The sequence below is a fragment of the Vitis vinifera genome, chromosome 8 (genome assembly GCF_030704535.1).
Source record: "Vitis vinifera cultivar Pinot Noir 40024 chromosome 8, ASM3070453v1".
Classification (NCBI taxonomy): domain Eukaryota; kingdom Viridiplantae; phylum Streptophyta; class Magnoliopsida; order Vitales; family Vitaceae; genus Vitis; species Vitis vinifera.
The window spans coordinates 1,881,015-1,953,103 of NC_081812.1; the positions used below are offsets into that span (position 1 = coordinate 1,881,015).

The 72,089-nt window shown below is 29.8% G+C and overlaps 3 protein-coding genes and 1 long non-coding RNA gene across 4 annotated transcripts; 3 read left to right on the top strand and 1 right to left on the bottom strand.

The window, feature by feature from the left end:
- Positions 1-24,461: 24,461 nt before the first annotated feature.
- On the top strand, positions 24,462-26,777 carry LOC100245102 (transcription factor CSA). Its single transcript, XM_010654871.3, has 3 exons — positions 24,462-25,327; positions 25,430-26,044; positions 26,162-26,777. The coding sequence occupies exons 1-3, from the start codon at positions 24,925-24,927 to the stop codon at positions 26,353-26,355; spliced, it is 1,212 nt and encodes a 403-aa protein (XP_010653173.1). The 5' UTR covers positions 24,462-24,924; the 3' UTR covers positions 26,356-26,777.
- Positions 26,778-28,476: 1,699 nt separating this feature from the next.
- LOC132254216 (uncharacterized) lies at positions 28,477-30,322 on the top strand. The gene is made up of 2 exons (XR_009466488.1): positions 28,477-28,612; positions 30,104-30,322. It is a non-coding gene; the product is annotated as an uncharacterized LOC132254216 (long non-coding RNA).
- Positions 30,323-30,604: 282 nt separating this feature from the next.
- Positions 30,605-37,116, top strand: LOC132254155 (uncharacterized). Its single transcript, XM_059738831.1, has 3 exons — positions 30,605-30,705; positions 30,757-31,676; positions 36,898-37,116. The coding sequence occupies exons 1-3, from the start codon at positions 30,605-30,607 to the stop codon at positions 36,921-36,923; spliced, it is 1,047 nt and encodes a 348-aa protein (XP_059594814.1). The 3' UTR covers positions 36,924-37,116.
- A 24,580-nt stretch (positions 37,117-61,696) lies between these two features.
- Positions 61,697-62,874, bottom strand: LOC100246660 (WUSCHEL-related homeobox 11). The gene is made up of 2 exons (XM_019221581.2): positions 62,358-62,874; positions 61,697-61,892 (listed from the first exon to the last, which is right to left on the bottom strand). Exons 1-2 carry the CDS (start codon positions 62,872-62,874, stop codon positions 61,699-61,701), a joined length of 711 nt encoding a protein of 236 aa, XP_019077126.2. The 3' UTR covers positions 61,697-61,698.
- Between the last annotated feature and the right edge of the window lie 9,215 nt (positions 62,875-72,089).

Genomic DNA, 72,089 nt, shown 5'->3' on the forward strand with positions numbered 1-72,089 from the left:
ATCATAGTATCAAAAATTGTTCCTTTAATTAATTAATTTTATGAAATGAATGCAAAATACAATGTAGACTTCAAATTTTAAATAAAATAATTTTTTTTCTAATATTTACTTTTCCCTTCAAAAACAAAATTTTTGTGCATTAAGAGAGAGAGAGAGAGAGAGAGAGAGAGAGAGAGAGAGAGAGAGAGAGAGAGAGAGAGAGAGAAGGCGGAGGTGTTGGTGTGTCTCGTCAAAAAAGAGAAGTGGGTCAGATGGCCGTACTGGCATACCACCACCACCACCACCACAACAACCAACATAAATAAATAAAAATAAAAATAAAAATAGAAAGATGCAGAACCTTGTGGCCACTGGTCTTGAAAAAGTGAAAGGATGCATGCAGCAACAAAATAGGAGTCAGCAATCAGCCGGACGCCTGGGAAAAAAGTTTGCTTTCAACGCCAAAAGAATATTGTGTGGGACCTCCCCCCCCCCCCCTTCACAATTATACCCTTTTTTTATATTATATTATATAGGTTTATAAAATTGGGTTTGACTGGGAAAAGCAAGGGAAATTTTAATCCCATAATTTAAACAATAATTGTAAATACGAAGAACATTTTATATGATGTATAAGTGCATATCATCACACCTTCACTAAAGATTTCTTTTTCAAGTTATCAGATAGAATTTTATTTTTAAATATAAGTGACAACTATTTTAAGATTATTTTTTTAAAACTATTTTTAAAAATTATTTTACAAAAATTTTCCAAACTAGTCCTTATCTTTGTATTATACAAACAACTATTTTTGTCTAGTTTTTATTATAATAAATTTGATTATTATTTTATTTTATTTTATTTAATCATTTATTGATGTAATAAATATGGATGACAATGGTATGGGTTTGAGATGGGTAGTCCCATTCTTATTCTACCTCGTTTATTTAAAATAATTCATATTTCCATTCTGGTAAAAAAAAAATTAAATAGGAGGCTCATCCATTTAGTTTAACTTTTCTTTTTCTTTTTTTTTTTTTTAAATTATTTAATTTTTTTAAATACATTAAAATAAATACATGTTATAAAAACTTATAATATTATAATTATTTATAACTTATTTGATTGAAAAATATATTATTATTATATATATTAAAATAGAAAAATAAATGTTAAATAAAATTAATTTTATATATAATCCAAACGAGGTGAGGTAAGACAATATCCAAATCTGTCCTGAACCCGGGTTTAAAAAATTCCTAAATTCTCTCCAAATCCGTTTATTTAAATTCCAAATCCATCCTATTAAGGATGAGATGAGTACAATTAAAAAACCACCTCATTTTCATCCCTATAATTTCTTTCACATAAAATTTTATTTCATTTAATTTTTTCTTTTATTTTCTTCACTTTTTCATCATATTATTGATGTGTCACATTTGACTGAAGAAAAATGTTTATATTTACTTTTTTATAAATATATCTTATTTGATTGAATTATTGTTATCATATATATAAATAAAATAATCCTTGGATACTTCGGCAGTGATGTAAAGGGCTCACGTGGGATAGTTTTTTAACTTTTACTTTTACCAGGAGAAGTGATTGATTTTATATTTAAAAAATATATTTTAAAATTGCTTTTACAGTTTATAAATTTTCAAAATTTTATTTAAATAAAAATCTACTTTTGACATTGGATTTGAGGAAAATAAGGATCTCTTTATTTTAAATGTTAAAAAGCCAACAAACATCCTCAAAATGTGGGTTTGAAAATGCATTTAACATTTCAAAAGTGCTTCCAAACAAAGTTAGAAAAGCTTTTTGAATAATTTGGTGGGGAGTTGGAAAAATGTTTTGGAAAATATTGAATTACTATATTTTTTTTTTATAAAAAAAAACTTTGTGTCTATTGAAAAACTCTTCTATAAAAGAAACTACCTTTAAAGGGGATTTTTTGTACAATAATTTTTTAAAAATAAAATAAAAAAGTCATTCTATAAACAAATATAATTCTAAAATTATCATAATTTGTGTGAAATTAGATTCATTAAATAAAAAAGGTATAAAAAGTAAATTTATCTCTCAATTAATTGATTAAATGGGATAAAAAAATCCCATATTTATAAATCTAACTCACTTTTTTTTTTCTTCTTGAAAAGTAACCTATTTTAACATAAATACCCTTTAACATATTAATTATTTACATGTGCATTTTAAAAGAAAAAAGTTATTTTTGAAAAAAAAAGTGACGGTATTTTTATCTAAAATAAATATTTTTATGAGTCGAACAAAGTTGAGAGTTAGATTTACAAAATATGAATGATTTTATCATTTTTAATCAAATGACTTTTTATTTTTTGAATTGAATTGAATCAAACCACACCCAAAAACGGTTTTTTTCCCCTATAGTTATAATAATTTTAAAAATTATTGTATAAAAAATAATTCTAAAACCATTTTAATTTGTATTAAATTGGATTTCATTACTTATATTTTGAAAAAAATGAGTTGAGTATAAAAAATGAATTCAGATTTTAAAAACACAAATTTAATGTAAAAGGTTAATTCAATTTTTTTTAAAAATAAATTTATTTTTTCAAAAATGAGTTTAGTGTAAAAACAAAACTAGTGGGAGAGAGTAATATCTAACATGAACAAAAGCACCATATTTTTCCATTGTTTTCAAAACAACTCTTTTTTAATAATATTTTTAAAAATAATGTATATATATATATATATTTTTTTTTAAAAAAACCCCACATGCAAAAAGTTAGAAACCCTAGGATGCATGTAACCAAGAATATATATAAACACATGTTGTATAGACTATAGCAACATATATAGTAGTAGACTAGTAGACTAGTAGTAGTACGTAGCCCTTGATGTTTGTAGAAAATTGAGGGAAAATTTTCTAATATTTAAGAAGACCATGTGATGTGAGTAGTTGATTGGGGAGTTGTTGGTAAAAAAAGATGGTGGGCATTCATGGAACATTCACTTTGTGGGAGGACTGAGGAGGCAGGCAGAGGCCTACTTGATGCTTATGATAGTGATGTTAGTGTGTGTTGTTTTTAGGGAAATATTCCTCTTAGAAAAGAGTGGTATGAGTCAAATAAAGTTATGTTTGGTGACACCCTAATTGCCTCTCTTTTTCAACAAAGGCTGCCTTTTGTGTCTTTTTGCTTCCAAAAAAGATATAGGCCTAACTAATCCTCACCATCTCATCTCATCCTTGCCCAATTTTGTTTTCATCTCCCCCTACTTAGGTTTTCTTATCACTTATCATTCATTGGAAAATGATGTTTCTTTCTTTGTTCGCAATACAAAAATAGGAATGAGAACAAAAAAATTATTAATAAAACGGTTTTTTTTTTTTAAATTAAAAATATTTATGTATTAATATATTCATATGAAATAATTTGTGGAAGTTTTTTGAAAATTTAGAGCATATTTGGATTGACTTTTGGAGGACAAGGAGAATGATTGATGGCTTTGTTTATTTTATAATCAAATCAAGACTATTTATATGTTACTAAATTTTATTTAGTTCTTTGATAATTTGGAGTCTATTTGATTTAACTTTTTAAAATAAAAAATGTGAGAAATTATTTTATGTTCAATGTAGTTTTTAAAATATTCTTTTACGATAATATTATTATATAATATTTAATTATTACACAAAATATTAAATACTTATTTTGTTAGGATGATTAATAATAATAAAAAAATTAATTAGATGCAAATATGTACTACCCAATATTTGTTTTGAGGGTAGGTTTGGAATTCTACAAATTGTTCAAGGGCATCTTGGGTAATTAATATTACTAAAGAAAAAATATTCAAAAAATTATTTTACAAGTTATTGTGATGATTAAATTGAGTGGCTACCAAATGATTGGTCATAAAAAGAATTATTGAAAAAAAATTAGTTTTGAAGGGTCTAAAAATCAACTTCGGTCATTAGACTAATAAATATTTCTTAAAGACAATGACATTATTTATTTATTTTCATTCTTAGACTAATAAATATTTTTTAAAGGTAGTGCCATTTTTATTTACTTATTTATTAATATTATAATATTTCTAAATTTCTTTTTGGAGATTTTATTTGAATTACCTTTCCTATTTATTAGCCAATTAGAGTTATTTCCTTTACACTACTATAAGTTGTCATCCTTTCAAGTTACTTAGGTCTTATTTGGTAATTATTTTCGAAAACGGTTTTGTAAAACAGTTATTGAGAATAGTTTTTGAAAATTGTTTTATGATATTTTGTAAAACAAAAGTCTATTTGGGAACTTGAAATATTTTTAACTATTCCGTAACTTTTAACTTTTTAAATAACAATTTTATTTTAAATATAATTAGTTATGCTATTTAAAAGTTATTATCACATACAACGTTAGATCTAATTTTAATTAAAAAATTTATTATACCACCAAATTGAGGAAGAAATAACAAAGGAAAAAAAAAATAGTTAACAAATACATATAGGATCAATTGAGCTTAGAAATTTTGAAATAATTTCATTTAAACTATTAAAGGCTTATTTATTCAATTGATAGCTTCATAAATCTTGTTGACCACAATGCAAACATTTCTTTCTTTCTTTTGTCTTATTAACACTAGGAAGTTCAAATACAAGCTTTATGCCATTGAAACCTAGTTGTCCATTGATTCACTTATCCCTCTCCAATGTGTTATTTTTTGTGCTTGTTTAGTTATTTTGTTTACCATGTCAAATGCCCTGAAAGAGAAAGTTAATTTTGTAATTTTATTTGACATCCATCAGTCAATTAATTGTTCAAGCATGAAGGTTATTCCTACTTAGTAGAGATCCATGTATTGTGGGTTTAGTTTGATTGCTCATACCTTTCCAATCAGTAAACTAATTATGAGTTTGTCCTTGATTCGTAGTATATTGATCTTTATTTAGGAGTCCTGGAGATCCTAGTAGGGTCTTAACCAAGGAGGAAAATGTCGGGATATATTGGCGATATATCGTGTATCGGGAGACGTTGATACGATATTTTGTGGAGAAAAATCGCTGAAAATCGTTGATATATTGGCATCAGGCGATAAATCGCCGATTTAATGGAGAAAAATAGCCTAAAAAGAAGAAAATCGCTAATATTTTGGCGATTTTTCGGCTGGTCAACGCACTACAGTGCTCCCGCTACAGTAAGCTACAGTGCACTCTCAAAAATGCCTTTTTTTTGTGCCGCTGAGGGGATTCGATTATTTATTCAATTGATAGCTTCATAAATCTTGTTGACCACAATGCAAACATTTTTTTTTTCTTTCTTTTGTCTTCTTAACATTAGGAAACTCAAATACAAGCTTTATGATATTGAAACCTAGTTGTCCATTGATTCACTTATCCCCCTCCAATGTGTTATTTTTTGTGCTTGTTTGGTTATTTTGTTCACTATGTCAAATGCCCTGAAAGAGAAAGTTAATTTTGTAATTTTATTTGACATCCATCAGTCAATTAATTGTTCAAGCATGAAGTTTATTCCCACTTAGTAGAGATCCATGTATTACGGGTTCAGTTTGATTGCTCATACCTTTCCAGTGAGTAACCTAATTATGAGTTTATCCTTGATTCGTAGTATATTGATCTTTATTTAGGAGTCTTGGAGATCCTAGTAGGGTCTTAACCAAGGAGGAAAATGTTGGGATATATTGTGTATCGGGAGACTTCGACACTTATAAAATTCATAATTTTATCGATGCATATGATATTATTATCAAATATGATAAATCATATTATACATATATCAAATTCTTTAGTAAAACAACTTTAAAATATCTATTATACTTCTAATTACATTTTTATAAAGATTTTCTTGTATTTTTATAAATTTTGATCAATTTGAGGCTTATCGATATTTTTTCCCAAAATATCCGCCGATATATCCAATATATTTCCGATATATCCGATATATTTGATATATCCGATATATCTGATATATCCGATATATCTGTAAAATCGAAGTACTGATATATCAATGATTACTGATATTTTCATCCTTGGTCTTAACTACCAAGGGTTTTATTTATTATTTTATTTTTTCTTAAAAAAATAAAATAAATAAAAACTAGTACCATTGTGTGGCAGGGTCACTCTTAAAAAATAAATCAAATTTCTCAATAAATGAATAAATATTTCAAACATGTTCAAGCTATATGAGATAGCTACCAATAAATTCCATAGATGATACTACCATCCATACCTATTTCATTAAGAAATGTGTCAGTTCTTCTTAGTAGGTTATGGGGAGTTTCTTATATTCATTATATTTGTCTTTCTTATTCAAATATTTACTTTCATAGGGTGCAAATTATTTTTTGTTAATTTTATTCTTATATATTTATTGAAGTTATCAATGATTTCATTTTTAAAATTCGATGTCTTTCTTGTTATAATGTTCTCACCATGCTTTCTATTATTTAATTTTTTTCCTTATTTATTTGAATTTTATCCATAACATTTGTGGCCATAAAAGTTTTATATGACATAAAATCCATAATTGTAAGTAAAAGCTCTTTAGCGGTGACATTTATTTTTAGTTAACACACTTTAAATAATACTATATTATTGTGGCTAAATATTTTTTAGTGACAAGTATTTATCACCTGCATACTATTTCAATGGCTACAAATTATTTCCACTACATACTCACTTTTATTATCCATCATTAGCAAATATGATATTTTAAATTTTCAATAATAAATATTGTGGCTAAATTTTTATATAATAACAATTATAGTATATCGATTAAAAGTTTAGCTACTGAAAGTCGTGACTAAAATTGCAACATCATTATCAACAATGTTGTAGAAACCAAATTTTACAATTAAAACTTTTAATGACAATCTTAGATATTTTAAAATTCAAATGTTTATATTGTTGGCATATTCTTATTGTAAACAATTTTGTGATGAAATTAAGGACTTGCATATAATGTGATCTATTAATATTTTTATGATTAATAAAAGAGTTTTGTAGTATTTCCTAGCATATTCTTGTTATTAACAATATTGTCAAGGTTGTTTGTGGAATCAAGATCTTGCATATGATGTGATCTATTAACATTTCTATGATTAAAAAGAAAATAGTTTAGACACATAACAATAAGAGTTCACATATGTAAGATATGTTTGATTCTTAGAAAATGTTAGAAAAAGGAAAAAACTTGTTAAGAAAAATGATTTTCCTTAGTTTGGATGACATGGAAAAAAGGAGGGTGAAAAATGGAAAGGAAAATGTTAAATAAAATATTAAAACATTTTTCATAGGCTTTTCCCTAAAAAATAGTGAGGAAAATAAGAAATAAAAGCAAAGGAAAAAGGTGAGGGAAATTTTGTTAGGTTCCACACCTCACACATTTTCTTCACTAAGATACTCCTCCATAGAAACTCATTTTCATTGATCTCTTCTTTCAACTATGGCTTCTCATCGTTGGCAACCCTTCAAATAACCACCATCATCATTTTGACCATCTTCTAGTGCCTAGAAAATCTATCATCTTTGGGTACACAAGTTCCCATAGATGAAATGCTTTCTTCAAATATTTTGAATGTGCTCAAATCCGTGTCTTCATATCAGGTATGTGTTTATTGTCATTGTGATGTACATCCCAACCCCTTTATCATTTCTTCATTATTTTGCATTTTTTTTTCTAACTTATTGTTTTGCCCCTTGAAATATGGTTTGACTTTTTAGTTTAACATAATTTTTTTAATGATTAATTATTGTGAGATAAACTTAACATATGGTTTGATTTGGTTGTTAAGCATCAATATTATTTCTATTCTCTTGAGATAGGGTTTTCTTGTTGGACATGATTTTTGTTTTTAAATCATCTTTTACAAGGACTTGTTTCTTAAATCAAGATGGATTGTTCAAATACAAATTGAATGTGCTAGGTATTTCTTCTTCTGCCTACTTGATATTAAATTGTATTTTATGATTGTACATAAATGCATGACAATTAAGATAATTTCAATCATTACTTTGCTATGATATAAACTTATAATGAAGAGTGGAGAAGATTTAGAAGATGAGATACAACTTGTGTAGCTATGTATGCTACAAATGTGATAATTCTTGTTTTAGTATATCATTGTTTAAACTATTTGGAGAGGTCAATTTCTAATGAAGGAGATTATGAACGACATGCTTTATTGGAAAAACTTACAGTAATGGACAAAGAGGATAGCTATAACCTACTACACATGGGAAATGACACATTTACAAGATTAATAACTATACTTCAAGGAATGAGCCATCTTAGAAATAGTGAACATAATAATGTAAAAAAATAAGTTGTTGAATTTCTTTACGTTATTAGTCATAGTTTAAAAAATATAACTATGAAATTTTATTTTAGGTGTTCTACTGAAACTATTAATCGCCATTTTCATCAAGTTCTTAAAACTATAATATTTTTAGATAATGTCTTCTTAAAGTAACTTGATGGATTAGAGTGCCCTCAAGAAATCAATAATAACACCAAAATTTGGTTTTATTTTAAGTTAAACTTGCTTTATCGAAAACGTCATTAAAACTATACAATGTATATAGATATATACAAATAAACTAATGATTTTGTTTCTTTATAGGATTATATAAGTATGGTTGATGGGTCATGTTTTCGTGTAAAAGCATTAAATAATTTTGTTCAGAAGTATTGAGGGCAAAAGTACTATCCAACACAAAATGTTTTAGTAGTATATTCCTTTGACTTGAAGTTCACATATGTTTTGCCAAGTTGGAAAGAATCTATACCAAAATCAAGAATCTTAGATAAGGTATTAACAAGAGAATTAAACATATTGATTGTTCTACAAGGTGATTATTAGTGATTAGATAAGAACATAACTTTTTATTTTTGGTGACTATTATTAATAACAATGATCTTTTATCTATTGTTTTAATGTAAATATTATTTAACTGATGCAAGTTTTCAATTAAAGGTTGGATTTCTTACACCATTTAGAAGCGCTCGTTATCATTTAAAAGAATATAGTATTCATCAACAAAAAAATACTTTAGAGGTTTTTAGCCTTTGACACTCATTCTTGAAAAATGCAATTGAAAGAACATTTGGTATTTTGAAGAAATGATTTTCAATAATAGGTAGTGAGATGGAGCCACATTACCTTGTTGACTTATAAGCTGATATTATAATAGCATGTTGTATCCTCCACAATTATCTCATGGGTGTTGATTTAGAGAAAAGACTTATGGTGGAGGTTAATAGAAAGCTTCTAAGTAAAGAAATGGACTTTGATTCAATGATTTTAAGTTAGCTGAAAAATGCAAGGAAGAAGAAATCTTAAGGGAGAAAATAGCTATGGATATATGGAAAGATTATAATAAAAACCATTGATGGGTTCTTTTAGTATATGGTTTTTTTTTTCTTATATAGCTTTCTATAGTTATCATTAAATGCGATGATTGTACTTAAAATTATGATACCTATGGTTAAAAGTATTGAAGAATAGGATAATTGGATTATTTTGCATTCACAAAATGATGAAGTTGCAGTTTAACTGAGTTACAATTAAGTTATTATTATTTCTCTTCTTGACATTGCACTTTAAACATATTTTGCTTTTTGTTTATTATTTCAGATGAAACACAATAAAAGTTTTTAATTACACAAAAGTGTAAATGAAAAAAAAAAACTTGACTTAGATTAATGAAATGAACAACCTTTTGGTTGATCATTTATTGAAGCTAATGCATGAAGGGCAAAAGAAAAGAGAAGTTTTAATTAAGATAGATTATGCAATAGTAGCTCAAAAGATTGGGAAAAAATTTGACTTGAATTGTAACTTTAAGCACATAAAAATAGAATACAAACTTTTTAAAAATACTTTTATGTTGCTCAAGAAGTTTTATAGAGTGGTAGTGAATTTGGTTTCAATGAATCAACTTAAATAATTGAAGCTATTATGAAGTATAGACTATGTACACTAACATGAGCAAATGCATTAAAGGTAAAAGACAGGAGGAGTTTTCACCAAAACAACTTATGCAATAGTGGCTCGGGAAATTGGAGAAAATTTTGACTTGAGTTGTAACTTTAAGCACATAAAAAATAGAATAAAAACTTTTAAAAAACCTTTATATTGCTAAAAAAGCTTTACTAAGTGGTAATGGATTTAGTTTAACTCAAATTATTGAAGCTATCATAGAAATATTGAGTACTTAGGTGAGTTAATAATTATTTATTTTTATTTTTATTTTTATTTTTGGTTATTAAAGATAAAAAAAATTTGTATATAATGTAGAGCTATAAATTTGCACTATATTCAATTAGTTTGAATATGGCCTAAGTAAACAACTATAATAAACTTTTTAATAGATTTCAATCTCATGCAAATAGATTGGTCAATGACTCCAACTTCCTTAGGAAACAAATCTTGAATCCTAGTAAAGGTAAGTCCTACACTAATTTTAAGAATAGGAAAGATGATGTAGTTATGCTTTAGAGTAAAGGTTTGGTCAATTTAAATGTCATTCCTTTAGATTTCCTAGGATTTTATATTTGGGAAAATCTTTAGGAGCTTTCATTTCTCAATAACACATTTTGTTATCTAGCATAGAGTTTTGTCTTAATGTCTTATTATCTTTAGTATTATGTTGATGATAGTCCTTAGGGTTTTTCTATTTATATATGTTTCTTTTTAGGACTACATTGGGTATGGGTCATGGATTGGAGAGTGATTTGATCTCTAGGGTATTTTGATCCTTTAAGGTATTTTGATCCTTTAGATTCCCTTAGGTTTGATTCCTTAAAATATCTTTAACTATTTATTTGATTGATTAATGTCTTTTCATTGAACCTAGGGTCATTGATTTAGGAGGATTTATATAATTTAGTTTTCTAGGGCCATCTTTCCATGTTTATCGCTTTATTTATGCTTGTTGAAAGCTTATTTTATTATTATCATCCATTTAAATGATTTCAATGATATTAAGACTTTCTTATTCATTGAAATATTTCTCCTATCATCCATCATCCTAAGTATTTTGGTTTTATTTTATAAGTTGATTATTAAGTAAATAGGGAATTTGATATGATTGGATGCATAAAATTAATTGTCAATAGTAATTCATAAGAAATCTTCTTAAATTTGATTTGTTTATGTGAAGTTTCAAGTTTAGGGATTTAGTGAACATCATGTTTGTTCTAACTTAATTGGTATTCTCATATCTAATATAGTTCATAAGTTATGACTCCCAAAGTAAAGAAGGCTACATTGATCAAATTTGCATTCCATATCTTTAAACTAAAGGTAGAAGTCATTTGCGAAATTGGGAAAACCCTATGTGAAAAAGACTATTTAGTGCATGAAAGGTAATATTTTGTTTTTAAGGATATTGCCTCCATGTTTAAAGTTGATTCTTGTTGAGATGATGACTAATAGGTTGACCATGTTTAAAATAGCTCAGGTTTGTGACCTTCTATCTACTATATGTAAACTAAAGTGAATTTGTTGTCAATAGGTTTAGTTTAGTACTGTTTATTAATATCAATATGTTACTTTTAGCTAGATAAAAAAACCCAAATATTTTGGCTTTTTCTATTTTGCCAAAAAACAAACACCAACATTGTCTTAGCCTAAAATTTGAGTTTTATGTTATAAATATAAATTTGGAAATTATGCTTTCTATACTAATTTTCCTTCATTAAAGACAAATAATTTTCCATAAAAATTAATGTATGTATTAGCCAAAATTCCTTTCAATTTTTTTTTTCAAACACTAATAGTATATTTTTATTTGTAAATGTTCCTTGAGTGATTCTTATTTATTTTGGGTTGCTCTTTAATCTACTATAAGTAGATGAGATATTTATTCATGTCATAATGTGTAATTTGTATGCATAAGAGAGAAAAATTTGTGAACTTCAAAGAAATATAAACTTAGATTGTATGTGGAGTCAATAGGCTATATTTGTGCAACATGGTTATAGTGAATTTGCTAGAGAATTAGTTATTGGATAATATTCTTGATTATGTCGTTTAACATATTTAATCATATTCTATATCTAGAGAATTTCTAGAGTCCATTAGTTAGTTAATTAATTGATTTAGAGTCCCTTAATTTGATTTTACTTAATTAGTTAGTGAATTATAAAAAGTACATAGCTTTTCACCGAGAATTCATATTTGGAGTTTCCACATAAAAACATTATGTTATCTCATGATTTCATTTTCCTTTGTACTAGTTTTATTGAATTATGCTAGAAATTTTTTACATGATTGTGGATTAATGTGTAAAAATAATTAATTAAAAATAAAAACTTTAATTTTAATAAAAACCTATTCAATTTAAGTCTATAAGTAATATAAATATTGTCGTTCCTACCATATTATGTTTATAAATAACTTTTTTAAATAAGTGTCCTTGGGTCATTACATTAGAGAAACATGTCAATTCAATCGTGTCATTATGTAAAAAAAAATATAAAAAATTAAAAAGTTGAAATTCTTGAAAAAGAGTTTTAAGATTCTTCTTATCCTTTTTTTTTTTTTGTTATTATGAGTCAATATTGAATAAATTTTAAAAGAAGATCTAGTAAAATGTGCACATGTTTTCTTATTATTAAGCGTCTCTTTAAACTTAATATATTTATTTCACTTAAAAGATCTAGCTAGTTTGAATTTATTGAGAAAAAAAATGTACCAACACCCTTTTTGAAGTTTGACAAAATAATCCATAATAATTGTTATAACTAAAGATAATTGTTTTAATTTTTCTTATTCATTAATAAGAATTTTATATTCTTAACAATTGTTGTGATAATAATAAGTCACTTTAACACTTTAATTTTATTGTACCCAACATAAACATAAGAATAGTACAATCCATTCCTATGCTAGGATATGCAATAATGACACTAAGATACACATTATCATTCTCTTGTTCCTACATTCCAAACATCTCCAAATATTTATAAAACAAGAAATTCAAAAGTTAGAAGTACAAAATAGAGTGGGATTTATTCAAATTCTTACAAATTCTATTATGGTTCCTTTTCACTTAGTATAATTATTAACATGGTTTCCTCTAAAGCAAGTCTTATGACTCATACATGTGGTTGGAGAGGATTGACTTGCAAGTCTAACAGAATTATCTTTATGTGAAAAAGTGAAATGAAACGGTCTCTTTGAAAAAAGAAAACAAACAAAGAAACCATGCAAATACAGCACAATTAGAAAAACGAAAATAAAAATAAAAAATTACAAAAAAAAAAGGTGAGAAAGTAACAACGAGATTAAGTAATGGTAGGTTTGGGGTCAGCTTTTGAAAAAGCTGAAAAGTAATACGTTACTGAACAAAAACAGAAACCGTTCTTTGCATAACCATAAAAAAGGTATCATTTCACGTGTGTATGTGTGTTATAATGTGTAACGTTCTATGACGATTTTTTTTGTTTTTTCTTTTATTTCTCTCTCTTTAATTAATTGGATCCTTCTTGCAGCTATTCTTTTGGCATGATGTTTGATATCTTTCTATCTCTATGATTAAAATGAATTTATTTTTACCATCCCTTGGTAAGATTTGTTCTATCTTAATAAATATTTTTAACTTCTTTAAGAGGGAATTTTTAATTATGACCTTTTTGGAGTAATAAAAATAATTTAGATGAGTCTATCAAAACATGCATTTATTTTCTAGCCATGATGCTTTTCATTTATTTATTATTATTGTACCTTGATTGTTCTTGCATATTTTTGTCATTAACAATCATTCTTTGTCAAATTTGTAAAATTTGAGTAGTTTTCATGACATCCTTTGCAATAAAATGTAATAATGGATATAATTTTTAAAATAAACTTGAGAGAATGGTTAAAAAAGAAAACCTTGGTAGTTTTTTTCTTATAATTATGAATTTTAAATATTTTAAATGAATTTTTACTAAAGAATAAAAAAATCTAATTTTACAGAAGTTAAAATGTATAGTTATAGAAGACAATTTCAAATTTTTATAGGTACTTTTCTAAATGTATATTTGATAATTTATCTTTTAATTTTAAAATAATAAAATAATATTTTGAAAGTAAAAAAAAAAACAAACAAACAAAAATCTTAAAAATGAAACATTCCAACATATTCTTAAAAAAAATAAAAAAGACATTTAAAGATAAGATGAAAGAATTTTACCAAATTATATCTTATAAATTGATTCATTCAAAATTAAGTTTGAATAGTCAAATAAATTAATTTTGTAATTTAGATTTGGGGTTTAAAATACTTTGGATTTTTAGCTAAATTTAGTTGAGGATATTGGGGCTAAGTATTTTTGGTTATACAATTTATCATTTATTTCTTATATACTATGAAAATTAAGTTTATAAATCTAGGTTAATTAGTTTCAATTATAAATAGATCTCCATGTCATTCAAGGTTTTTATATATGGAAGTTAAATATTACTTTCCTTTTAAGGTTTAATGAAACTATTGTATTTTTTTAAATATTAAATAAATTCTAAATTATTGGTAAAAATTCTTTGTACATAAATATAAATAATTATTAGACTTAATTTTTTAAATGATTATTCCCATGTCACGTCATTTCCCTGTCACAAAAATAACTTAGAGTTGAAAACTAGTAAAAAATTAAATATTTCTAAAAAACCATTATTAATAATGATGCTGATGATGATAATGGTAACAACAACAACAACAATAATAATGTATGATTTTAAAAAGATAAATTTACATGCTTATAACTCTTTTGATTTTTAACATTAATTAAAACTTTAATAAGTAAAGATATTATAAAGAAAGTCATCCTTATCCTCATCTTATTCACTTTGATAATTTATATACATCTTTTGCCTTCCCCAAACTTGAAACAAATGAAGTCGATACCCATACCCACTTCAATTCCCTAAAAATACATGCCTTATTGTCAGCCCTAATTAAGTATGAATTATGGTGTAATGTTATTCATTACAAAATTCATTATGAATACATTTCATAAATTGATTTTCAATAAATAAATAAATGACATAAAACCATTTAATTTTATGAAGATTTATTGTTCACGTGATCAAATTGTTTTAAGAATATGAGAATTACACTATAAAAAATTCATTATAAATATATTTCATCAATTACTTTTTTAAATAGATATGCAAGATAAAACTTTTAACTTTTGTGAATATTTGTCATCTATATCATTAAATTGTTTAAGAATATGAGTAGTAATGATATCCTATTTATTAGATGAAATTTATAAAGAATAGATTGCTATTTTTTATTTATTTATAATAAACACAATGTATAAGAGGAATAAAAAAATGGAATCTATTATGAGTTGTTTCTTTGAACAAACATAACCTTTGATTAATTTTATGAATATTTATAATTTATATTGCTAAATTTGTCAAACAATATAAATAATAGAGTAATACTATTAATTAAGAAATTTATCATATAAATTTCAAGAATTATTTATCTTAATAATGCTAAGACATTGAGCATAACAGTGACAAAAAAAAAAATATTATAAGGGCCTTGAAGGATGAGTGTTGTGTTAAGAAAAAGGGAAACAAATAATTTTGGTATTTCCCCCAACATATGCAACAAACTATGCGAATGCTTAAAACAAATAACGAACATTTTGTACCGTTACACATTATATAGTGTCACACTTCATGTGTGTTCCTTGTGAAAGGGCCCACAATATTGGTTCAATACCCATGCTTTAAGAAGTATTTCATCATTACCTCAAATATAACTTTTAGTTGTTTACTTCCTTTATAAACAACTTTTTTTTTTTAAATAAATATTTTGATAAGATATGATTGTATATTTACTAAATAAACACACTTACTCCAAAATATCTCAAAAGCTAATTATTATAGACCTTTTATTCAAATAAGTTATCTCGAAATATGTGCATTAGATCTTCACATATCCTTTTTGTTTGAGCTTGTCTATTTATATTTTTTTTTTAAATTCTATTTTTTGATTTTTGATTTTTCAAATTTAGTAAAATGACATAATATATTAGATGAATTTGCTCTCTATAGCCATGCACCTTTGATCATCTATGATCATAACAAGATTAAAAGTTAAATAATTATGTTAAGACAAAACTACATCTCACTAATAGATTTGATTAGAGATGCTACATTAAGTTATAAATAATTTTTGGAATATATAAAAGAACTAATATTACTAAGATATAATACTTTAAGACCAAAACTTTATTTGAAGGAAAAAAGAAAGATTTCTTTGAATTGAGTAATTAGTTAACCATTTGTGTGCAACAGACTAATGTTTTCCCTTCTCTTAGTATTTATGTTTTGAACCGTGAACCACACTCTTTCTTGAGTCATGCTCTATTAAATGTCTTACTCTTCATCACATCTCTTACTTGTATTGTATAGTTTTTACAAGTCTATCTTAATCTCATAACTTTTTTCTCCATGTAACCTATCAAAATCTTCTATACCAACAAAAACATATGCTAAATAGGAATTTGGAACACTTTTCAACACTCCCTTAGTTCTTCGAGAGGATAAAGTCATCTTCTTGCTCAATTGGGGTTTCACCTAATTGCAATTCCATTACATAAGGGTATTTTTATACAATTTTCATTAGGTTACTTAGTAGTTCACTTAATTCTTCACGACTTAAAAAATATGTTCTTGAAACACAATACAAGGTTAATACAAATTATTAGTAGACATAATTCATCTTGTAATTGAATTCATGGACTTGTTTAAGGTTCTTAATTTTGTAAGTAAAATTGGAGGACTACTAAGATATGAATAACATAAACACCATCAAAACAATTTGGTTCATTACAATTGTTGAATATGCTATTGTTATTACAATTTGTATAGATATTTTAACAAGTTAAACATACAATACCATCTCATTGGTTCATTATTTTTTTCTTGATTGTTTTTATTCATAAATTTGACAAATAAACATAAAGGTTATGAAGAAGGTCAAATTGATTTTTCTCAAGGTTTTTTAGATGTTTTCTTTTTTAAAAATTCTCTATCTAATAGAGTAGGGAGGGAAAATGTATTTTCTCTAAGAATTTTCCATCTAATGAATTCTCGAAGGTCTACTATCATTTACACTAACCCCTACTCACTTTTTACTTTGCTTGGCTCTTTCATCAAACTTTGAAACTTCATCATCTACTTGGATAATTACACTAATATAAAAATTTACTTAAATATTTTAGAAACTCTATTAAGGAAGTAGTAACTTTAGATTATGATGACATAACACAACCCAAAAACTACTAAGTAGGAATTGAAATAAGTTATATAAGTTAACTCCAATGATATACTCTAAATTATATTAATTTTATCATCTTGTTATCACTTAATGTTAAATCTTGACACATTTTTTTTTAAATGTACCAAACATGATACATCGTATCACCCATAGACTGTTATGAGTTTTTTTTCCTGTGATGAATGTATTAAGACCATTTTCTTCTTACATCATCATAGAGGATCCTCTTTTTGTTTCCAATACAGTCCTTTAAGGGTATTTTATATATCAGAAGGAAAAGAATTTAAAAAACCTAATGAAAACTTTCACCTTATTGGATAGTTGTTGATGTGAAAGTAGATATGCACTTTAGGTGGATGCCTACCTTAGTGTAATAGCCTACTCTAAATAGATCTTTGCCCTCAAGTGGATGCTTGCCTTGGGATAACTATTTATCGTCAAACAAATATCAATTTAGTTTGATATTTACATTTGAGCATTTCATTACCTTAGAGTGACTATCTAGGGTTGCTGAAATGAGTATCTTCAAGTAGATATTTATCTCAAAGTAGCTACCATCCTAAAGTAAATGTTTATTTTTAGTATGTACATGCTACCAATGGATGGATTTCTTATCTTAGGACAAATGCCTACCTCATGGTAATTGCCTGTTTTAAAAGGATATTCATCGATGAATGAATGTTTCCATGAGCTCATGATCAAGCATAAGTTTCCTCCTTATGCAAATATAGTGTAAAAACATTTAATCTTTGAATTGACTGAAAAACCATGCATTATTTCACATAAGCCAACTTTCCTAATGTTAGATCATTGATTATTTCTAAAAAGGCTGGCTTAACATCTTCAACAACTTGTATTTCTCAATTTTCTTTTAATTGGCATTTTTTTTCTTAGTGCTTTTATCATTATTATTATTTTTAAATTATATTTTATTTAGTTAGTTCTTATAACAAAATAAACTTAATCACTCTAATCGAAGTTCAAAATTTAGTCTCCAATAGTTTTCATTTTATTAAAAGTAATTTTTATTAATATAATAAAAATGTTATTTTGAAAATGAATTTCTCTAAAGATTCTTTATAATAATTAAATTATTGAAATAAGAACTCAAGGAACATAAATATAATTGGAGAGAAGGCTTATAATAATTTTTTTTGTCCACATAAGCCTAAAGGTAATGACTTTATCCTTTCTTTCATTTTACATTTTTTAATTAAAGAGAGAAAAAATTGGTTTCAAATTGTTGGAAAGTGTCTTGAATTCCCATTTGTAATATTTCACAATATTATAAAGAATGTTTTATCTGTTAATATTTTCTTGTAAAAATAGACATTCTTATTGAATGAGAATGTTAGGACTATTTCTATAAATAATCATTGATGTGAGGATGAACAAGTGAACCTAGTGGAGAGAGAGCTAATGGTTTAGGGTCACCAAGTGTAGAGACGAAGAGCGAGGAAACATAAGATATTTTAGGGATTAACAATTACAACTACTTTTTTTTTTACCTAATGTAATATTATTTGACATAGTAAAATAATTCTCTTATTCATGAATATATGTACGTAGGATTACTTGAATTATGTTAAAACCTCATGTACTTTTAGATATAGATTTATTTTTGTTTTTATGTTCTTGCATCAATATGTGATATGAGATGGAGTATTCGTCAACATAACAAGTGATGTCAAAGTCATGATAGAGAATTTTGGTGAAACAAAGGTGAACATTTTTGGTAAAGATATGAAGAATATTCGAAGGTGACCATAAAGATGATATAAAAGATTTCAAAAGGAATTTTGTTCAAATGTAAGATCAATTGTTCTCTCGTTAGTATATGATACATGGAATATGTAATTTGTCATTCAATATATAGTCTCTTCACACTTAATAAATATTGAAAATTGGAAATGGTAAAGTGGTTGAATAGTTTGTATATGTGGAAATGGTAAAGTATTATTTGTATATCTACTTTTATATATATAAGTAGATATTCTTATTGAATAAAAAATTAAAAATATCTCTATAAATATTCTGGATGAGTTTATAAAGACTATCCATGATGAGTAAAAATATAAGAAAAACTAAGGAACAATGCTGGAGTGAGGGCATGTGGGATAAAGTTTAGATACATTGAACAAAGAAACATAGAATGTTTTATGATTCAATAGTTGTATTTTTTATTTTTGTTTTTTGTAATATCCTTTATGACATAGAAAAATGATTCTTTCTTATTCATAAATGGAGATATAGTTGGTTGAACCATGTTAAAACATTGTGTATGTGGATTTACTTTTATGTTTATGCTCTTACACCAATATGTGCAATCAACAACTAGAGCTTTCACTAGCACAACATAAAAGATTTCGTTGTTATTGAAAGCCAACATATACTTTTTATGTTATGCCCTAAATTGTTTAGCATTGTCACTTCTAATATTTTCTTTTTAAAGTTTTAGTAAAAAGAAAAAAAGAAAAAAATGATTATTGATAATGAATTTTACTAATTAATTTGTATTTTCTCCAATTGACCTTATAATGATGGATACAAGCCTCTAGAGGGATTAAAATATTAGAAGTTATGAAAATATCAGTTGGATTTTATAGAAATGTCATAAATATCAAATAAAAAATTAAATAGAGAATCTTGGTGAGATAGAAATTGATCAAAATTCATAGAAATATTGGAAAAAAAACTTTAAGAAATAATAAAACAGTAATACTCTAATGAAGTTTTTTTTTTTAAAAAACAATGTTGTGCAATACTTTAATATATATAATTGTAACATTAAACAATAATATTTACTACTTCAAGATACATTCAATACTAAAATGATGATAACCTTAGAGTCTATTTGACAACATTTCTATTTGAAGCACTCTTACTTGGAAGTGTTTTCTCTAGAAGTAGTTTTAAGATAACCACTTATTAAATGCTTCTATAAAAAGTATTATAAGTGATTTTTCAATTTTTTAAAAGTATTTTCTAAATTTTTTTAAACACCTAATTTTTCTTTTAAAGTGACTTTTATACTAAAAGTGCTTTCTAAAAACACTGTCAAACAAACTCTTAGTTTGGATATTTTTGAGTATGTAAAAAAAATAAAAATTCTACATCATTATTTCTTTTTAAAAAATGTTTACAATTTTAGTTACAAGTTTATATTTCTTTTGTATTTAATTATTATAAAATGATATATATAGGTTCATCCATGTTTCATCCATTCTCAACCCTCTTTTAATTGGTTTTAAAAGTTTTAAGATATGTGATTTTGTATTTGACATGTGCATGTGAAAACAAGAGAAAACGACAAAAATAGTATAAAATCCTAAAATATAAGAAATATTGTATTTTCTAAATTTTATCAAACACCTAATTTTTTTTTTCTAAAGTGACTTTTATACTAAAAGTGCTTTATAAAAATATTGATATGCGAACTCTTAGTTTAAATGTATTTGAGTATGTAAAAGAAATAATGAAATATAATTATTTTTTTAAAAAAGTTTACAATTTTATTTACAAATTTATATTTCTCTTGTATTTAATTATTATAAAAATAATATAGAAAATTTATTAAGAAGATTATCACATAGTTTATATATATATATATTGTAACTTCATACTTAATTCATAAAAGTCAAACTGTTTAGTATTATTTTAAGTTAAGTTTTGAATTTAATTTTTTTGTTTGAAAAATAAACTAAAAACTAAAATCAAGAAATAGTAATTTACAAATTCCCCATTCTACTCATTATATATTCTTATGCATAAAATAATTTGGTGAGTTTATAATTTATGATTTTATAAAATATATTACTTGTTTTCTTTTCTTTCCTTCTATCAAACTTTGTAAAATTTCCAATTTCATTATTTTTGTTATTTTAAATGTTCATGCACATACTTGAATAAGAATAATCTATAAGAACAAAATGGGTTTTTTTTTTTCAATTTTTCTTAAAGCTATTTTTTTTAATCTATAAGATTAAGAAGATTGTCCTCGTAAATTATAACAAATAAAAAAAAAATAGCCTATGAAAAAAAATCATAGTAACAATTTTTTTAATTTATAAATTATTTAAGCATAACTTAAATTCTTAAACTTTCTTTTAAATTATTTATAAAAAATAGGTCATAGAATATTTAATTTATTTCACAATAAATATTTTTTTTATTTTGTAAAAAATGAATATATTTTTAACAAAAAATTCATTGAAAATAAAATTCTAAGAAAGAGAAATGGAAAATAAATAAAATAAAATAAACTAACTAAAATAAAATAAAATAAAAGAATCTTATTTGATTTTTTCGTAAACTTCATAACATGCAATGACATTAATATATATATATATATGTATAAAAGAAAGTTACAAAACAAATGTTATTTAATTTTGTTAAAATAATACTTAGTATTTTTATTATCTCCAGTAAAATGTTTTTTTTTTTTTGGAATTCTCTTTAATGAAAAATTAATTATGATAAATTATAAAGTAAAGGAACAAATTTCATTGTAGAAAGGATTTAATATTTTAAAATCAATTAAATTTTATTATAAAATGTATTCTCACCTAAAATACTGTCTTAAAATGAGCTCTAAAATTAGAACAAAAAAGTTGAAAATGGAAAAACTACTTACCATCTTATGCTCAATTTCAATTAAAAATAACCCCTTTCAATTAAAAAAATATGCATTTGGATACTTTCTTGAAACCTTACTTTACTTTCTTGAAACCTTACTTTAAAATGTTGTCTTTGTCTCTTATACTTTATCTCTTATTTTTTTTTTTAAAAAGAAATTATTTAAATTATATTTTGAAAATGTGGTTTTACTACAAATTTAGATACTACATTACGGTTTTTAAAATGTGATTTTATTTTTCACTTGTTTAAGAGAGAGAGAGAAGGGAAAGAAAAATGTCATTTTAAAAGGGTAAATATGAAATTAAATGGTTACGAACGTAACCAATTTTTAAGCAGTTTTTAGTTTCAAATAGTTCATGACTTTTTTTTATCAAACCAGCTTAATTAGTGGGGTCTAATAATTTTACAAATTTTAGGGCTTGCTTTGGTTATCAAACATTAATTAATTATAAAAATATTCTGAACCTAACAATTGTTGTTTCAAAACAAAAGATAAAAAGAACAAAAAAGTGATACAATCAAAGTCTTTGTCACCTTTAACGTATTAAGGGTCTTATCTTGTTTTAAGTTTTAAACTATTTTTGACTTTTGTTGTCACCAAACTAATTACATTTTATTAAAATTTTTAACCGTTATAATTTTTTTTTAAAAAATATAAAAATTGGCTTATTTTAATCATAATTAAATTTCACTTTTATACGTATTAAGGGTTCTGAAAAAAATGATAAAATTTGCAATATTATTTTGGTTATAAAAAATATATTTTATTATCATTGATTTGATAATCTAATTATGATTTATTGATTAAGCCAATATATCATTTTTCTCAACAATTTTTTTTTTATTTTTATATTTTAAATTAATTTTAAAAGAATATGAAAAGAAAATAAATCTTACAATGAATTCTACAATGAACTTTTTCTTATAGTTATCAAACTAAATGTCCAACTCTAATATTCTCAAAGATTGTCCAACTCTAATGTACATTTTTTTTTTCTTATTTTGTCAAATTGGTTTATAAAAAAAAAAGGGAAGAAAGAAAGAAGGAAAGAAATAAAAGCTACAAATTTTGAATTTTACAATCTTTACTACATAACATATGTCCTAATATTAAAAAGTAAATAAATAAAATACATGATAAATGTAACCTAATCAAACATAAAGTGAATTTTAGTACCTTATTCTCATAAATTACCTTTTTTTTTTTGAAAAAAAAAAATATACTTCTTTTCACATTTACCTTTTTTCTCAATTTGTAAAAATCAAATTGATCAATTAAAAAAATTAAATAAAATGAAACAATAAAATTTTTTCTTGTTGTCATGCATATATATATATATATATATATATATATATGTGTGTAATATTAGATATGTCATAAAATCACTACAAAACACATTCTTAATTCATTATTTCATTATTAGATTTATCAAATTACATGTTCAAATCTCTCAAAATCTAAAAAATTGTGTAATAATGTCAATGAGATAGACTAAAAATAACCCATTTTCTACCTCATTTTTGTCTATAATTAATATTTTTGTCTACTTGTGAAATTACCCTTTTGCATCATATTTCTATAAATGTTATTAAGCTAATAAATTAAAAGTAAAATATTAAAATCCATGCTATAAATAAGTAAGCTAATTAATTAAAATATAAAATATTTTAAACTCAATGTTATAAAGTAAAGGAATAACTCATTTTCCCTCTGCTTGCACATGCATCATATTTCCATAAAGGTAATTAAGCTAATTAATTAAAATTAAAAACATTAAAATCCATGCTATTTTCCTTCTCCATTTATTCCATATTTGCAACATTATTTCCCAATATATTCAAGCTAAAAATAATATATTTAAATTAATTATTAGTTAATTTTATTTCTTATTTTTCTTTCTCGTTTATGTTCATGCTAAAAACAAATCTATCAGCTCTCCCATGCTGTTAAAAGGATGACTTAGGGTTTCTATTTACTTCTATCCTTAAATCACAAAAAAAAAAAAAAAAAAAAAATTACTCTCTAGATGTGGAAAACCACTCAAGCACTTGGTTTTATCGATGGAGATTTCCTTTATTAGATCTAAATTAATATTAATTATAACTCAAATTTTGAAAAATCATTATAAAAGTCCATAATGGGAATTCATTTCCTGGGAACCAAACAGGAAAATAATAAACAGTAAAACAAAGGAGGGAAGAGAATAACAGAAGAAATAGTTAAATATTGGAAACAACTGAATAAAGAATGGTATTTGGGACTGAGGACAGGTGGTGGAAGTGGTGGTTTTTGGGACAGCAGTCCTTTAAAAAATTTCTTTTATTTGCTTTCTTACTTGCTCTCGGAAAAAAAAGTGGGATTTAGAAACAGACAAATGGATTCTGGTTTTCCCAAAGAGAACAGTAAACAGAGAAAGCTGATGTTTTGGTAGAGAGTAGTGTGGTTTTGTGGGGACTCACATCACCCACACGAGTGGGTCTCGAGTTGCATGCACAGAGCTATAAAAAGAGAGAGAGAGAGAGTCAGTCTCAAAATAAGGACCCTGACCTCAGAGAGAGAGAGAGAGAGAGAGAGAGAGAGAGAGAGGTAGATAGTTAGATAGAGAGAGATGAGGGAGTGAGAGAATCGTGCGGGTTCTTCTCTTCTTTTTGTTTTGCTTTCTCTTTCTACAGCAGAACCCAACCCTCTCCCATTCTCTTTTCTCTTCCCTTGTTTCATTTGAGGAGTTGTTTTTTTTTTCCTCTCCATTTCTTGTCTGCCAAACAGGCAGTGTGAAGTTGGGGGAAAATGGGGTTTGATCATCTTCTTTTGTTGCCGGGTTGTTTTCTGGTAATTTGAGAGAAAATCCAGTTGAGTTTTGGTTGTTTGTTGTAAGTGGTGGTGGTGGTGCCAATTCAAGGTCTCTAATTTTCAGTCCTTGTGGCATTGTGGTACAAGTGGTTTCCGTTGATTTTCCTTCATTTTCTCTCCTCTTCTTCTTTTTTGGGTTCTTCTGAGTTTGTAGTCACAATGAGTCTTGTGGAAAACCCAAGTGGTGGTGGTGGGAATTCAGATGTGATGCTTTCCCTCTCTTCTGGCTATTCAGAAGAGAATGAGTTCATGGGCTCTGACAAGGGAGGTGAGATTCTGACCCCTCACCCACTAGAAGGAGAGGAAAATGATAGATCAGTTGAGGGTAGTGATGGGTGTTTTGGGGATGAGAAAATGGAGGAGGTTAATGGTTTCGGTCCAGGTGAGGAAGAGGAAGGAGAAGATAGTGAGCAGAACTCTGGTGAAGTGAAAAGTGGGCAAAACAAGGTCTGTGTCAGAGGCCATTGGAGGCCACATGAGGATGCCAAGCTGAGAGAGGCTGTTGCCCAACATGGTCCCCAGAACTGGAACTTGATTGCCGAGAAGCTTGTTGGAAGATCAGGTAAAATCCTTCGGATTTTCCACATGGTTACATGGTTTTTGAGAAAAAAAAAAAAAAATCATAAAAAATTCTCATCATGATTTTCAACTATTGATTTTCCAGGAAAGAGCTGTAGATTGAGGTGGTTTAACCAGCTAGATCCAAGGATCAACAGGAGGGCTTTCAGTGGAGAAGAAGAAGATAGACTCTTGGCTGCACATAGACTTTATGGCAACAAATGGGCTATGATTGCCAGGGCCTTTCCTGGGAGGACTGATAATGCTGTGAAGAACCATTGGCATGTGATCATGGCCAGAAGGCACAGAGCTCAGTCTAGTATCTACAGAAGGAGAAAGCCCTCTTTTTCTTCTTCTGCTTCTTCTCCTTTTTCTCAGACTCTCCTCCCTAGAGGTTTGGATATGATTATGACTCACCCCAATTCCTCTCAGACCATCCCTATGGGCTTAAGTATAATCAATCACCCATCTTATTCTCCCTCTTATTCTTCTCATTTGATCACTCATCAACCCATTCCAAGGGGTTTGGATGTGGTTACTCACCAAAACAATGCAGGAAGTGAATCAACCATCACCAGCACCATCGATGAATCTGCTTCATCTGGCACTGATCTCTCCCTCAAAGCCTACTCCAACAGGGCTGATCTTCCAGGGATTTTCACTAATTATACTCCTGCTATGCAGCAGCAGCTTCATCTCATTGGGTTGGACTTGCAGATGGGTATTGATCATTGTCCTTGAACCTCCTTTTGTCTTCAAATTCATGGTTTGTTTAATTATTATTTTTTATGGGTATTTGCTTATTTGTTTATTTGTATGTTGTTCTCTTTGTTTGCAGGCCTGCCTGGGGTGTATGAGAAGCCCAATGGCTTATACCGAGCTGGTAATTCAGATTCAAACTCAGAAGCCTCTGCAACCTCAGCTGCCAACACCCGGAACAATCACTATCTGCATGGAGAAAATGAAAATGGGAATGGGAATAAGGACTACAACACACCCTTCATTGATTTCCTTGGAGTGGGAGCCACTTGAGAGATGGTGGATTTTGGGGTTTGGTTTGGAGCCTAGGAAGACATCATATGAACAAAAAACAAAGTAGAAGAGAAGTGGTCTTGGAAAATGGTTTGGAGACTAAGGCAGCAGATAATGAGGGTTTTGAGATGGTTCATGAGCATCAGTCTACAGTCTTTCCTGTACAGCTAGTTCCATAAAAGGACAAGAAAATAACAGTAGAAAGAATAGGAAGATGAGAGGGAGATGGAGAGGGGAATGGAGAGGGGGGGAGAGAGGAAGAGAGAGAGAAAGGGAGGTGGGCTTTTATGAGTAGTTATGAGTCTTCACAATAAATTATCAGGGAGTCAGTTCAGTAGTTTTGCAGTTATCCAGAGAGTTTCATGTATCAAGCAAAGCACAGACAAAACTTTCTTCTAATGAATAAATCTGTTATCTGCCCATCTTTCATGACTTTTCAATTGGAGTTTGGTATTGTTTGTTGACCATATTTTACATGGAGATGCATCCATTATAGTATTTAATGTGTCTCATCTCCTCATTATTTTTTCCTCCTTTTTGGAATATGAACCCCACCACAATGTTCAATTTCTTCAACCTCAGACCTCCCATAGTGACAAGGGTCCATATATCTTAAAAGATATGATATGGTGCCCCCACATAGGCAATGATCCAGGGTTGCCTATTCTTGGGCTTATGTTTCATGGTGAGGACCCATGAAATCATGAAAATGGCTGAAGACTTTGACACTGAGTTGGGCTTCATATGTCTTGGGTCCATCAATACAAAAAAAGATAATACTTTTGAGATGATATCAAGTCATGTCTGGCTGGCCCTTTTTGTAACCATTTGGTTTCCTTTTATGATTTTGCATTCTGTCTAGGACTACCTCAATCCAATTCCAACGTGCTAGATGTAACTTTGAATCTAGGCCCACCCAATCCACTTGAAGATTTTTGGGTTGGGTTTGGTTCCAACCCATTTCAAACTTGGGACAAACTTGAATGTGATGGGAAATCACAGTTGAGCACTCCTAGAGATTAGTTTGAGGAGTTCTTTGCCAACAAAAAAAAAAACAAAAGTTGCCCTTTTGTCCATTTTAACCTACTCGCCCTAATCCTTGTAGCTTCATTAACACACTTTTACAAAATTAGACGATTCATAACCCGGACTCAAAGCAGACAATATTTATTCTATGATCTAACACACTATTTAAAAGGAAAATAATTTTTCATAAATATTGCATAAAAGACTTGTATAAGTCTGGAATTCTTCAAGCTTACTGAAGCTCTTATAGTCACACCAATGCTGGGGATTAAGATGGCAATCATATATATATAACGAATTCTTTGAACTTAAGGAAAATTTATGGTTACAGTGTCTCAATAAATGACTAATGTAGGTAGGTGGTTGTTTTGAAGCAATTAATGATATAGACAATGTTTTCTAGTCCTAATATTTTTAATTTTTCTTAAAACCTAGATTTAAATATGGGTCATTGAGGTTACATTCAGTTCGGAAAAAATATTTTCTATTTTCGTATTTTCAAAACCGTTTTTACTCCATATATTTTGCTGAGGAAGATCAAATTAGTTTTAGTTATTGGTCCTACAAGGTGTTTTAATTGAATCAATTTTTAGCTTCCATTCTACTGGTAAAATATTTTTTAGTTTTAAAATTTTATTTATATATATATTTTTAAATTTTTTTATTTTGTTATATTTTTTAAAATATTACTGTTTTTTATTTTTGAGAAATTTGGGATAAGCTGTACCTTGAAAATATTGGACAAAATATGACCAAATTTTCACTTTCAAACCAAAAAGATCAAAATGAATTTTATTTCATATAAATAGATTAACTAATATTTTTTATGAGTTATCTATTAGTGGATTGTTTTCCTCAATTTTAAAGAATTTTTTTTCCCTTTTTTGTTTTAAATTTCTCTTTCTTTAATCTAAAGCAACCCACGCCTGTTCATTTATGCCTGTTCATTGTATATCCTGTTTTATAACTTACATTTAGGTTGGTTATGTAACACCCAAGCATTTTCTCTTAAGGGTAATTTAGGAAATTGTTATTAATAATTAAATTAATTGATTAATTAATTTAATAAAGTGGAAGAGGGGTAAAAGTGTAATTTTACGAATAAATACCCTAGGTATAAATTAGAAATTTTATTCTTTCCCTTCTTTTCAGAATAGAGTTCATGTTCGCAGAATTCCAGAGAACGTAAGGTTGGAGTCAGATTTCAGGGTTGAAGAACAAATCTCTATAGGTAAGATTCTAACCCCTAGTTTAATATTTTAGATTCATTAGTTAATTTCAAACACAGTAGATATATTTTTTTTGGAAAACCCCAAATCTAGATTAGGGTTAGATTATTTTTTTTTAATTCGTTTTAATATCAAATAGTGAAAATTTAATATTTTGATTTTAGTATTGGAATTTGGGAGATCTTAAGTTTTATTAGAAAAAAAAAATTGCTTGGAATATTTTGATTTTAGGTTAGGGTTAATTAAAATAATAATAATAATAAAATAAAAAGGAGGAAGAACGCGTGTGCACTGAAAGGAAGGAAGGAAGGAAAAAAAAAAAAAAAAAAATGGGGGCATGCGTACTGTGCTACTGGAAGCATTAAAAAAAAAAAAAAAAGTGTGTGCGTGTGCCAACCTGCATGTATATATATATATATATATACATATATATAATGAATCATCATTAGACAAAAAAAAAAAAAAAAAAAAAAAAAAAACTTTGCTTTTTGGTGTGTACCCGAGATGAGGAACTTTTTGGTGTGTAGAGGAATGGTATTTTTTTTTAAATAGTAATAATAGATTTAGCAAAATATATATATATATATATATATATAGAGTTTTATAATGAAATAAAATTGTAATTTAATTAAATTAGTAGTGTGTTATTAGAAATAAATTGGGAATTTATTAGTTTTATTTAAATAAGGAATAAATTAGTTAAATTATAGATAAATAGTAATAATTGTTTCTCTTATGTTATATTAGGTGAAGAGTAGATTATATTTTTTTCAGAATTATTCTTCCCCCAAGCTTTCAAGGACTTCTTTTGAGGTAAGGGAAGTTAATGTAATATTTATAAAATTAAATTATTTTGTACGTTATTTTGAATTGTGGAAAAGAAAATGATATTTTGTTACCATGCATGGATCAAATTGTTTTGCACTAAATGTTATGTTGGAATATTTTGTTTTGTTTATGACACAAAAATATGGAGATATTATGTTGTGTAAATTTGAATACTTGAACAAAAACATCACTCTGGTTTATTTGGCCCTTGTCAACGGGATATAATAGTTGACTATTCGGCCCTGTCAACGGGATATAATAGTTGACCTTTACATTTCATGGTGGGAATGTAATTGATTTGGACCCCAGCCTCTAGGGGTTTCGGTTAGAGGTTACTAGTACTAGTAGTGTTTGGTTCCGTCCACCAGGAACAATTTGAGGCTAGCCACCCATTTGAAAAGTCCCACCTAACTGGGCATTTGATATTTGATAACCAGAGTAATGAAACTTGAATGAATTTGATTGAATCTTATGTGAAAGTGTTTGAATTTGATATGAAATTGGTTGGTTGAATTTTGAATATATTGGTATTTTTGGAACTCTGATATTTGATGAGAAAAAAAAAATTGATATCTCCTATTTGAAATGAAAATATTTGATCCATGAATTGCATTAATATTCCTTATTGGGCTGTGAGCTCATTCCCAATTGTTGAAAAATTTCAGGTACTCTTAGTTCGGGTGAGGAGTGATGGCTAGGCTGAAGAATGGTCATCATTAGGATTTGACTTAGGATTTTATGTTGGATTTTGTTTAACTGTTAGTTATGTTCATTTGGATCATTTGATATTTGGAAGTTATTTGGAAATTGAATTTTGAGGAATTTAGATTTTGTTCCGCTACTCTGAACAGGTATTTGGTAATTGGTAACATCTAGTTACAATATGATTGTTCGGGTCAGATTATACTTTAAGCCTTCGGGTTTGAGGTGTGAAATGACCGTCACGCCCTTGGAGTGGGTCTTGGGGCGTGACAGAGTGGTATCAGAGCACTAGGTTGTGATCTTGATGGGAACTTGTTTAGTGTACCTTTGGGAATAGATGAGTGACGTATTAGTTTAAGTTTCAACTTCATCTAGTCTGATTCCTTTTATTCCTTACAATTCTGATTTGTTTATTTGACTTCTTAGTGACTAATTTAGTTACACCTATTGCTTTATAGGACACCATGCCACCAAGGAGACCTACATCTTCCCAAAACAGTCAGGCTAATGATGATGTACCTCCAGTTGAGGGTTTGCCTCCCGTGAGTGCAGAAGGGATCTATAGGTATCTTGGGACACTAGCTGGTTTAGTTGAAGGCCAAGCTTGAGCTGTTAGGACTAATGTTCAAGGACAGTCTTCATCTTCTAGGGGTAGCTCTTTTGATGACTTCAAGAAATTGGGTCCTCCTTACTTTTCTGGTGCTACAGATCCCATAGAGGCAGAGGCTTGGATCCTTAAGATGGAGAAATTCTTTGGTGTCATAGATTGCTCTGAGGAGCAAAAAGCCTCTTATGCAGCTTTTATGTTAGATAAAGAGGCAGATCATTGGTGGCGTATGACTAGGAGACTTTTGGAGGATCAGGGACCCATAACATGGAGACAATTTAGGGAGGCTTTCTATAAGAAGTATTTCCCTGACAGTGTTAGGCGGCAGAAGGTGGGAGAGTTTATTCGTTTGGAACAGGGGGATATGACTATGGCTCAGTATGAGGCCAAATTTACAGAGTTATCACGTTTTTCCCCACAGTTGATTGCTACAGAGGAGGAAAAGGCATTAAAGTTTCAGGATGGATTGAAGCCTTATTTGAAGAACAAGATATCTATTTTGAAGCTTGGTGTCTATTCAGAGGTTGTTGACAGAGCCCTTATAGCAGAGAAAGATAATGAGGAGCTTCATCAGTATAGGGAACAACAAAGGAAGCGAAATAGGAGTGATGGTGCTCATGGTAATCAAGCACAGCGAATGTCTACATCAGGAAGAAATCAGAATAAAGGGAAGGCAGCGCAGAATTTAGATGGGGCTTGTCCTACTTGTGGTAAGAAGCATGGGGGTAAGCCATGCTATAGAGAGACTGGAGCTTGCTTTGGTTGTGGGAAGCAAGGACATTTGATCAGAGATTGTCCAGAGAATAGGAAGTTCATCACTGGGAAGCCTAAAGAGGAAAATAAGGAGGATAAACAGAAACCCAAAGCCCAAGGACGGGTGTTTGCTATGACTCATCGAGATGCTCAGGCCACTTCTGATGTGGTGACAGGTACTCTCCGAATCCACACCTTATTTGCTAGAGTCTTGATTGATCCTGGATCAACACACTCTTTTGTTTTAGTATCTTTTGCTGGTTTGTTGGGTTTGCCTGTTGCTAGCATGGACTTTGATTTGATTGTTGCTACTCCTATGGGAGATTCTGTTGTGGCTAGTAGAATGCTTAGAAATTGTATTGTGATGATTGGTTATAGGGAAATGCTAGTTGATTTAGTACTCCTTGACCTTCAGGATTTTGATGTGATTTTGGGGATGGATTGGTTAGCTTCCTACCATGCCTCTGTTGACTGTTTTGAGAAAAGGGTGACGTTTAGTATTCCTGGTCAGCCTAAGTTTAGCTTTGAAGGGAAGCATGTGGACAGACCACTGCGTATGATCTCAGCCTTGCGAGCTAGTAGCTTGCTCAAGAAGGGTTGCCAAGGATTTTTGGCGAGTGTGATGAGTAATGAAAGTGATTTGAAGTTGGAAAACATACCCATAGTAAGGGAGTATCCTGATGTCTTTCCAGAGGATTTGCCTGGCTTGCCACCAGAGAGAGAGGTGGAGTTCACTATTGATCTGGTACCAGGAACAGGTCCTATGTCTAAGGCCCTATACAGGATGGCACCTGTGGAGCTTAAGGAGTTGAAAATTCAGCTTCAAGAGTTATTAGATAAGGGTTTTATCAGGCCTAGTGTTTCACCTTGGGGAGCTCCTGTTCTATTTGTAAAAAAGAAGGATGGCTCAATGAGACTTTGCATTGACTATAGGGAGTTGAATAAGGTGACAGTGAGGAACAAGTATCCCCTTCCTCGAATTGATGATTTGTTTGATCAGCTACAAGGTGCTTGTGTGTTCTCTAAGATAGATCTTCGATCGGGTTATCACCAGTTGAGGGTTAGAGGGGAAGATGTACCCAAGACTGCTTTTCGAACTAGGTATGGGCACTATGAGTTTCTTGTTATGCCTTTTAGTTTGACTAATGCACCTGCTGCTTTTATGGACTTGATGAATAGGGTATTCAAACCCTATTTAGATCAGTTTGTGGTGGTTTTTATAGATGACATCTTGGTATACTCAAGAAGTAGAGAGGAGCATGAGAGCCATTTGAGTATTGTATTACAGACCCTTAGAGATAAGCGGTTGTATGCTAAATTGAAGAAGTGTGAGTTTTGGTTAGACCGAATTTCTTTCCTTGGGCATGTGGTAAGCAATGATGGCATCTCAGTTGACCCTGGCAAGGTAGATGCTGTAGCTAATTGGAGAAGACCTAGTACTGTGACTGAGATTCGAAGTTTCTTGGGACTTGCTGGTTACTATAGGCGGTTTATAGAAGGGTTCTCTAAGATTGCCTTACCTTTAACTAAGTTGACACAGAAGGGAGTTAAGTTTGAGTGGTCTGATGATTGTGAATGTAGCTTCCAAGATTTGAAGAATAGATTAGTGTCAGCTCCTATTTTGACTATCCCTTCAGGTTTAGGAGGATTTGTGGTGTATAGTGATGCCTCTCATCAGGGTTTGGGTTGTGTTCTTATGCAGCATGGGAGAGTTGTAGCTTATGCTTCTAGACAGTTGAAGCCTTATGAAAGGAACTACCCTACTCATGATTTGGAATTAGCTGCTGTGGTTTTTGCACTTAAGATCTGGAGACATTTTCTGTTTGGTGAAACTTGTGAGATATTCACAGATCATAAGAGTTTGAAGTATTTATTTTCCCAAAAGGAATTGAACATGAGACAGAGGAGGTGGATTGAACTACTTAAGGACTATGATTGTATTATTCAGTATCATCCTGGGAAAGCGAATGTTGTAGCTGATGCCTTGAGTAGGAAGTCAGTTGGTTCTCTAGCAGCTATTAGAGGCTGTCAAAGGCAGTTACTTGAAGAGTTGAGGAGTTTACAAGTCCACTTTCGAGTTATGGGCTTAGGAGCACTTGTAGCAAATTTCAGAGTACAACCAGACTTAGTTGGGAGAATTAAGACCCTACAAAAGAATGATTCCCGATTAGTGCAAGTTATGGAGGAAGTTAAGAGGGGCAGTAAGCCTGATTTTGTTTTGTCAGATGATGAGATCTTGAGATTTGGGACTAGACTTTGTGTCCCAAATGATGAAGACTTAAGGAGGGAGCTTTTAGAGGAAGCTCATTGTTCCAAGTTTACAATCCACCCAGGAGGGACAAAAGATGTACAAGGATTTGAGGCAAAACTATTGGTGGTCAGGTATGAAGCATGATATTGCACAATTTGTGGCTTAGTGTTTAGTGTGTCAACAGGTGAAGACTGAACATCAGCGACCAGTAGGGTCTTTGCAACCACTTGCTATTCCTGAGTGGAAGTGGGAGCATATTACCATGGATTTTGTGATAGGATTGCCAAGAACCTTAGGGGGTAATAATGCTATTTGGGTGATTGTTGATCGGTTGACAAAGTCTGCTCACTTTTTGCCTATGAAAGTCAACTTTTCTTTAGATCGTTTAGCTTCTCTTTATGTGAAGGAGATTGTGAGAATGCATGGAGTACCAGTTTCTATAGTGTCTGACAGAGATCCTCGTTTCACTTCTAGATTCTGGCATAGTCTACAAAAAGCTTTGGGCACTAAGTTGAGTTTTAGTACTGCTTTCCATCCTCAAAACTGATGGCCAATCAGAAAGGGTAATTCAGGTTTTGGAAGACTTGTTGAGAGCTTGCATTTTGGACCTGCAAGGTAATTGGGATGATCATTTACCTTTAGTAGAGTTTGCCTATAACAATAGTTTTCAAGCTAGCATTGGGATGACACCTTTTGAGGCATTGTATGGTAGGAAATGTCGATCTCCTATTTGTTGGAATGATGTTGGAGAAAGGAAACTTTTGGGCCCTGAACTTGTGCAGTTGACTGTTGAAAAAGTTGCTTTGATTAAAGAAAGATTAAAAGCAGCTCAAAGTAGACATAAGAGTTATGCTGATCGTCGTAGACGAGATTTGGAGTTTGAGGTGGGTGATCATGTGTTCTTGAAAGTTTCACCTATGAAGTCTGTGATGAGATTTGGGAGAAAAGGAAAACTTAGTCCTCGTTTTGTGGGTCCGTTTGAAATATTAGAAAGAGTAGGCACTTTGGCATATAAAGTAGCCTTACCCCCAAGCCTGTCTAAGGTTCATAATGTGTTTCATGTTTCGACTCTAAGGAAGTATATTTATGATCCTTCTCATGTTGTGGAGTTGGAGCCTATTCAAATTTTTGAGGACTTGACCTATGAAGAGGTACCCGTTCAAATTGTGGATGAGATGGATAAGATACTACGACATGCTGTTGTCAAGTTGGTAAAGGTCCAGTGGAGCAATCATAGTATCCGAGAGGCCACTTGGGAGTTAGAAGAAGAGATGAGAGAAAAACATCCTCAATTATTTCAAGACTCAGGTATGTCAAGTTTAGAGGACTAAACTTTTGTTAAGGAGGGGAGGATGTAACACCCAAGCATTTTCTCTTAAGGGTAATTTAGGAAATTGTTATTAATAATTAAATTAATTGATTAATTAATTTAATAAAGTGGAAGAGGGGTAAAAGTGTAATTTTACGAATAAATACCCTAGGTATAAATTAGAAATTTTATTCTTTCTCTTCTTTTCAGAATAGAGTTCATGTTCGCAGAATTCCAGAGAACGTAAGGTTGGAGTCAGATTTCAGGGTTGAAGAACAAATCTCTATAGGTAAGATTCTAACCCCTAGTTTAATATTTTAGATTCATTAGTTAATTTCAAACACAGTAGATATATTTTTTTTGGAAAACCCCAAATCTAGATTAGGGTTAGATTATTTTTTTTAATTCGTTTTAATATCAAATAGTGAAAATTTAATATTTTGATTTTAGTATTGGAATTTGGGAGATCTTAAGTTTTATTAGAAAAAAAAAATTGCTTGGAATATTTTGATTTTAGGTTAGGGTTAATTAAAATAATAATAATAATAAAATAAAAAGGAGGAAGAACGCGTGTGCACTGAAAGGAAGGAAGGAAGGAAAAAAAAAAAAAATAAAAATGGGGGCATGCGTACTGTGCTACTGGAAGCATTAAAAAAAAAAAAAAAAAGTGTGTGCGTGTGCCAACCTGCATGTATATATATATATATACATATATATAATGAATCATCATTAGACAAAAAAAAAAAAAAAAAAAAAAAAACTTTGCTTTTTGGTGTGTACCCGAGATGAGGAACTTTTTGGTGTGTAGAGGAATGGTATTTTTTTTTAAATAGTAATAATAGATTTAGCAAAATATATATATATATATATATATATATATATATATATATATATATATATATATATATATATATATATATATATATATATATATATATAGAGTTTTATAATGAAATAAAATTGTAATTTAATTAAATTAGTAGTGTGTTATTAGAAATAAATTGGGAATTTATTAGTTTTATTTAAATAAGGAATAAATTAGTTAAATTATAGATAAATAGTAATAATTGTTTCTCTTATGTTATATTAGGTGAAGAGTAGATTATATTTTTTTCAGAATTATTCTTCCCCCAAGCTTTCAAGGACTTCTTTTGAGGTAAGGGAAGTTAATGTAATATTTATAAAATTAAATTATTTTGTACGTTATTTTGAATTGTGGAAAAGAAAATGATATTTTGTTACCATGCATGGATCAAATTGTTTTGCACTAAATGTTATGTTGGAATATTTTGTTTTGTTTATGACACAAAAATATGGAGATATTATGTTGTGTAAATTTGAATACTTGAACAAAAACATCACTCTGGTTTATTTGGCCATTGTCAACGGGATATAATAGTTGACTATTCGGCCCTGTCAACGGGATATAATAGTTGACCTTTACATTTCATGGTGGGAATGTAATTGATTTGGACCCCAGCCTCTAGGGGTTTCGGTTAGAGGTTACTAGTACTAGTAGTGTTTGGTTCCGTCCACCAGGAACAATTTGAGGCTAGCCACCCATTTGAAAAGTCCCACCTAACTGGGCATTTGATATTTGATAACCAGAGTAATGAAACTTGAATGAATTTGATTGAATCTTATGTGAAAGTGTTTGAATTTGATATGAAATTGGTTGGTTGAATTTTGAATATATTGGTATTTTTGGAACTCTGATATTTGATGAGAAAAAAAAAAATTGATATCTCCTATTTGAAATGAAAATATTTGATCCATGAATTGCATTAATATTCCTTATTGGGCTGTGAGCTCATTCCCAATTGTTGAAAAATTTCAGGTACTCTTAGTTCGGGTGAGGAGTGATGGCTAGGCTGAAGAATGGTCATCATTAGGATTTGACTTAGGATTTTATGTTGGATTTTGTTTAACTGTTAGTTATGTTCATTTGGATCATTTGATATTTGGAAGTTATTTGGAAATTGAATTTTGAGGAATTTAGATTTTGTTCCGCTACTCTGAACAGGTATTTGGTAATTGGTAACATCTAGTTACAATATGATTGTTCGGGTCAGATTATACTTTAATCCTTCGGGTTTGAGGTGTGAAATGACCGTCACGCCCTTGGAGTGGGTCTTGGGGCGTGACAGGTTATATTTAAGGAAACTTGTAAAAGTTGTTAACTTGTTAATGCAATCACTCTTTCACAAAAACATTGTCCTTCTCTATTGTTTTCTAGGATGGTATTAGAGTAGCTATCAACAATTATGAAAGATTCTTTAACCTCTATCCTAGATGCTTCTTCATCTTCTTCAAAGTTTACTTCAAACACCTCTAATCCTTCCATCTCAATCAGGCTTGATAACAATAACTCTCTTTTCTAGAGACAATAGGTTTTTGTTGTGATCCTATGTTGAGGACTTAGTTCTAACAAGTTTGAGTTTAGTTTATGAGTTCTAGAGTTGTAGGGAATATAAACTTAGATTTCCTTGATTAGGGATAGCAAAATTGGTTATTAGTTGATTGCTCCCAAATATGTATGTCAGAGTATTGTTTCCTAAGTATAATGTTTGTAGTTTTAAAATCCTGGTGAGCTGGGTGTTGAACAATAATGAGGTGTTCTTAAGGTGCAAGGGAAATGGAAAGGTTTGGAAAATAGTTGAAATTTTTGAGGCAAATTCTTTCTTTCAATTGCTTGAAAAAACAGGTTCATGAATTTTGTGCAAAATCAAAGGAAAATCTAAGTGAACTTAAGATAAAATTTAACTTAACAAAATTTGAGAAAGTGCTGAGGATAGGGGGATCCTTTGGACTCCATTCTTTTCATGAAAAGACCCATAATTAAGCTAACTCAACTAAGACTACCTATAAGTGCTCTCAATTGGAGAATTTTCAATGTAAACACAATTTAATTAAACCAATGTCACATACTTTTTAATTAGACCTTTTTGGGAAATCCTTAAAGCTCTCACAACCTATTTTCTTGTCAAATTGTAGCATTAAAGGCTCAATAATAGTCGCCTCAAGTTAAAATTACTTTCCCCATTCATTGCTTGAGATATCCTCAAAGTGGCCCTTAAAACTCCAATTTTTAAGCATGAAGCCATGATTTTTTTTTAATTTAAAATAAATGACGTCCTATGATATCCTTGAAGCCTCCACTATCTATCTACTTACCAAATCATAACATTAAGAGTTCAATAATGGTCGTTTCAAGTCAAAATGACTCACACAACTAAGTGCTTGAGAAACCCTCAAAGGGGTCTTTAAACTTTAATTTCCAAGCAATAAGGTATAGTCTTCTAATTAAAAATGGAGAGGTCCAACTTATAAGCTGATTATATCATTAAATACCTAAGATTTTGGGGTCATTCCATGGGCACAAGGGAGATCCTAAAAACCCCTTTCTCCTTAACCTAAATCACTATTTAAAAGATATGAAAATGGAGTGAAAATGAAGAATAAAAATAGAGCATTAAGAAATCATTATTAAAACCCAAGATTCAACTTCAATATTGTATTGAACCAAAGCTTAAAAGTAAGTGCATCTAAGTATAATAAAACAAAATAAGTTTGAGAGATTATAAAACAACAAAAAGGAGCAAAACATTACAAAGATTGAAGTTGTAATATCAAGTTCCAAGGTTAGAGGTTGAAGAAGAGCTCCCTACTAAGGGGCATTGCTCCTACCCCTCCCCTAAATCCCCCTTCTCCAATTTCAAAATCCCTTTAAATAGGTTATGTTATGTTGCGCTAACCGGCATATGACGTGGAGACATCAAAATCAAGGTGGAAGATACAATGGTGGTAAAATAAAAGTCTAAAAATATGGGTCCCACATGTTATAAGAGGTCTAGAGAAAAATAATGACAAACCTGGATAAAATGGAGCCAGGTTACAGGGTGGTGCCATCTTGATGCCATTTTTTTTTTCTAGTAGGAGAGTCTTCTAAAACCCAAAATGGTTGCACCATTGTGAAAAATGGTGCCAGGCAATAGGGTGGCGTCATCCTATCATTATTTTCTCCATAATGCTTCTTAAGTACTTTTCAACACTTTTCCTATTTTTCACCAATTCTTCCCGATTTTTACACATAGGAAAATGTGTTGGGAACCTTGTATTACTTTGTTCCCAAGCCCTAGATCATATAGGTACATGTAATCTACCCTAAGCCTCTAGATCCTATGCATTAAAATAGAAAATAACATTTTTAACAATAAAGGATCTAGACTAAATGCTTTAGAAAACTTTACATTTGATTTGGATGTTCCCAAATTGATTCCTTTCAATATAGAATAGATTTGTTGCCACATCCTAAGGTCTTCTACCCAATGGCTCTGACTTGATCTTAACACTTCAAATGTTAGTCTATTGGAGGAAGGAGGCTATGACTCTCTTTTCTGGATGGTAGAAGATGACTCTCTTGAAAATCCTAACCCCTAATGGGGTATTTATAGGGTTCCCTAACAAGGCTTGAGTGACTTAAGCCCACCAAGGGCTTGAGTTAATTAATAGCCCAAAATGGGTCATAATTGATTAATTAACTTCATAGAGTCATCTAATTAATCAATTAACCCAATCTAGAGATCTTATTCACTAATCCTTATGCAACTTCATGTAATTAACAAAATGCTATTATACACAAAAGTGAATCTAGAACCAATCTAACCTTCATAAATCGTGTCATCAAAGTATATGAGTTTGAGCAAGGACCAATGAGACCCATAAGAGTACTAGCTTCCTTAGAATCCAATTCTGAAGTTGATTTAATATCCCACTATAGAGAATCAACTATACTCCAATATCTTATGTAAATAACAACTAGACAAGGCTTGGGTTTGTGACCTATTATCCACTATATGCAGACTTCTCATGAATTAGTACTCGTAATTTAATAAGATAGTGCTATTACCTATCAAAATTACATTCCCCTCCTTAAATTATAAATCCCATTGTGATCAATTGACATACTTTAGCTCCACAGAGCATATGTTAAATTTCCACTAAAAGAAATGTTGTAACCATAATTTTCTAGATCACATGTCCTTTGGATCACCTAATGGGACACATTACCTCAAACTTATAAGATATTATGGTGTCTTTATTGAGAATATCTGTTGCTACCAACCTTTATCAATAGTGACCCAATCCATAGGGATATGTGACCATTTTAAGGTCTCACCTATAGGTCAAAGCCTCCTGTTAATTTTGACACAAACTCAATATCCTCTCAAGGTTGAGAGTTCATATAGTGTAGTAGCTTGATGAATCATGACAATTGATAACTTCACATCATGATTCACCATAGGTCTTGTTTAATGTGTATTGACCATACACATTAGTGCACTCACCATGGGAAACTTATCTCGACTGCCAAAACAAGTCATCTTTCCAATTAGAAGGTAGTGCACTATAGTCTCTACTGGATTGCCTAATATATGAACTAATCGTGGATAAGTTATTCAGCTACTTACAAGGAACTCATGACTTGTATCATTTGTATAATTCTTAATATACCTAATTCATGTACAATGTAAGAGATATAGACATGTATGCTCAGATAACCAATTAATGCATATGAGATAATAAATGAGAAACCAAGAAATATAGATAAATAAAATTATAAATGAATCTCAATCTGTTACATTATGTCATGATTTCTAGGGTTCAATCCTAACAAAATGATGTTCAAATATTCTAAAAATTAGTAACATTGATCTTCAAAGAGTCTAGAATTTAAAATTTTTTATTTGAACTCATTTGAAAATCTTTAACCCCCTTAACTATCCTTAAATTTTTGATTGGTCGAAATAAGATAATGTCATTAATCTTCATACAAATTTGAGTTTTTAGCTCTACTCATACTATGCTCTCACCTTCGAGATGTCTTAAAAGGATCCCAAGATTATCATTATTCATAAAAGTAGTTTTAAATATAAAAGAATAATGAAAAATATGAGAAAGCCAAACATATGAATGGTAGCATACAATTAAATAGTTTGAGAGTGCGGTTTTAATGCTAAAATCAAACTTAAGATATAATTTTTGCCTACATTACCATGCAATTTATGACATCAATTACAATCCCAACCAATCCATTGCTAGGTTATAGCATTGCAAGTAGATATAAAAATTAAATCAAGTTGAGAATACATTATATATATATATATATATATATATATATATATATATATATATATATTTATGCAATCACCACTAAAAACATCTTACTTTTAAGAATCATTAAATAGTCTTTTGTGCACCTTAACTTATTTGGATAAGATTGTGCAAACCAAATCACATTATTAATCTTAAATTCAATCACTTGTTAAGATTGAAAACCTATTGTCCTAGGTTTTTCCTAAAACCACCATTGTTAGCCTTCAAGTTAAACTTTTTAGATTTTCTTTCGTGTTAATTTGCATAGACAAGAGAGGCAAATATCTATGCCTTTTTATCTAAAAAATTTCCTCATTCATGGATCCCACTTTATTCATAACAGTGGTTGGTGCTCTTCATTACATAACACTCATAGGCTTAAAAATCTCATATGTTGTTAATAAGGTTTGTCAAATCATGCATGTCTAAAAAACAATTGATATTAGCAAGTAGGGAAACACATTATTCACTACTTGATATGTAGAATACATCATGGTTTAGTTATTTAGCCTTCACTCCTGCATGGAATTAGTTTAATCACTTTCTTGAATGTAGATTAGGCAAGTTGCCGGGAATCTATAAATATTGTTGTTATTTTAGGAAAAATGATAAAATCTGATATTTATTTTTAAATTTAGATTTAGTTAATTAACTTCCTTATATAGGGAAGTTTCTATTTTCAAGCTAGAGAAGGCTCTATATAAACTTATATTATATCTCTTTGTGTTTTGATTTAGAAAAATGGATGAATAAAAACTTATTTTCCTCAAAGCCTAAGTGGTATCAGAGCATAGTGTCACAGACTTAGTCATTTCCTAAGCTCGTGCGGTACTTAGACAAGTCAAGACACTTGATCTTGCTAAGTCAACCTTACTCCTAACGCTTAGCTTGCTAGGCTAAGATGCTCACGACTCGAAAGCTTAAGAAGGCGTAGTAGGCAACTCTTAAGGAATAGAAGCTTTTATTACTCAAGGAAGCCTTTACAAGTGCTTTAGGAACTCCTTTGCTTGGTTAGGAAGTGATTTGGGTGGTGCCTTGGCCAAATGAGGCATTCACCTATTTATAGGCACCAATGGAACTCTCTGGAACCTTGGAGGGTTCCTTACATATCAAGAAGATTCTAGAATGCCCTACACAATTCTATGTACAACCCTATGTAAAAGAGATCTTTAGAATTCTCTAGAAAGCCTTGGACTCCTCTTATGTCTTCCACCATAGTGTAGAGATGTGTAGACATCTCTAGGCATCTCTAGAACCTTCCTCACTCATCCCTCCAATGGCTTAGTGTAGATGGCTCCAGGAGTCTCCAGAAGCTTCCTAGGCTCTATATAAACCCATGAGGAGACTCATTTGAAGCATTCTGTGACAATAGGCTCTTTTTCATAAAATTCCCATTGTAAAGATGACTATGATTGGGGTTAACGAAATCCATCCTCCTCAGTTACAATAGAATATGGCCAGGAAAATCTCGTTGCTTTCTTGAATGGACTTGATATTTCATCATTTAGTTTTACCCTTTAATTAATAGTTCATAAATTGAATGGTAAGAATTATTTAGAATAGGCCTTGACTATGAACTAGCAATCGATAGAAAAGGAAAACTTAGACATTTAACTGGTCAAGTGAAGAAACCAACCATAAATGATCCAAAGTTGGTAGTATGGAGGTCAGAAGATTCCATGATAACAACTTGATTTATCAACTGGATGGAGCCAAAAATAGGGAAGCCCTATCTCTTCATAAAAATCGCTAAGAAAGTGTGGGAGACAATTTGAGAAACATACTCAGATATGGATAATTTTGCTTTGATATTTGATTTAAAATAAAAGTTATGATGATCTAAACAAAGAGATTATGGTGTGACTAAGTATTATAACGAGATGTTGATTTTATGGCATGAGCTAGATTTGTGTTATGAAGAGGAATGGAAAAATCCTAGGGATAATGCGAGGTACATGAAACGAGTAGAGAATGACAGAGTCTTTGTTTTCTTGATGGGACTCAACAAAGACCTTGATGAAGTGAGAGGTCGAATCTTAGGGAGAAAACCATTGCCATTTCTCTAAGAAGTTTTTTTGAAGTTAAAAAAGAAGAGGTTAGAAGATCCTTTATAGTGAACCTTGAGTCACTAAGGGATAGTTATGCCCTTGTTACTAAAGGGTTTGATCAAGAAAAAGAAAAAAGGAATTTTAAAAAGGGTGATAAACCATGGTGTGTCCATTAAAAGAAACTTGAGTATACTCGTGATGCTTGCTAGAAGATTCATGGGAAGCCATCAAATTAGAAGAGGAAACTTGGTGGGGAGAGTCATCCTAACCAAGTAGGAAGTGATGAATAGGGACAACAACCTTTCTTAAAAACATCTCCATTTACTAAGGATCAAATAGAGCATTTGTACAATTTTTTCAATCTTAGGTCTTTTTAAATTAATCCCCTTCTTGTTCCTTAGCCTAGAAAGGTAATCATTTTCCCACAACCTTTGTTAGCCTTAATTCAAATTGCCCATGGATCATAGATTTCGGTGCAATCAATCATATGACTGGTTCTTCAATGTGAAAATTTTGAACTTACAAAGTATCAACGTGCATTTTTTCCTTCACAACCTTATAAAGCCTCCAAAGCCTTTTTTGTAGTATATATTTGATCAATAGGATGCCTACTAGGGTTTTAAAATATCAAACTCTTGATTTTTTCAATGTGTTTTCCTACTTCACATATTTCAATGAATTTACCTTTGAATTTTTTTTGTTACATTCCATTCATTCATGTCTATAGTCATAACTATGGAAAATTTGATCATAGAGCATCCAAATGCATCTGTTTTGGATATTCTTCAACATAAAAAGGGTATAAATATTTTAATCCCTATACCAAAAGAATGTTTGTCATAATGAATGTTACCTTTTTGAAACCAAACCCTATTTTAGTCATGATCATCCTTAGGGGGAGAATAAAAGTGAAGATTTCATTCCTAGTGAGGTGTTTGAGTTAGACTAGCCACTATTAGTTCAATAGTGATCTAAAACTCTAGGAAAATTCCTAGAAAAATTTCTAGAAAAAACAGAAAAATAGCCACCCATATTTGGTGAGTCTTTTGGTTGTAGACAAACTTTGGGAACAAATGATTTAGCTATTTAAAATTTTTGGACAACTTGCCTTAATGCCAACACATGATCAAGATCATGACACTACTAAATTCAGTAAAAATACAAGTAACAACAATCAAGATTTTCGTGTCTACTCAAGGAGAAAGCATATTCAAATGATAAAGAAACCTACTTTACAACAAGGCCATGAATTTATCCCCAAAACAAATCTAATCTCACCACTTGAGAAAGGTAAGTCTCCATCTAAACCATGTTCTTCTTCCAATATTAAATTTTGATGTCCCTATTATAGTTTGAAAAGGTGTTCAGTCTTGTACTCAACATTCCATTTCTAGTTTCATATCTTATAAGAAGTTGTCATCTTCCATGGTTGCATTTGCCTCTCAACTTTCCAGTGTAGAAATTTCGAAGAATGTACAAGATGCTCTAAAAATTCTAGAGTGGAAGGAGGTTGTTCTTGAGGAAATAAAGGTCCAATCCTTGAGAAGAATAAGAATTGAGAAGTGGTAACTCTACCTAAAAGGAAGACTACTGTTGGCTACAAGTGGTTGTTTACTATCAAATATAATTCTGATGACTTTTTATAAAGGTGTAGCTGGGCCTTGTTGCTAAGGGATTTACACAAACATATGAGACGATTGATACTTAGAAACCTTTTCTCCTATTGCAAAATTAAATTCAGTCAAAGTTCTTTTATCAATTGATTCAAATTTGGATTGACCACTATTACAATTAGGTCTTAGAAATATCTTCCTTAATGGAGGCCTAAAAGAGGAGGTGTACATGGATCTACCTCTCAACTTTGATAAAAAGGTTGGCTCAAAGGTTTATAAACTACAAAAATCATTATCTGGTTTTAAGCAATCTCTTCGGGCCTAGTTGGAGAGGTTCACCTGCTTTGTGAAGAAAATAAGCTTTTGTTAAGGATAAACACATCACAACCTATTTTTGAAATACTTTTCAAGAAGTAAAGTTACAATTTTAATAGTTATATGGATGACATTATTCTAATAAGAGATAATATGGTTGAGATGAATCATTTGAAGAAGTGTCTAGCTATTGAATTTGAAATTATAGATCTTTGAGCCTTAAGATATTTTCTTGGAATGGAGATAACACGATCAAATAAGGGAATTGTTAATGTTTTATAATGAAAATATATTTTTGATCTCCTAAAGGAAACAAAATGAATGTTTGTAGACCTTCAAATACCTTTATAGATCCCAATGTAAAGCTCAAAAAAGTAGAAATTGGGGTTTTGGTAGATACCATAAGGTAGAGCTTTGACCCAAAAGACTACATTTAAAAAAAAAAAAATCCATAAAGTACCCTCATTTCTAAAATAATGCCCAATCTAATGTGTTGCGCCACGTAGATTGCCACGTCATAAAACCGTAGTTGGCAACTACGGTTTTATTTTTAAAAAACAGTCAAAATCGTAGTCACCAACCACGGTTTTAACTTTAAGTTTAAAACCGTAGTTGGTGACTACGACTTTGATTATTTTTAAAAACAGTCAAAGTCGTAGTCACCAACTACGACTTTAACTTTCCTTTACCTTTTCCCCCTTTCTCGATTAGGTTTATTCATTTTCCCAATTACCTTTCTTCCTTCCCAGTTACCTTTCTTCCTTTTAGGGTTTTGTCTCTTTAGGGTTGCATCATTCCTTTGCATCCTTGGCTCAAGTTTAAAGTTTGGAAGTCATTGGTCAGGTAAGATTTATGAGTTTTTCAGTTTATCGTAAATTTTAATTTTTTTTGTAAATCCGTTTGGTTTTCACGTTGTTGTTGTTGTTATAGATGTGTTTGGGTTCTATTTGGTGAAGATGTGTTTGATATTTTTTTTTATATTTTGATTGTGAGCTTATCAGAAAGAAAAAAAGGGTTTTTTTTGGAAAGAAAATGGATATGGAATAGGGGCCAGCATGGATTTTTTTTGTTAAAGATACAAAAAATGGAGGGGACCACTGTAAAAAACTCCAAAAATGAATGAAAGGAGTGGTGGTTTTTGTTATAGGAATAGAAAAAATAGGAGTACTCCACTTTTCATGGGTTAGATTTATCTTAAGCTAAAAGATTTCTTATTCCTCACAATTAGGCATCTTCGTGAACCTAGTGATGAAAAGGATTTCTGTGAAGGCTTGAATTTTGGAAGACTCTTCTTCTTGCACCGGGTCCTCAGAACCTGACACCCCAATCCAACAACATGAGCTTCAAAATAAAGTAACCACGTAAAGAACCGAACAGAAATTAAGTAGTTATAGGACTCCCCACGGATGAGTTAATTGTATTGCAAGGCTTTCTACAAAAGAGATTTAATCTTACTGTAAATTTTGGACCACTTGAAAATAAAACAGGAGAATATTTATCCTAAATAACCAAAAATAAAATTAAGAATGGATCTGCATTTTCTCTAAGTTGGGATCTACTGATGAATATTTGGGTTGAATGCAACCTTCCTTAATAGAGAGTTAGACCTTTCCAAGTGGTTCAACACCCTAAAAAATTCACTTTCGTGTGCCATGGCTGCATTAAATACTCAAATTATATATATATATTCAAACTTCAGCTACCCCTTTGGATGTGTTCTTGTTTGGAACTCCATGGCCCTGTTAATTTTTCCCTCTCTTAGTCTTATGTGGCCAAACCACCATATGTTAAAGGACATGCAAAGTTCAGATGTCTTAATTAAGCTAAGCAAGTTGCATATGGTGCTCCTTTGGTACCTGCATCTTCTAGTTTCATCCATTGTATTTGTATGGACATGACATGATATGAGTGTTGGTATGAGATCCTTATATGATACTCCTATTTTGCTTTAAAGCAAGTCATTTGATTTTAATTAATTTATTTATATTTTCAACTTTCTTAAAAGATAAGGGTTAATTTCATTCGTTTTCTTAGAATTTTTGGTTAAGTACATTTAATCCTTATTGGTTTAAAATTTGATCAAATATCTCCCTTATTTTTCTCATTTGTTATTTTCAGTCACCTCATCTCTTATTATTTTTAAATATTATTTTTAGTCACCTCTCCTCCTATTTAATGAAATTTCAAATCAATGGGGATAAAGTGTATTTAGCCAAATCCTGCGGGGATGTGAGTGAAATTAACCTTAAAAGATAATTATATTAAAATTTTGATTTTGTTGGTAGTGTATTTTTTATAAAAATATTTGGGAATAAGAAACAAAGGATAATGATAATAGCAAAAAAATAAAAATAAAAACAGAGTTCTCATTAAAAATATTTTTGTTTTTTTTTAATGACGTTTAATTAAATATTCTATAGTTTTTCTTTTTATTTTGTTGTGTCCAAATGTTCATACCCATTGTTGAGATTTTTTAGTCAAAGCCCCATATCTTAAAATTTGTCGGTATAAAAGATCAAACAAAAATTTGTGTATGCTTGTTAATAGTACTTAATTAATCAATGAATTCCTCAGACTTGAGGCTTCCATGACTTTAGGGGTATGGTATGGATGTTAGGTTCCCATTGTTTCTTATTCCTCACAATTGGGCATCTTCGTGAATCTAGTGATGAAAAAGATTTCTGTATGGACATGACATGATATGAGTGTTGGTATGAAATCCTTATATAATACTCGTATTTTGCTTTAAAGCAAGTCATTTGATTTTAATTAATTTATTTATATTTTCAACTTTCTTAAAAGATAAAGGTTAATTTCATTCGTTTTCTTAGAAGTTTTGGTTAAGTGCACTTAATCCTTATTGGTTTAAAATTTGATCAAATATCTCCCTTATTTTTCTCATTTGTTATTTTCAGTCTCCTTATCTCTTATTAAAAAATAAGTATTATTTTTAGTCACCTGTCCTCCTATTTAATGAAATTTCAAATCAATGAGGATAAAGTGTATTTAGCCAAATCTTGGGAGGATGTGAGTGAAATTAACCTTAAAAGATAATTATATTAAAATTTTGATTTTGTTGGTAGTGTATTTTTATAAAAACATTTGGGAATAAGAAACAAAGGATAAAGATAATAGCAAAAAAATAAAAATAAAAACAGAGTTCTCATTAAAAATATTTTTGTTTTTTTATAATGATGTTTAATTAAATATTCTATAGTTTTTCCTTCTATTTTGTTGTATCCAAATGTTCATACCCATTGTTGAGATTTTTTAGTCAAAGCCCCATATCTTAAAATTTGTCGGTATAAAAGATCAAACAAAAATTTGTGTATTTTCATTATAAGATCTATTAGAAGGTAGTTAAAGATAAATTAAGTTTAATTGTGAATAATTGATCAAAGGAATTAAGATTCATAATTTGGGATTTTAATGGATTTAAATTTAAAGTAAAATTAAATATAAGTTTAGATGAAATTTTAAGGTCTTCAACCTAACTTGATAAATTATAGATCTTATTGATTTTTTAATGTCGAAATTGATTTCTAGTGAATTCAAAATCCGAGTGTTTTTTTCATTAATATATTTTGTTCTATTTTTTATTAATTTCATTTTTTCATTAATCAAATATCGACTTTTATGTTGGCATCAATTTTATTAAAATTAAAATTAATATTCAATAGATTTATAAATTAAAATTAAATTTAATATTAATTTATAAATTATTTTTCCCTATATTTAAAATTAATATTAAATAGATTTATAAAATGTTTATTTGTTTGCATTTTTAATATTCAAATAATGTTTATGTTTATATATATATATATATATATATATATATATATATATATATATATATATATATATATATATATAAATGATTTTTTTTTATAATTGTGTATTTGATATTTTATTAATATATTTTTTTGTGGTGGGTTACTTTTATTTGATTTTGAGTTTAAAATTTTTTTTTTTACTTTTATTTTTAATAAAATATCAAGTGATTTCTTAATAATAGCATAATTATTTAAATTATATATTATTTAATACTTGATAATATTCAATTTTATTTTAATATATGATATTTTATTAAAAAAATTTGGTGGATTATTTTTTATTTAATTTTAAGATTATTGTAATTGTTTAACTCAAAATTTATTGATTTATAACCCACTATCTAAGTTTTTAATTAAACTTCTATAAAACATTTATCTATGATTATATTTGTATCATAGATAGCTATTTAAATAAAAAATTTATTATTATCAAGTGATTTATATTTTTCTCCATAATGCGTAAGAAGGTGTTTTATTATATACTTGTGTATTCACATGTTAAAAGATTATATGCAATTTCTCTTGCTATTATTTTCATTAATTATTAAATCATTTGATATTGTATTTTTTGTAGGTAAATCATGTCTGAATCTATTGTTCCTGTGATTTGCTTTTAAAAAGGAAAAATGTTGAGGATAGAAACAGATGTAAAGTATATTGGGAATGAAGCTGCAATTGTGCCTTTGGATGTGCCTGTTAGTTCAACCTACGAACACTTGTTATCTATGATATACTCGATAACTGACATTGACAAAAAACAATTTCAATTAGTCCTCAACTGTCAGTATCCTTTAAAAAGGGAAAATAGGTTCCAACCTTGTCCAATATGGGATGATAATAGTTTATCTCAAATGTTGAAATTGGTTAACACATTTGGAATGTACAAAATTGAATTGTATATTGAACAAGTGCCAGTACAACCACGGGTGAGAGGGCAATTATTGGGTAACTTCACACAATTATTACTAGGACAAAATGATAATGTTGAGGAATTTGAGTATGGTTGTGGACCTAGTAGTGCCCCTGTTGCAATGACTTGAGTGTAGAGCGATGAAGATGAAGAAGAATGTGAATCCCAAGAAGGTGATGATTAAAGTGAGAGAACAGAAGATATTCAACAAGATGGCGATGGAGTGTTCGAAGTTATTGATGAGGAAAACAATAATGTTAATGTTGTTTCATCTTTCTTAGCTCTTCACGAAGCAATGGAAGGTGAATAAGGGAGATATGTCTCTGTGGATGGGGAAGGTTGTGATATGTCAAATAACCTAGATCCTGAGGACCCAATAGAGTTTTCCCCTATTCAATATCACTCGGCACCATCATTGCAGTTTGAAAATGTAGAAAACATTGGTAATGCCTCGGGTGGAGAGTTCATGGTTGGCCAAGTTTTTTATTTCAAAAGCAGATTTACAACATGTGTGAAGTTGTACTTTATTAGTGCACATCAAGAGTACGTTGTTATTGAGTCAACTACAAAGTTGTTAGTCTTAAGATGCAAGAAGGCTAAGCAATCTCAATGTCCATGGAAACTCTGTGCTATGGTTGTAAAAGGTACAACTTCATTTGTAATAAATAAATACAATGGTCCGCACAAATGTGTAAATCCTTGCTTGAATCGGGACCATCAACAATTAGATTCCAACTTGATTGCTGCTCATATCCAAGGAATGATTAAGACATAATTCACATTGTTAGTGGTTGCTATTCAAGCAAGTATTGTGGAGAAATTCGGATACCAAATATCATACAAAAAGGCATCTAAAGCGAAGCTTAAAGCTCTTACAAACTTATTTGGTGATTTTTATAAGTCATATGTAGAACTGCCACATTTTTTCATTGCCTTAGAGCAGGCAAATCTAGGATGTGTTGTTATTTCAAAAATATTTCCTGGTATAATGGAGAATACAAAGATATTTCAGCGAGTTTTTTGGACATTTCATCCATCTATTGAAGGATTCAAGCATTGTCAGCCTGTACTCAGTATTGATGGTACACATTTTTATGGCAAGTATAAAGGCACTTTAATGATTGCTATGGGTTGTGATGGAAATAATCAGTTATTCCCATTGGCTTTTGCCCTAACAGAGGATGAGAATATTGATAGTTGGAGCTGGTTTTTGATATGTATTAGAACCAGAGTAACTCATAGGAGGAGACTTTGTGTTATATCAGATCGACATCTAGGCATTATGGCTGCAATGAGCGATGTTCATCTTGGTTGGTCTGAGCCATACGCATATCATAAGGTTTGTATGTGTCATCTTGCCAGTAATTTTATGACTCAATTCAAGGATAAAATATTGAAAAATCTAATGTGCAGAGCAACCTTAGCAACCAAGATTGAAAAATTCAATAAACATATGAGCACAATTGGGAGGATCAATGCAGCCGCACAATAATGGTTGGAAGCAATCCCTTTTGAGAAATGGACGTTCTCTCATGATGGAGGTCGAAGGTATGGCATCATGACTACAAACATGTCGGAGGTGTTCAATAGTTTGCTTAAGGGGCTCGTAGCTTACCCATAACTGCTTTGGTTCAATTGACATTTTTTCGGCTAAATAGTTACTTTGTTGTGAGAAGGGAACAATGTGCTAATCGACTTGCTTCAAATGAGGAATGCACTCCATATGTTGATGCTAAGATTAAGGCAAATGTGGTTAAGGCGGGATCTCATGAGATTGTTTTATATGATCACATCCGAGGACAATTCCATGTGAAGACTAATAAAGGTACTAAGAGTAGCTCAACTCGTGGTGGAACATATCGCATCAACTTATAGGAGTACACATGCACATGTGGTAAAACACTCATATATGGATTCCCATGTAGCCATATTCTAGCAGCATGTCATTTTCGTTCAATTGATTTTAGATCACTTGTTCAACACTACTATAGTACACAATCGTACTATAATTCTTGGGCACCCTTGTTCCATCCTATTTTCAATGTATATGAGTGGCCTCTTTATAATGGTCCGATTATCGTGCCTTTTGAGTCAATGAAACGTGCATCAAGTGGACGACCTAAATCGAGTCATTTGTATAATGAAATGGATGTTAGAGAGGGCAAGACTTCTATTACATGTGGGTTATGCAAACAAAGTGGCCACAATCGTCGTTCTTGTCAAAACAGTAATAGAATTGATTAGACTATGTGATTTATGCATGTAATTTTCTTGGATATTGTGATGTAAGCTACTTTGATACTACCTTTATGCAATTATTGGCTTTGGTTTGATTATAAATATTGATGTTATTTGCATAATCAAGTTATTTGTATTTGGAATAATGTCCATATTATAGGGGATACTTTGTCAAAATTTTGAAATTTTCTATTAAAAATGTTAACAAAATGCTCAATTGTATTTGTATCTCTATTTTTAATTTAGACTAGTATGACTTGTTTATTGGTCATAAATAAATTGATGTACTTAAATTTATAAAATTGATATATACTTAATATAGGGAAAACTCCATAAATTTTAAAAAAATTTCCATTAGAAATAATTTTTTTTTAAAACAATAAGTATTGTTTATTTATCTTCACAAATTTGTTACAGATATGGAGTATAGAGGACATAGTTCTGATCCAGATCCATTAGATACGTTTGTTTTGGTTCTACAGGATAGACACAAGTCTCATTTAGTTGACTCTGGCCAGGTATGTATATGAAAACACATAATATCTCATTAAATAATGGAAAAGTTTGCAGTTTATTATCTAACTGATATATTTGTATTTTTACAGCTTGCTTCAGTCTTGACTTGTCGACAACATATATCTAGGTTTATGCGGGAGTGAGAGATGGATTCTCGTCTTCGACCTTATATTATTCGATCTGGATTTTATGGTGTATATCGTATTGGACACATTACACTAGATTGGGGATTGATCACTAGTCTAGTTGAGAGATGGCGTCCTGAGACACACACATTTCACTTACCTGTTGGGGAGATGACCATTACTTTACAGGATGTTGCTGTCATATTAGGACTTCGTATTCATGGGCTTCTCATCACTAGCACATGTGACATAGATTGGTCACTGCTATGTTATGAACTTTTAGGAGTGACTCCCCCTATATCTGAGATTAGAGGATCAGCGATATCGACACGATGAATATGTCACCAGTTCTCTTAGCCACCAGTTGATTTAGATGATGCCACATTAGAGCGGTATGCACGAGCTTTCATATTAGGACTCACAGGTTCAGCGCTATTTACATACAAGAAAGGTACCCACATCCATGTGTTATCTCCCACTACTTAGAGACTTGACTTAGACATCTATGTATAGTTGGGGCAGTGCAGTATTAGCACACCAGCACACCTATATAGGGAGTTGTGTCGAGCGAGTTTGGATGGTGCCACCGATATTGCTGGATGTGTCACACTATTACAGGTATAATTAATTATTCACATTAGATTAAAATTTCTAGTTGCTTCAAGTTTATAATTTAAGTAAAATTTTAATGTTACACTTTTTTTTCCAGTTATGGTCTTGGGAGAGACTCCACGTGGGTCGCCTAGATTTTGGTCGACCACCAGCCCCTCCAACAGCCCAGCATTTAGAGCATGATGCAACCGATGATTTACCAGCTGAGCAGTTAGACCATGGATTACAGGATGAGGCATTGTTACACGAGGGTTTACCAGTTGATCTGTTAGGATGTAGGTGGAGAGTACCTTTATCATGGGCTCAAAACCCATCACGTGTGTTGACATTTTATCGAGACCAGTTAGATGCACAGACCCATGACCAGGTACATATAAGATGTAATGTGCTATTGTTAACAATATAAAGCTGTACTCAGTATTAATGTCAAATGTTGATTTTAACAGGTTTTATGGGAGCCTTACATGGGAGACTTAGTTGCCCATTTTTCGAAGATATCTCTAGCAGACCAGAAGATTTGGTGGACGATGTCACCTCTTATTTGCTTTGACATTGTTGAGTGGCATCGACCGGAGCGAGTGCTATGACAGTTTGGCCTTCAACAAGGGATACCTCCATCTTGTTCCATAGAGCTAGACCTCCATTCTATGGATAGGCGAGGACGACATAAGTATGATTGGGAAGCATTCCATGCACAGTATATTACCTTATGGGGTAGTCGTGAGGAGCGTATTGCGACGGCACCACCTATGGTGGGTGTTATGCAGTTTTATGATCCATATATGGAGTGGTACCGACGTATTACACGACGTTTGATCACACCCCCTCTCCATAGAGATCAGATGAGATATCATAGCACAGCAGCAACTAGTAAGTTATTGGTAAGATTTTTTAATTTATAAATGGTTTATTAAATTATAATTAATTAAAAATCATTTTTGTTTGTTTAACATTTTTATTTTTATTTTTATTTTAGATCACTAGTATGGTTGAGATTGCTAGTCGATTTGCTGGACCTACTTCAGGTGCATTAGGCGACATTCATCGGATTGCTATTGATATTTTGCATGTTATTGGAGAGGAACATCGCATACATTCACTCCGTCAGTCGCCTACATCATCATACCCATCCATGAGCCCACCTGTGTCAGCCACTACAGTTAGGATGCAGCCTATTTGAGGCCGAGGGAGAGGTAGCAGACGAGATGATGGGCGAGCTGGTCGACAGCCTCGACGATCTATGCATCCACCTGAGACCATGTTAGCACCATCCACATCATCTACTCCATTTGCACTTGAGGCTTCCACACTTCCCCCTTCACCCCTACCATCACCTTCACCTAGACCTTCTCCCTTAGGGCATGTCGTATCAAATACCACTCTACCATCACCTATATTTCCTACCACAGAGGCCACTATACCAGAGACTACCCCATTATCTACTAGTCTACCATCACCTCTACATTTTTTCGAGGAGACCACTACACCATATGTCACCTCACCATCATCACTTATATCTCCTCTGCTCGAGTCCACTATACCAGATGTTATTGCACCAGCTACCATTACAGCAGATGTCATTCTTCCATCTCTTATATCACTTCTTCTAGATGCTACCATATTAGATATCACTGTACCTAAGATCACCCCACCATCTACCACTTTACCATCACCTACACGTCTTCCCATAGAGACTACCATGCATCATACCCTTACACATGTTACACAGCTAGATGTATGTCCACCTAGGAGACGTCGTGGTCCACATAGACGTCAAGTTTTGCCTTCATCAGCTCCATCTCAACCTATACATACTGAGACATGGTAGATTGCACAGATAGATTCCACAGAGATGTCTCTTTATCATAGGAGTCCGCAGAGAAAGAGGAAAACCCCATCATGTGGCACTCATTGAGGACTGTTTTTAGTTTTTGTGTTTATTTTCATTTGCATTATATTGTTAACTTTTTATTTTTATTTTTATTTTTATTATGAACAAATTATTATATATTTAAATGAAAATATGATAAATTTTAAACTTAAATTGAACTTATATATATATACCACTTACATATAGCAATATGACAATCTAAAAAATTGGTTTTAGGTTTAAATTTAAACTAATTATATTTATAACTAATTAGTTACAACAACACTATATTGATATAGAAAAAATAATCTATTAAAAAAAATTTACAATCTAAACCTCCAATCAAAATAATTTTTTAAAAAATTGAACATTCACATGATTTAAAATTTGAACTTAAAAAATTGGTTTCAGGTTTAAATTTAAAGTTATGATCACCAACTACTATTTTGATTATTTTTAAAAAAAAAAAAATCAAAAAGCATGATTACCAATTACAGTTTTGTGATGTGAATACCCACATGAATACGACACACATCACATTGAAAATTATTTTATGAATTTTCTGTTTTAAAGAAATCATTTTTGCCCAAAACTCCCATTAGTACCCAATAAGAAACATTTTTCTTATTATCAATGAATTTACAAAAATATTCCAAAAGCATTTTCATCTATTTACCAAAACAATTAAACTAAATAGTGAATTGATTGGAAAAACAAAGATATTTTCTTTCTATAATTCTATATTTTAAGAAGTGGAAAAACAAATTCTTTTAGGTTGGGATTTTAAGTTTAACATTTTAAGCCTTTCCATTCCATTTTGATCCCATTTTGAAAGGAGAAAAATGGAAAAAAAAATTAATTTTGTTGTATTTAAGTAATTTTTCAATTATTTACCCACTTGAAGTCATATTATATTTTGTACAAGTGCATAATTGCCTTTAATTTTTACACAAAGTTACAAAATAATATAATATTCTTCATCATGAGGGAATAAAATAGTATATTTATAACTAATTATATTTATATTGAGTGTAGTGCCAAATATTTTAATAAAATTATCAAAATATATTTTTATATCAAATTAAAGACCTCAATTATTTAATTTCATATATTACTATTCTTTAAATAATGAGATCAATTAAAGTTAAATATTTTTATTACACCACTTACATATTTTTAATCAATATAAAATCAAAATAATATAATATTTTATTTTAAAAAATTAAAGTTAAATATATATATATATATATATATATATATATATAAATATATATTTATATATAAACTTAAAGCTAAAGCCGTAGTTGGTGACTACGACTTTCAATTTTTAAAAAATAAAACCGTAGTTACCAACTACGGTTTTATGACGTGACAATCTATGTGGCGCAGACACATTAAATTGGGCATTATTTTTTAAATGGGGGTACTTTATAGATTTTTTTTTTTTAAAACGTAGTCTTTTGGGTCAAAGCTCCCATAAGGTATTGGTTGGTAAGTTGATTTACCTATCTCACACTTGACCAGATATTACCTTTGTAGCTAGTGGGGTAAGTTAATATATGCATTCACCTTTTGAAGTGCATCTCAAAACAATTTATAGATTTTTAAGGTACTTAAAGAATACACCAAGAAAAAGATTATTTTTAAGAAGAATGAGCAGTAGGGAGTTGAAGTATATACGAATACAGATTAGGTTAGTTTAATAATTGATATGAGATCAACCTTAGGGTATTGCACGTTTATCTGGGAAAATTTAGTTACTTAGAGGAGTAAAAAACAAAGTGTGCTAGTTAGGAATAGTGTAGAGGCAGAATTTAGAGTGATGACACATGGGGCTTGTAAGTCATGATGTGGCTTAACCATGTCTTAAAAGAGCCGAGACAACAAAAAATCTACCATTTGAAACTTTATTCCGATAATAAAGCTGAAATTAGTAGTGCACATAATCTAGTTCAACATAATAGGACTAAACATGTGGAGATTGATAGACATTTCATAAAGAAAAAACTCAAAACTAGTATTATATGCATGTCATTTGTTCCAACTACACAACAACTAGTTGATATCCTAACTAAGGGACTTCAAAGATAAGTTTTTGAACATCTAATAAGCAAGTTGGGCATGATAGATATCTATGCCCCAACTTGAGAGGGAGTATCGAGAATTTAGGAATATTGTTGTTATTTTTAGGAAAAAGGATAAAATCTTATATTTATTTTTAATTTTAGATTTAGTTAGTTTCATGTATTTAGTCAGCTTCATGTTCTATTTTTTAGGTAAGTTCCTATGTTCTAATAAGAGGAGTCTCTATGTTTTGTTTTAGGAAAGTTCCTATTTTCTAGCTAGAAGAGTCTCTATATAAGTTTATATTTTATCTTTCGTGTTTTAATTGAGAAAAGTTGTTTAATAAGCATCTATTTTCCTCGAAGCCTACACAAGTGACCCGGATGATAGAAGCTTCACATTATTTCATGGAGTTGGTCTCTCACTCTAGCACAGAGTCTGAATATCGAAGTCTTACCAATGTCATAGCCGAACTTAATTAGACAGTCACTGTTGCATGAGCTTGGTCTTTCTTTCCCCAAGGCTCCTAGCTTTTATTTGGTGTGACCGTATTGGTGTTGCCATGCTTGCCACCAATCCTTTCTTTCATGCTCATACAAAGCATATAGAAATTTACTACCACTTTGTTAGAGAGAAAGTGATGCAACGTGACATTGAGATTCATGTATGCCCACACAGGATTAAGTGACTGAGATTTTTACAAAAGGTCTATCCTCAATGCCATTTCATCGTCTCTTATCCAAGCTCATGGTGCAAGAAGCCTTGTATCACTTGTGAGGGGGTGTTATTAGGCAGAAAGTGGTCAACCTCCACCTACTTAGGTAGGTGGTTGTCAATCCAAACTAAAGTAGAATTGTCCTAAATTCTTCTCCCACAATCAGTTGTATAATTATTTTCACAGATTTCCCAAAACATCTGTTATATGTATTGTAATACTTTCCCAAAACTCTCCCTTGATATTTCTAATTGGCTCCTAAAATCCTACCATTGAGGGTTGCCTTTGCCACAGAAACTCTTCATCCAATCTCTTTCTTTTCTTTACAAAAAAATTTCAACTAAAAAAACTCCCCAACATGTCTCTACTTTTAAACCCCTGTATTTTTTTTCAAGAGAGGTCACCTTTGGTCCCTGATTCCTAGCATTAATCACTTTTTTTTTTTTTTTTTTTTTAAAGTTTCAAACAAAATCTTCACAATCGAAGTGTTTCCCAACACACCCATAAACGCTTTCTAAAAAAGACCATTAATCAATCTTTCTTAATTCACTCTCTAAGTTTGCCATCTAAACTTACTGGTGAGCTTTGCTTCTTGTGGACATGAGCCCCAGTTTGTTGGGACTTTTAGCACTAGAGTTGCAACTTTACGGTTAGGATAAGCCACAGGTATAAGATGGTTGGCAAGCAGCCAAGGACATATACAACTACGTACTTATAAAAATCAGATATGTTTGATATCGTAAATCTTTGGGCATTTGTTCAAGAAACATCTTCATAAAGTTTTGGACAAGGGTCCTTTAAGATAAATGTCACATCTCTTTTGTGAGATGGAACAACTTCAAATATTAAAATTTTCAAAGTCACTTGTTACGTCTGTTCTTAATTTCTAACAATGGGGACTTCTTTTTCCCTGCTGCATAAGTCATGTGGCATTGGCAAGTTGTCCATATGTACTTGCAGCTCATATAGTCATGTATGTTCCTTAGCATAAATCCTATTCATTTCTTGGGTGCAACTTGAGAAACAATTCCCCTTTCTTTCATTTTGTTACACAAGCATCTTGCAAAAACATACAAGGGTCTTGATCACATATATAGCAAACTTGTGCCTTTTCCTTTAGATGTCCTTCATCTCCCCCCTCCTCTCTCTTTTCTTTGGGAGATGGGTTGATTAACTTTTGCCTCTTTTTACCTTTTCCTTGGATGTCCTATTTTTTCTTCTTTTTTTTTTTTTTTTCTTTTCTTTTTCTTTTCTTTTCTTTTCTTTTTTTTTTTTTCTTTGGGAGATGGGTTGGTTAACATTCATCTCTTTTCTTTACTCCCACAGCTTAGTGTGTTTCTCAAGTTGTGGTAGATCTACTACTTTTGACTCCAACTAAAGGACATGAATTATAAAGGAAAAATAAAATTAATTTTATTTTATTTTTACTTTAGAAATACCAAGAAAAATAAAATATAATAAAATAATTTAAAATTTTGCATATTTTCAAATTCTTCATCCTCTATATAAAACCTAATTTATTCTATATATGTACATTGCCCTTGAATTAATATGAAAACATAAAGGCTTCATTGGATCACCAAAATGCGAGGGAAAGGATGAAAGATTAAATGAAATTGTTGATATCTTCACCAAGGACTTTCTTCTCCATTTCCTGACCTTTTGGTCCCAGCCATCATAGTTCGAATGCATTGCAGAAGATCAAGAGTTTCGGAAGATTATTTGCATCTGAACCATTCTTCATGATACTCTATTTTTTTCCACTGATCATGACTTTCTCTTTATCTGTTTCGCATTTGTGAGATAATAGAGTTGTTCTTAATGATGGGAAAATTCTCTTTTTGGAAGCATAGTAAGAACTTATCTTCATCAGTTCACTAGATAAAATAATAACTGCCCTTGAATTTTGGATTTTCATATAAATTCTCATATTAATTATAGAATATTTTGGAATAGAAATACAGATTGTAAGCCTTAGTGACAAAAGAATTAATTGGTCACTGCCTTGAAGATGCATAAAACCCGAAAAAAATTGAAAAAAAAAAAAGATGAATTCATTTTGAAACTACTATTGATTCTAACTTGAGAAAAAATTGAATACCTTGAACATTTTTCTTTTGCATTGTTAAACTCAAAATATAAAAGGGTTTACCCAACATCGCAACTAAATTGAAATGCTAGAGCTTGGTTAATCCCCCTAATGAAACTTCATTGAAAGGAAAATAAATACTTTCTCTTCTAAGATTTGAACATTAATGGATAAGATAAGAATACCGTCAACTATTTGTCAAAATGCGACTAATTCAATTTATACATCCTAAAGGGTCTGCTAAAACTACAAATTCAATGATCCATGTAGCATAACCTAAGCAATATTGCTCCCAAATCTGTTGCTCTCGCTGAAAAATAACTTGATCTAGTGGGCCAAAATTGACACCAATTCAAGTTTAAACTGGGTTTTTAAAGGAAACTCATGAGAATTCTTAACTGTTGGAATCATAAAAAGAGCTTCAACCCTAGCAAGAAAAGCCGATAATTGGAAGCAGCAGTCACTAGTCTCAATACCATGTACAGAAAAAGATCTATTGAAAGCATGTTGGATTTTGAAGGATCAGGACCATTTCTGGGATTATAGCAACTAATTCTCATGGATAGCCAATACAGATCTTAGGTTTGCATTGATATCTAGGGTTCAAAAGAGCCCATACAATAATTTTTTCTCTGATATGGAGGTTCTATATATATAAATAGATAATGTAACATCAAGATGTAGTACCCAGCTCGATAGGAGGAAAACAAGAAAAGTGAGCAAAACTAGGGAAAAGAATATATACGATGCAGAAGGCGAATATAGACTCTAGTATCTTGAACCCAGATAGAGGAAGCTCCTGATGGTCGGTGCATCGCTTTAATATTTGTTTAAATGTGTCTTGAAACCTGTAACCAACATTTTAATATGTATCTAAGTAGTAGTTTTGGTAGATTTCGAAAACTACCCAATGATCCTCACTAGAAACATCAGAGTCTCTTACACAGAATCCTGAAGTAATTAAGTAAAATAAACAGTTTTAAGGAATGATTACCTCAGAATCCTGAAGTAATTAAGTACAACAAAATGTTCTACCATTCTTTTCAAGTAAATAAATAGAGAGAGAGGAAGAGGGGGAGAGGGAGAGAGAGAGAGAGAGAGGGAGGGAGAGGGAGAGAGAGGGAAAGAGAAGGGGGAGAGAGAGCTTCATGGAATTCCAAAAATTCCCCAGCACCCAGATTAAGCAGGAGATTACTGTAAAGTGCAGTGTCAATGATGGAAGTCACCAAATACCATGTGAACTAAATGACCATGGGAAGGAATTTTTATGGTTACAGTAGAGCCAAATGATTGAACTTCATCCAAGTAGACACAGCCCAAAAAAGAAAAAGAACACACCCCAAAAAAGAAAAAGAACACACACACAAAAAAAAAAAAAAAAAAAAGGAGAAAAAGAAATCATCCATAGAGGAGGAAAAATACAGATGGTTTATCTAAAGCATAGAATTGAACCAAAATTTTTGGTACCCATTTGAACATGATGATGGATCTTGCCCTAAAGTTTAGGACAAGAATTGAAAGGGGCAATTATTTGCTACCTAGCTATGCTTACCAGGAAATAGCTTTCACCATGTTGCAAGCTCTGCATTGAGAAGCCAAATTCATTGAAAGGAACAGGCACTCCCGAGGAATGGACCAACACGAAATCTTGGCCAAACATAGCTTTCATGTCAAATGACCCCTTTGGAACCTCAGTTGGAACCCCATTGATGAACACCGTAACACATCCTGATCCATCAAACAGTCAAAAGCAAGTTAATTGACACAACAATTCAATGCTTTCCACTAATTTTGCACTTTCATATTTAACACATTTCATTTTTTTTTTTTTTTTGTGCTTTGAACTTGATGCTAAGACTTTGGAATAATATTAGAACAAGCATAAAAAGACTTGAAACTGAAGTGAATGCACACAAGTTTGGAGGAGAATTGAGGATACCCTTTTCAAAAATTACTGCTGGAGAATAAAACTTCTCTCAGTTATATTTGAGCAGATGAAGATTTTGGAGTAATAGGAAAATACTTAAAAGACTACGGAAGCAAAGTTGATAGTCTTCATGAAAGAGAAGCCAGCATCTTGTGGAGGAAACCAATTACATGGGAATTACAAAGATTAGTCTAAAAAAACATGATTTCCAAACAAGACGAGAGGAATTAAAGAGCAAAAAGGTAGTAGCTCAGCCATGCAATTACCAGATTGGTAGTGCAAATTGGAGGTGTTTGAAGGGCACAAGGTTGATGTTACACCAGAGCTGTTCTCCATTTCCTGGAGACCCACTTGACCGGAGAATGAAAAGAGATTATCGACACCATCATCGTTCATACCACCGCATGATGAAGAGGAACCGACGAGGCAAGAAGATGAAGACGGAACAAAAGCAGAAGGCGGCATCAGGTTACTTTGATAGTGAATTGCACCACCAGCATGTGCCTGAGCTCCTCGATCTCCAGCAAGGCTGGCCTGAATCTGGCGCTGCCGACGTCTAGATCTCGATCTTCTGTTTTGGAACCAGTAGAAGACATTTGCATCCCCAACAGAACCATAAGGCTCCAGCAATTTTCTTATCCTCACAGTTTCATCTTTGGGAGGATTTACCATACCACTGTTGAAGATGGACTCAAGTATGATTATTTGCTCAGGCTTTGGAGTCCACCTTGACCTCACTGGTTCATTTCTCTCCAAGCCATGGTCTTGCCCTCGATCTTCCATGGCTCTGAAAGGGAAAAAAACAATAAGCCCTTAAAGCACAAACCGATTTGAAGACAATACAAGTGAGGACAGTGAAGTATATGAGGTACTGCAGGTATTTAAAGACCCTATAAGAGAATGTTACTTCATAAAATTACAACATCACCCTCTCTTTCAACTTTAGGTAAAACTACACTTTATAAGTATATTTTGGAAAGTTTTGCAATAATTATCCTTCTTGTCAATGTGCTTTATAACTGGTCTTGTGTATAGACCAGTGTGATGGCTCTTCTCTATATAAGAAAACACTGAAATTATTGCTTCACAATCATGTAGCTTGATTCCTGCTGATCTTTGACCAGAAAATAAGGAAAAACACAGGGAAAAAGATTCTCCTTAGTCGTTTTAGATGAGTAGTCTAGAGTTAGAAGTTGCTTTTTATGATGTTTGAGATGGAAGAGTGTATACTTAACTCCTAGGATACTCATGAAACCAATCACATATCTCTAGAATATTATATACATGTCCAATTAATTCATTGCTCAGATTCATGCATATATACAATATTCCTGTAGCACAAATGGACCAGGGTTATTCAATGCCAAATTAAATAGCAAAGGAACTAAAATAGTTTTGCTAAGTCTCATATTCATTTCTATAGTTGTCACTTCTAAATATTATGTAAATAAATAGTTTCTTATATATTTTTGGGGTGTTGATCAATGGGACTTGTGAAACCAACCCAAAGAATTTGAAGAAAATTGGAGAAAATTTCTTCAAAGAATGTAATAATTCATGTTAATAGAAAATTAAGAAATATATTCCATTTAATCTTCAAGGTATTTATAATAATTAAAAACAATTCTTATAAAATAAATCCAAAAATGTGGTTGTTAATTAATGTGGGATATTTGTGACTACTTGAGCTTGTGGGCAGAGGGAGATGAAAATTATCTTTCCACACAGGCTTTTGGTTTTGAAAATGAGATGAAAATGTCATTTCATTTTTTAAAAAAAGAAATGAAAATTATCATAAAACCCAATTTCTGCACTATTTTTACCTTCTTCTACTTTAAAAAATCTTTTTAAAATTCTTCAATTTCACTATCAAACAAGATTATTAAATATGCTAAATGGCACTCTATCTTGACCAAGAAAATAAAATTGTAAACACTAAAATATTACACCAAATTAATTACGTCTCACTTAAATGAGATTTGAAAAAACTAAAATAATCCAATTTAAAAATAAATTATTAAATAATAGCTCTAGAAATTTCTTCTTGTATGTACATGGGATGAAGTTAAAAAAAACCCTGTAAGTTAGTGCATTTCCAAGCTGATGAGCACAGAGGAGAACAGTGAGTAGAGGCAAAGAAAAAACAATAAAGAAATAGAAAAGAGAGCTAAGCACATTTATTATATACACATAGAGAGAGGGAGAGAGATAAGATCAAAGGTTTGCATGGGGAAAAAGATGAAAGAAATGACCACAAGAGTAAATTCAAAAGAAGTGTGAAAGGAGTCGAGGACAATGAGACTAGGGTTTCGGCTCCTCCTCAAGTGCATGTGAAAGAATGCATGGAAAGCTGGGTCCATTTGAATATAAAAATGGAGCAAAAATCCACAGAAAACTGGTCAAGAAACCGTGCAGATACTTTATATTATATTGGTGACGTTAGGCAGAGATGGCTTACAGTAATTTTTATATTAAATGAGAGGAGGAAAAGGGGTCTTAAAGGTTGGCTTAAACTTCGAACACTTGTGCTCTTTTTCTCATAATATTAAAAAGGATTGGCAAACAAAGAAACACAAACCCACTATGCCTTTAGGCTTGGTTTTCTTGTCCATGTTGCCTTGGGTTTGAATGGGGGCTTTGGTTGTATAATTGTTTGTACTTTTGTACGGTGGTTTATTACTTAATTGTAAAGGCAATTGAGTATATATCAATTGCGGGCTTGGGTGCATATGGGTTGATAATGGTGCTAGGGTTGTGGTAGTGATGGTAATTATAGGGTGGTGAAGGTGGTAAAATCAAAATTTTTTTTTTTGGCTAAAAAATGTAAATAGGAATGCTTTTAATTGGTAATGATTTCTTCTAACTCCTATTAAACATATTGGTATATCTTCGTGGTTTAGGACAGTCATATTTAGAGTCTGATAATATTTTTTAAAAATATTTTTATTTTTAAAGAAAATCACAAGTTTGTCAAAAGTTAGAAAACATTTTCATTGAAAATACTTAAAAGAAAAAATACCGATAAATAGACTTCCAAAGTAATTATGATAAAAAAGTTTTTAACTTGCAAAGTTTTGATTAATTCCATTTTTAAATTAAAAATTGTTTCTAATATGTTCCATGGTAAAAAATAATACTAATAATTTTTGGAAGATGCCCTTATCAAGAGTTGATGCAATAAGCACTTTTAAAAGTGATTTTTGAAACTTTCAGGTTCTTGATTTTAAAATTACTGTGCTCGAATGGCGTAGGAAGGCTTTGGCGAAATTTGCTTTTGTGACATGAGCTAGTGTGGAAAGTGCATGGGTATGTGTAGATCGAGTTTTAGCGGATATTGATTGAGGACCACTTGAGGGTGATCATGGGATAAGCCTTTAAGTTGTAATGCATTTATTGATAATATTTGTACGAAGAAAAATCTTTTATAATGAATTTGTTAGTGTTTAAATATAAAAAATGTTATATATATATAACAAAAAATAATTTTTACACGAAATGCTCATCAAGTACTTATTCACTTTAATAATTCTTTAAATTCTAAAATTTTGTCGAATACCCATAAAAAAAAAATGAGAAACCAAATAATCAATTTCAATCAGACTCTTAAAGGAACTTCTAATAAAACAAAAAAATTAACACTTATAAATTACTTATTAAGACTTAATCTAAATTTTATCAAATTTGTTGACTTAAAATTTGTTATTTAATTTATATTTTAAATGACAATATATGATTTAATGACTAAATTTAATTTATTAAACGTATTAGCACCTCATTTAGGAATTATTTTAGGAGGGCCAAAAGAGTAGCCTAACGTTTGAAAGCACTTTTGTTACACAAATTTGACTTTTGGCAATGTTTTTAAAAAGGAAAAGCGTGTTTTCATAGGCCAATTAAAAATATTAAAATATGTATATTTTAAGAATTTTAACTTTTACATTCAAAGATAAAATAATTCCTTGCACATGTACTTAATAGTAATTTAAAAGAGAGTTTTAAAATTAGCTTTTTTAAGACTTTGATACGACAACTTAGACAAGCCTCACTTGTCACCTTTGTTTTTATCTATTTATTTATTTTTACTCTCACCGACCTTCTCCACACCTTCCCTAACTCTTTTTTATATGTTGAGGTATTCTCTTGTAAAATTTTTTAATTTCTATTTTTTTACTCTATCATTTTTTTTCATATTTATTAATTTTAATCATTTTCTAAGAATATTAAACACAAAATGATAATATATGATTAATAATTAATGAGAAGAAGCTAAATATAACAATAAATATATGATGAACAAAAAATAAAAATACTATCTCACAAATAATATCCTTGATAATTTCAAAATGTTAATTATAATAATAAATTTATAATTTTCCCTAGTTCACTTATTTGTTGGTCACGAAAGCTCCTCTTTGTGGGAGAATTAGTACTTCCCTTTGGGACAAGATTCCACAATTGATAATACGCTTTTCCAATACTTGGCAAAGCACCAAACAGTTTTGATTCTAGCAATTTGAGCTATCACTCGAAGGTGAGGCATGTCAATATGCACTTTTCTTGAGTTTAGATTTATAAATTAAATTTTATTGTTTAAATATTTAGGATACCAAATTTATGTTAACTAGATATTTTGTATATTAACGCTAAATAAAATGTGAGTTTATTACACTTTACCCTCATCTTATAGCGTGTTTTATACATTGCCCCTCTTGAATTCAAAATTGAACAATGTAACATTCATCCTTTATATTGTATGTATATAAATTACCCTCATCTTATAGCGTGTTTTGTACATTGTCCCCCTTGAGTTCAAAATTGAACAATGTAACATTCATCCTTTATATTGTATGTATGTAAATTTTTTGAGAAATGACATTATTTTTTTTGTGAACGGAAAGACATATGCTATTTGCATGATCGAGGGTAAAATAGTCAATTTTAGTATATTTTAAAGAAAAATTAGTACATCATGAAGAAAATTTGATAAATTCTATGGGTATCATTTTTTTTTAAAGAAAATATATTTTAAAATTACTTTAAAAAAATTAAAATTAAATCATAAAACTCATCACAAAGTAAATAAAAAATTAAAAAAATTAAAAACCTGCAAACACTTGAACTTAACCTTACACTAAAAGAAAAATTATTTATAAAAAGAGTTTAAAAACATTAAAAATATTAAATTGATTAAAAAAAAATTGGGGAGGGAACTAGTAAAAAAAAATCTACACATTAAAAGTGCATATTAGAGATTTTCTAAAATTAATTTTATTATCTTATAATGATTGACATATTATAAGCATTTAATCTTAACAAATGCTTTTTTTTATTTATTAAGAATAAATAAACCATTTGTTTGCCTAATTAAACTTACTAAAAGTTAGAATTGACAATAAATAAAATAAAATAAAATAAAATAAGAACACACAAATTTACGTGAAAAACCCTAGATAAGAAAACAAATAGAAAATAAGAAAATCCACTATATAAAAAACTTTGTGCAAGAGAGAAAAGTTGTGAGCAGTATAAGGATCATAACCCTAAAACTATGCATCATCATATATATATAGATATAACCCTAAAATTATGGGATTGGGCGTATCGGCCCGATCCCTCTGCTACTACCATAAATCCCCCCTAAAAAAATATCATAATTATAACTTCACTATATATGTCACATTGCGAGCTTTTTGGATCAAACCAAATGGAATTTGGATCGCCAAACTCTAACAAATATAAATTTATTTATTTATTTTCAAATTTTATTGAAACCAAAATTGAGGTGCTCAATCTTTTATCTTTTAAAAATAAAAATATAATGACATGTTCCCAATCGTGTAGATATTATCCACTTTGGACTTAAAGGAGTCCTAATTGCTTTAAAATACATCTATTGGGTTAAGAGAAACTTCCCTTTTATCCGATGTGGGATGTAACAAATACCTCCCCATATAGACACAACATCCTTGTTGTGTCCCTTGAAATTGTAGGGCCAAATAGACGAACACCTCTATGAGACTAAACAAACCCCCATATTGAGGTCGGAGATTGACTCTGATACCATTTGTAACGATCCGTTTCCAATCATATAGATATTGTCTGTTTTGGACCCAAAGGGGCCCTCATGGTTTTAAAACGTGTCTACAGAGTTAAGAGAAATTCATACTTATATAATGTCAGGAACTTTCCCCCTATCCGATGTGGGATGTCACAAAAAAAATGTAAAAAAGAAAAAGAAAAAGAAAAAGAAAAAGATAATTAATATAAAAATGATCAATGTATTTATGTCACTCAAATGAGTGTTCCATTGCTTCATGTTGGCCATGCTTTCATAGGTGCCAGCTTCTTTCTATCATTAGATGCCCAACAAAACTGAAACTGTGTTAGTGAAAATAATATACTAATTTTTAGTAACATATATCCTTTCTACAAACAGGGTATATGAATGAATTATCCAGGTAACATCAGTTAGATAACAAGTGGAAACTGAACAAGAGTTGAGGAAGTGAAATATCCTAATTGAAGAAAGAAATTACAGTAAGTAAAAATTTAGTATTAAATTATAAATATTTTTAATTCCTAATAAAATTAAGAGAAAATTTATATAAAATGTTAAGGGAGAATTATGTTTTGGGGGTAGATGGACCACCAAATTAACAAAAGGTCCATGTAACTCTTCAAATTGAGCCCAAGACCCAATGAAAGTATGGAAATTGAGTTTAAGGATATCATCCTTCAATATTTCCAAAAATGCCCTTTGTTGATTTTGAGAAAAAAAATTAATATTTTTGAAAAATACTTTTATTTAATTTAATATTTTTGATTTAATTTAATATTTTAAAAAAAAATACTTTTATGTAATTTAATATTTTTTAAAAATAAATTTATTTAATTTAATATTTTTTAAAAATATTTAACTTAATATTTTTTAAAAAATACTTTAATTTAATTTAATATTTTTGAAAAAAAAATTTTAATTTAATATTTTTGAAAAAAAAATTATTTAATTTAATATTTTTGAAAACTACTTTTATTTAATTTAGTATTTTTGAAAAAAAAATTATTGAAAAAAAATTATTTAACTTAATTTTATAAAATATTTTATATGTATTCTTAAAGGGTATATTTGTCCATTACTATTTCATATCCTTCAACTCAATTTGAAGAGTTATATAAACCTTTTGTTAATTTGGAGGTCCATCTACCCCCAAAAGATAATTCTCCCAAATGTTAAATATATTTTTTTTTATGTTTCTATTTTATATAAATAAAAAAATTAAATATTTTAACTAAAAAAAAATTTAGAATCATAGTCAAATTAAAATCATTTGATTGTGATTTTGAAATGAAAAATTTTAAATATAAATAATAAAACAATATTAAAAAAATATTTTCATTTGATTTACATGTGGTAAGATTTGAAAAATAAATAAACATTTTATTTCACATTAATATAAAAAAAAATCTTATATTCTAAACCTCAAAATAATAAAATGTAAATTTCAAATTTAAACCTTAAATTGTTAAATGTATTCTTATAATTAATATTTGAAATTATCAAGTATATTATTCATGGGATAATATTTTCAGTTTTATCCATTATAATTTATGTTTTTTTTACTTTATTTTTATTTTTATTATATATTATCATATTCTCATATTCTCATTTTGTAATTAATATATCCAAAAAATTATTAAAATCAATAAATATTGAGATATGAAAGAGAGAAAAGATTTTAAATTAAAGAGGTTTTATGAGAGAATACATTAACATATATATATATATATATATTTTTTAAATAAAGTGTTAAAGGAGACATGGATAAAGTGATGTGTGAAAGAAAAAAAAAAGTAACAGATGCCAATGGAAAAGGTGATCTAAGAGGGAAAAAAAATGACTAGTGACAATGGAGAATGTGTTAAAAGAGGTGGGTGACCGTGAACCATTCAAATGCATGCATGGACAAGGAATATTCTCAACATAAAATATGAAAGTTGAAAGCTTTATTTGTTTAATTGATATATGGAAGCATGATTTTATTTTAAAAAAATCCATTTGATTACTAAAATGATTTTGAGTTTTTCTATTACATATCAAATTATAAAAAACATCATCAAAACTTTTTTTTTTTTTTTTAACTAAACACTAGTTGATTTTCTGTAAAAATGTTTTAAATCGAATTACTACTAATGAAGTACTATAAACTAAAAATACTCTTAAAAAGAAACACCCAAATAAACTCAAGCCTCAGTTAAATCCAATATTGCTTTCCATGTTTCATATAACTTTTGGAAATTTCAAGTCTCTTAGGATACGTTTAACAACTGTTTTCGAGAACAATTTTCTATTCTTCAGAATAAAATATTAGAAAAATACGTTTGATAATCAAAATTTGCTTTTTGTTTTCTATTCTTAAAAATAAAAAATAGGGCATTTTTAGATAATATCTTTTTTTTTTCTATTTTGGTTTATTTTCTAAGTATTGTTTTAAAAAATAATTATACATATAGAATGATTAAATATAAAACATTAAATATAAAAATTATTTTTAAAATATATTTAAAAATATTAAAAACAAGTTAAAAAATATTTTAGGTTTTTAAATAAACTTTTGTTGTACAAAATATCATAAAACAATTTTCAAAAACTGTTTTTAAAAGTTATTTTTTAAAATTGTTTTCGAAAACACTTATTAAACAAACCCTTAAATTTTAGTAACAAGTATTTCTATTTAATGCTTAATAAGTTGCAAGTTTATTTTTATATATCAAAATGAATAATATTGAGAATTTTTTGAAACTAAACTATTTTTCGCTCATACATGTTTTATGTTTTTCACAAATGATATTTTATACTTTATACTTTTGTCTCTTATAGATTAGATGTGCCATCATTGTAATTAATTTTATTTTATTATTGTATTTAAAATTAACAACTGAACTTTTTATCATTTTACTCCTCATAAATCTAATTTAGCGATTTTATTTATTTTAATTCTTTTAAAAAAGAAGTTTAATATTCCACTACAATACTATAATATGAAGATCAACCATAAGTTAATTTCTATCAAACACGATAAACATTGCAAAGGATAGAGTAGAAATACAATTTTGGTGGGACGCCACTAAAACTTCAATTTCAAAAATGAAAAAAAAAATAACAAAAAGAAACTCTAGGGTATGTTTTGCAACTATTTTCAAGAACAACTCTTTGTTTTTCTAAATAAAAAATTAGGAAAACACGTTTTACAAGCATAAACCGTTTTTAGAGAAAATAAGATATTTTCAGATAATATATTTTACTTATTTTATGTTATTTTCACCTATTTTTTAAAGGTTGGTTTAAAAAATAATTATGCAAACATGTAAAATAATTAAAAATAAAGTACTGAATATTAAAATTATTTTTAAAATATATTATAAATAGGTTAAAAATATTTCAAGTTCTCAAATAAACTTTTATTTTATAAAATATTAAAAAATAATTTTCAAAAACTACTATTTAGAACTGTTTTTAAAAATAGCTACTAAACAAGACCTAGATATCTGATAAAATATGACTAATTTGAATTTTAAAACTAAAAATGTTTATAATTAAACATTGTTAAAAAAAAAAAAAACAATTCTCAAGTAATTTCTAATGAAATCTTTGTGTTTAATAGTCGATGGTCATATAATTTGTGATATTATTTATGATTTAAGTAATATAGAGGCTAAATAAGGCTTAACCAACATGAGAGCTTCATATACCTATGCTAGTAATTAACTCTTGTGGTGTACCATATGCATGCCAATAACGGGACGTGTCATTGAAAGTAGTGAATCCTTCAACAACGATATATAGTCAACCACATCCTCACCCCGACCCCACCTTACCAACTATGAGTCTTTAATCCATCCATCGAATCAAGACCCTCAACCTGTTTCAATTTAAATTGAGACATTCAAATAGGCTTGACCATTCATCCTTAAATTCTTGAGACAAGTTAAGGGGTCTT

Coding starts and splice junctions, on each gene's coding strand:
- LOC100245102 (XM_010654871.3), top strand. CDS start 24,925: ATGAGTCTTGTGGAAAACCCAAGTGGTGGTGGTGGGAATTCAGATGTG. Junction 25,328..25,429: donor GAAGCTTGTTGGAAGATCAG/GTAAAATCCTTC, acceptor TTGATTTTCCAG/GAAAGAGCTGTAGATTGAGG. Junction 26,045..26,161: donor TGGGTTGGACTTGCAGATGG/GTATTGATCATT, acceptor CTTTGTTTGCAG/GCCTGCCTGGGGTGTATGAG.
- LOC132254155 (XM_059738831.1), top strand. CDS start 30,605: ATGCCACCAAGGAGACCTACATCTTCCCAAAACAGTCAGGCTAATGAT. Junction 30,706..30,756: donor AGTGCAGAAGGGATCTATAG/GTATCTTGGGAC, acceptor TTGAGCTGTTAG/GACTAATGTTCAAGGACAGT. Junction 31,677..36,897: donor CACTTCTGATGTGGTGACAG/GTACTCTCCGAA, acceptor GAAAAATTTCAG/GTACTCTTAGTTCGGGTGAG.
- LOC100246660 (XM_019221581.2), bottom strand. CDS start 62,874: ATGGAAGATCGAGGGCAAGACCATGGCTTGGAGAGAAATGAACCAGTG. Junction 61,893..62,357: donor CAATTTGCACTACCAATCTG/GTAATTGCATGG, acceptor TTGATGGATCAG/GATGTGTTACGGTGTTCATC.